The sequence below is a fragment of the Pieris brassicae genome, chromosome 9, assembly GCF_905147105.1.
Source record: "Pieris brassicae chromosome 9, ilPieBrab1.1, whole genome shotgun sequence".
Classification (NCBI taxonomy): domain Eukaryota; kingdom Metazoa; phylum Arthropoda; class Insecta; order Lepidoptera; family Pieridae; genus Pieris; species Pieris brassicae.
This window is the reverse complement of record NC_059673.1, coordinates 15,619,633-15,691,721: the sequence shown is the minus strand read 5'-3', so window position 1 is coordinate 15,691,721 and position 72,089 is coordinate 15,619,633. Positions and strand designations below refer to the sequence as shown.

Genomic DNA, 72,089 nt, shown 5'->3' with positions numbered 1-72,089 from the left:
AAATTAATTAAATTAATCGCGTAGTTCCGTAATAACGGGATTTAATAGCTTTTAAATCGTCTTTATTACTTGAGTATCCAATTTAATTACTTCTACTTAATTTTCTTCTGTATCTACGTAACACATCTATATAGTAATAATTTGAAAAAAGTGTTGGACTTTGTGTTGTACCTTTAGGTCTGAATCAGATTTCTGTTTTTGTTTCGTGATCATTTGTTTTTTTTGTGGCAAGTAGGTGAGCTGTCGAACCTAATAAAATGATGAGATTCGTACGTTGGAGCCACTAGGCCTTTAATCATCTATAATAATAGGTGATTGTAAAGGTCGTATTATCTCAAAGCTATTGAGACATATTCTGTTTCTACAAATAATTTGAAATATTGAGCAGGGCTTACCTTACTGTGTAAGAGCGGGAACCTTCAAAATATCCACCTAAGGTACGATACTCCATTGTTGTGCGAACGGTTTTATTAAGTACTTTGATTGAAAAACGTAATTTCATATACAGAAGTTATAGTTTCGACTCTGAATATTTATTTAGTAGTCCTACAGCTAACTATATAATATATAACGCAAACAATTATACAAAAGATACAGCCTAAGATGAAAAACATATACAAAATGGTTCAAAGATCTACATACATTATTAAATATATTTAACTAAATTATCTCTAATTCGGCTGTGTTGTATGAGGGTGTGTATGTACACATACACAAGAGTGCACTCTTAGTCACTAAAATACTAGCCTCCTCCGAAAGACAATTGTGTCCAAATGATTTTTTTTTCTATAATAACTTAACGTAAAGGGCCACTAACTGGCATGTCTAAGTCCCAAACACTATCGTGTGTAAGGCTCAAAATGTCAATTAAATAGATGTAGAAAAGTGAAATTGGAAGGATTGTCAATGGATTAATATTAAAGTCTAGATCAGACTGGACATAAGTCAAAGACTTCCAAGAAGATACATTATGTAATACAACTGTCATTGCTACGTTAATATATTTGTAGCCGTCTATAATAAGAATGGACTCGGATTCCATGAAATTTTACATCGAAACACGTATAAAAATATTTTCTTTCACAATTTAAAAGCTATTTCAAATGATACTTTATCGTAATAAGTATCAGTAATGGTAGGTTTATTGGTTACGACTTAATTGTTTGGTGTATCACAGCGGTAGTCAGATTCATTTATTTAAAGCATTGAGCTAGTTAATTTCATTAATTTAGCTGAAAATAGTCCGTTAAATTTCGTAGTTCAAATGTACCGTTATTAAATATCTATAAATGAACGACTCTGTACGGTCGTAAGATTCTATTCCAAGCTTCAATTAAAATTGTAATTATAAAAATGTCACTCTTAATTAGTTTCGGTTAGATATCAGTTACGCTTGCCAGTTATTTTTTAAGAATTTAAGTGCCTTCAAATGTGGCTATTTGTTAATTTTTGAGCCATATTAAATTTTACGATTAGCTTGAAATAGATATTTGGTTGGGGACTTTGTTGAATTTAATAAATTACAGTACTTGTAAAGTCTGGTAATCGCGTATTTACGTTGTAACGTTTAAGACTTTAGTGATTGGCTTTTGTTTTTATTTTCTTAAATTGATTAAAGTGATTTGGTTTGTTGTGATTATAGTTCCAGTGTTAGTAGTGAAATATTTTCAATAAATTCCCGTAACTACTAAACCAGCAACAATTTTATATTCTTAGAAAAAACTTAAATCATTTCAAGTTATATTTAGTCTGTAAAATTGTTTTTTTAACCGTATTATTTTGACTACTACACATATAAGAGTTCTTCGATTCCTTTTTATAAATTATAATCGTATTTTTAACTACCGATTAGTATTAAATTCATTAAATTATGAATATATTTTCCAAAATATAGCTAAATCAGTAAGGCATATAGTTGTATTTACAAAAGTAACAGTGATATCAAACTACGAATCAAACTGCCGATAGTGTAGTTTATACTATAGTAAAGGGACTCCTAACAAATACACTTTGAAATGGCCGCCTCACGATTCAAAAACAATTTATTGCTTAGAAGAAACTCGTCGAACACTTTTTATTTGCTCGGGGCGTTTTTCTTCGTCCCTTTTTGTCTAGAACTTTTTAAATACAGAAGTTTTCCATTTCGCCCTTTTCCTGTAATTCGGGAAAGTTTTTATTGTACTTTAATTAATTACCTACATTAGAAAGTTTCGCTTCAAAGTACATCGTGAACATTTTAACTTGAGTTTTACATATATTAAGACACGTGTGATCTATAATTAAAAAGGTAAACAAAGGTAAAGTTTCTGAGTTTATCTCTGGATCTACTGAACTTACTTTAAAAATTATTTTACCAATAGAAAACCACGTTATTTTTGAGTGTCATAGCGTCAACAGTTCTACCTTGGATTAGACTTTTTCGTGTTCGGATTTGCATAGTATGTTGGGACAAAAACGGTCGAACGAAAACGTTCCCTAGGAACGCTGACTTAACAATTACTTGATAAGTAGTGAAGTCTACGAAAAAGTTTAAATTACTTATAAATATATAAATATTATAAATTAAATAAAAATCTAAATAAAACTCGAAGGCTTGATTCCAATGCAATCTCATATTCTCAATCTCTTTATATAGTCCTAAGTTTTCTGGAATAATAAAATTGCGTTAAATTAAACTTACAGTGAAAAATAAATATTATTATTATTATAGGCTCTTTATTTCCATAATTAATAATATATTTTAAGCAACTATATCATATGATTAATTATTACATAATCTGTGCATGCATTAAAAAATACAATATTACTATTAATAATCCTTAAATTTAAATTCCAATCATAATTAATAATTTCATTGTAGATACATTTTAAATAATAAACAATTTAAAAATAATCAAAATCTATTTTGATCCTCCTCCTCCATTTTGGTCCACATCTGTCTGTCTTTTGCTTTGGTGACCCAGTTTGCACCTTTCCTTTTTTTTTCATCAACCCGTTTTTCCTTTGGTCTACCTCTTAGTCTTTTATTTGTTGGTCCTTGCCTGACAGTTACCCTTGGTGTTCACTTTTCCTTGTCCATGCGTGCAATATGACCCGCCCAGTTCCATTTTTGTTTTTGAGAATATTCTAAAGCGTCTATTATTTTTGTTGTTTTCCTTGTTTCTGTATTTATTTTCCGTTGTTGTCTTTTTATGTATAGTAGACTCCTTTCCATCGCTCTCTGGCACACTTTTATTTTGTTTTTAGTGTAGTTATTGTTAATCCATGTCTGGCAGCCATATGTAAGACAAGGTACTAAACATGAGTCCATTATTTTTATTAAATGTATATAATTATAACAAAACATATACGATAAAAGACAACTCCGCCTGTAGGCAAACCCTATAATTAACCAATGCAATCAGCAAATCCTTGTTCTGCAACATATTTTAAGCTAAATCGTAATTTGTTATTCATACAATTGGATAATCCTTCTAAGTTTTATAGCCAAAATTTAAAACACATTACAAAAAGTGATATATTCATAAGACAATTTAATGAAAAGGGTTCACTCAAATACCTATCAGTATAAGCCGGGTTTAAGGCAAAACAAACGAGCAAATTGCCCGCCAGATCCTGATTGATGGATGGGAACCCGCAGATAGTCTTGAACAATTAACTTAACAAAACGAACACGAAATTTGGAGGGAAATTTCGGACTAATGAACTGTACCACGTTGTTATACTCTAAATTAAATGAAAACAATGGCTAAACTACTTTTAGGAAAGCCTTTCGTTTGGACGATTACTACACTTTTTATCTACATTTATGTTATTGAAAGATTTGATTATTTGCATTGAATATACTCTAACAACAGAAGTGATTTTTACATTATCCCTAACAAAAATAGGTAAAAGTTGTTTTCAAAAAAGTGATTGATCCATATGAAATCTTCGATAATGTAACCCAAGGTGTGAGAATACCAATAAAATCTCTATATAGCTTACATTGTGAAAACTATTGACAATAGAGCAAGCAAGATATAATTTTATAGAAAGTCTACAATAAAGTCCGCGATATGATATACATATTTAATGAACTGTACATCCATTGGTGCATATACCTAACAGTACAGTAACAGAGACAATATTTATTTTTAAAATATTTTGGAAGTTAAAATCCAGCTGTCCAAAGTCGAGACAGTTTTAAATAAATCTTAAGACCTTAATTATGTCTTTATTATCTTTCTTATTCTAGCTTTATTGCTTGCGAAAGTATCTATAAGTTATTGTGTTATTTAGAAAATAATTTGTTTCATTTTTTATTCTCAACATCGTATCGTTGTTGAGAATAAAAAATGAAACAATAATACGACTGTGATATCAGGGGTGAGTCAGTTACAATGTGTATATGAGCTTATTGTTGCTCATCTACCATGCAATAGTAATAACTTGGAGCTACATCTAAATTGAATCGATTTTAGCCTCAAAATTAAAGGAATTTAAGCAACAATCATGCCGAACAAAGTTGAAACTCTTTAGAATTTACCTGTGCAGGAGCGTGCACGGAGCACGGAGCTTGGAGCTTATTTGCAGACGCCAACTAATTTGAAACCTTATTTGTATAATAATATGGTTCGTTTTATGATTTACCAGGTATAAGGCTTATAAAAGGGGTTGTATTATTGGAAATTCCTGAATGTCGAAAACGTCTGATATCAAATGTCGACGACGACAGTTTGAACTGCGATTGGAGTACGGACGTGTTGGCTTTCCAGTTACGTGAAGGAGCATTTTGTTTGAACGTTTTCAGTTTTAAAATACATCGATATATCGATTGTCTATGTTTTTTGTATGCATTTTTGCAAACTAGAATGGTACGAATACTTTGAAGTTTATGTATAAAAGTTTTCCGTGTAAGATTGGGCATGGCAAAGATTCAGTTACAATAGAAATTTTATTTATAAATGTTTGCTTATACTCGGCGCACTGGTACTTAAGAAAAAAATACATTGGCAATAAAAAAATATAAAAACTTAAGGAATTTCAAAGTGTGAGGGGAGCAAAGATGGCAGACCTAGTTCATTAATAAGAATGCTTAGTGTGGATATCGTTGAATAGTGAAAATATACGTTGTTCTGGATGTAGGGAATGAGGTGTGTCTAGAAGGTACACGAAATTGAAATAAATGAACTGAATTGAATAAAGCTTGCGTAAAGCTTTATCCTAAACTATAGGGAAATTAAAAACCCGTAAATCGGAATAGATTTTTAGATAAGAATTGAACCTTCAAGTCAATTTCCAGGAAATCTGATATTTTATAAAAATCAGCCTCATGTATAACGATATCATCGTATTTATTGATATACAATAACTAGAATTACAAATACTACTCAGGTGACGGCCCTCTGTCTGTACTGTAAAAAACAGTATTACAGAAGAAGAGTATACCCAACAGACCATTAAAGATATTGTTAATAATATTAAACCAAAAGTAAGTAAAAAGAAAACAAATTAAAAATTAAGTCAAAAATGACTCCATTTCACTGTAAGCTCAATAAAAAATAATTTAATTACTTGGAAAATGCAACATTACCTATAACTTATTCTTCTTACCTAGAAATTGAAGTAAATAAAGCAAGAAACGAAATTTTATATTAATTTTTAATGTGTTTAACCCTTGTTTACGTTTGTTAAAGTTTGTTTTGAGCGGATTAAACTTTGGTACAAGCAAAAGGTTTTAAAGTATTATAGGATTATTTGCTCGTAAACTTTTAATGTCTTCATAAAGCCTTTATAAAATTAATTGGATGAAGCGTCTTTTGGTTTTTTCATTGTTTATTTAGAGATTTTTATTATACCAATAGATTTTTAGTGTACTAAACAGATACATAGAAAATTCATTTTAAAAAATGTTTATTCGATATATGTGAAAAACTGAGACAGGCTGTCGGAGACCAGTACCTCGGCTTAATGGTAGAGGATCTGCTCCACCTGATAGATGTTGGCTGGAGGTGGCACAGGACGGGGCTGAAAGTTTCTCGTTTCTGAGTTCAAGATACAGTGTCAGCGCTGTAAGTCAATACGATTTTTTGAAATTTCGATTCCGTATTATTGAAATTTTGTACCACACGATTCCAAGTTTACGAAATCAGTTGAGCAAAACATCTAAATTGGGTTTTGTTAGATGACGTCATTAGTGTCCAGTGCAGGTATACCTGCTTAGGAAATTTTTAGAAATTACATATGTTGTAAGAGCTATCTATCCCTTTCTCAAGCACTACTTTCATTATTTAAAGTGTATAGTGTGACCTAAAACATAGTGTCAGTTATTACATTAATAAGGATGGGCTAGCCGCAAAAAGGGAACCCTTTTTGTTTCCCCCTCGGGTCGTTTCCGTACCCCAATGAAAATATATAGCTAGCGGCATTTATACGTAGATAATGCCTTCCACGTTGTCCGTGTAAAATGAATTGTATGAAAATTTCCATTTTGTCTTATTTGTGAAAACTACGAACGAAAAATTTAATAATAATTTTTAACAACAAATATAAACACATACATATATCTATAATACATGAAATAGTATACTGAACTCTAACATCAGCGATGGTCGCGAAGTGCCATTGTCTCCTTAATAAACATCTTTTTGTCCTAGGCGCGACAGACAGCCCCATGTGCAGAGGCTGTTTAAGCGCAGAGGAATCAGTAACCCACGTAGTCCTGGAATGCGAGGAATGCGAGTGAAGTCGCTCCGTGAAGCCTGTGAAGTGCCCAGGTGACTTCTGTGCTTCTGGAAGGAGCTAGGCTGGCTAAATTAGCTGGCACGCATAGCGGATCAATTGTGTGTGAGTCTAGTATACCTATACCTAATAGGCTGCTTAATATCTACCTACTCACCGTTCACAATCTAAAAATATATATAAGAGGAGATGGAGAGGAGGACATATAAGTTGGTGATGCTCCCGAGACCTAATATATAATTCACTCACTCACATGCACCCTCATACTTACTCATTCACACACTCACTTGTGCTCTGAAGCGTGTTGGAATCAGTTGAAAAAACAAACATAAAATTAACAAACAAATTTAAAAAAAGGTGTAATTAAAAAAATATATACCTATGTGTATATCTTTTGTGAAATTTACTATTAAGTGTGTTATGAAAGAGGAATCTGGCAGGTATTCTCTTACTTAAAAGGGTCCCCAAATCTTACACAATTGAATGTTTCTCTAATAAATAAATAAATACAAAAAATATATATAAATTATATTATATAAAAAATATACTAATATAATTCATCGCTCAAAGAGATTGAAGTTGTTATAAAACTTAAATTTAACCCTTACTAAGTCCTTATTAAAATTCTGATCGAATTCAACGTCACACTATCCTTAGTTTGGCCGTCAGAGAACATTTATCAAGTTCGTGGTGAGTTTGTAAATCGATTTCAGGGAAATGGGAAAATACGAGTAGATACAGCTCTAACTATACTTCTCGTGAGTTAAGAATATATGAAACACTGGTAACACTTTTATAATATAGTCTGTCCCTGGATCTGTCTTTTATACAGGCTGATATTAGTAAAATTTAAAGATCGCTTTCGAATGTTACCATATTCTTTTATTATCGTGAATAATAACTAAATTGATTTGACAGTATTCAAAAGTCCTGTTTTGTTTCTTTAATACATCTTTAATCATACAAACTACACGAAAATTGAAAAAAAAAATTCATTGAAAAATACTAAACAACATTCGCAATACTTCGTAATTGTAAATTAAAAATATAAACAAATGTTAACACCATTTTTTTAGCTAACTAATGATATTTAATTTTACCATTACTATGCGGGGAAGTCCAAAGTCCACTTGCCAATAAGCTACAATATTCAATTTTTGCTGAATAGAGACGAACGCATGTGTAGGGTTGCCAAGCATACTGTTGTAAACACTATAATACTGTTCTTGGCTTATATTTTTTACTGTTGAATAAAAAATTAAGTATACAATATACTGTTGCAGGATCAAAATGCTTAACACAATAATTTGGTAAATTAATAAGTTGTGAGAGAATTTCTCTAATAATAATATTCTTAAAAAAAGCATGGCAACACTACGCGTGTGACGTGCGTGCGGACTATATCTGTGGCGCAGCGCCATCTTTAGCGCATGCGCGACGGGCTGGGTTTTGGCGCACTTTCTTTAACCTAAATTCTAAGTTGTGTAGTTCTTCCAGTAAAAAGACATTTGTAATTTGTCCCATTTAAGAAGGCTTTCAAATTGACTACTATCATCTCTGAAAATGCTGTTTGAAGTCCTAAAGCAAGTGTAAAGTTATACGCATAGGTGATCAGAGTTCTGCGCCAATCCAATAAATTTTCGGCCGGAATCGAAATGGACCTTATACGCCATAAGCATAACCAACCTTACAAACGTACATAGCTATAATAAATAAAATAAATGTAAAAAATCCTTTAGTTTAACTCAATATCTAAACCAAAAAAATCTTTTAAAATTTTCTTCACTAAATAAGTTGCGATAAAAATGAAAACGAGAAAAAACATTCGTCGAGATTTTCCTTGTTAGAGTAGCTATTCTCTGATTTATTATGGAGGTATTCGACAAAAAGCTCACCATCATAAGCCATTTCCACCGACACAATTCAAATACTTTTTCCTTTCATCCATTAATCTTAATACTGTTTTCCATTTACAAATAGAAATGAAATATTTTGATACAAAGTCTATTTTTATATCTTTTATAAGATTTTTGTTTCGTTTTTAAGGTTCACTTTGTCACTAGACTTTTTTTATTTAATAAAACTTACAAACCGCAGAAACAACTGAAATTAAGAGTAAAATTCCATCTAGACTTAATAATAATAATAAACTGTTTATTAAATATTGATTGATTGATTATAAAACCGTACACTAAGCCATATATCTATCAGCTATCACTAATATATATGTCAAAACATTATTAAATTGCATTAACAGGATTCACGGCTCGCGCGATTATTTATATGCTAAGTCTTAAATTTTACCCTAGTTAATGAATACCCTAGTTAATTGAATTTTAACAGACCTTATTTATTTATTTTAATTATAAATTTATTTAGTGTGGTGGAAACAAACTATTAATAGTATTTCGTTTATTGGTCATTGATCGTTATACAAAATTACCAGGAATAAACAGTATGTTATGGGACATATGGGCGAGTTAGTTCACTTAAATTTTCCACTAAAACTTAGAAAACGTCTCGCGATAATAATTTAATAAATAAGTTTACTTGGCGTTATGTACCGAAAAGCCAACCAATATACGAAAAATATAGTAAATTATTTATTGAACATGTTCTAGTTACATATGGCCTAAGTAAATATATAATACTAATTCAGTAGCGGTACAACCCTAGATGGGGCTTGCCTCTGATTCTCCGATTGTGTAATAATTTTTATTTTATAGACAAGTGACCTTCTGTCTGACACATGTCATCGATTTGAGACATACCTATTTCCTCACGATGTTTTCGTTCACCATAGAAGGGAGCGTTAGATAATAGACAGAAATTCTTTTGGTGCAACGCCGAGGATCGAACCTACGATCTCAGGGATGAGAGGCGCACGTTGAAGCATAGTGGCTAAACATGGTTAAGTTAATTATTGTATTAAATGGTAATATAAATACGTTTTAGCAAACTATTTCATATATATTTCGATCATATAAACACAATTTAAAACAAATTCACATGCGTCATCTCCAGATGACCCACTCGAATGACATCAAATATTTACTAACCAACAATCGTTATAAGTAATTTATAGTAAATGAGAATATTTATAAATAGAATGCAAGACAATTGTCAATAAACCAGCAATAATGACACTAATTACTTCCTTCTGTCAATATAACAACATTCTTCATTTTTTATTTAACAAAAATGCTGGTGATTAACATAAATGGCATCAATTAAGGGTAAATAATTAGTTTTTAAAAACTTATATTCCAAGGTAAACACTATTTAATGGAAAGAGACGGACGAGCACAGTATTTATCAGTAAGGAGGTTAAATATGGACCAATTAATATATAACAGAACTTACTATATATCTATAACATATAAGCACCACTATTATATAATATTCTTTATTAAAAACTTAATTAGATATATTCAATATGACTCAACAGTTATATTTGAAATTAATTTCAAAATACAAAAACAACAATTTCCAAAACATGCATTTAACGAGAATTCACTAAATTGAAAAAAAATCCAGTAATTTTATTAAACATCCAATGATTTATGTTTCTGATTTCTAGAACAATCTTTAAACTTACTACCGTATTAGCGTAAGACTATAAATAATTTAAACATAATAAATTAGCTATTAACAAAGGATTCAAATTCTTCGCTCGTCTAGACGTATATTTCGACTTCAAAGTTAAGTGGGTGGTGTCGTTGGCTTTTCATCCTTACTGTGACGTGTGTATAGCCGACCCCCCCATCAGTTATGTTGGCACTGGCGTGGGAAAAGTCATTGTCTATGGCAGCAACACCCTGAAAAAAAGTAAATATCATCTAGTGAGAAAAAGATTACATTGTCGCGATATTCAAATGGAAAACTGAAAACTGTGAATTTGAAAAAGGAACGCATGTTTTAATTAAAGCTGTATATCTAAACCTGTATTTATTAGGTGTTCCCGTGGAAGTTATATTTATGCAAACCATTGAATGTTACAGTCTCTGGGTATCTAGATCTTGCAACATCTTCAAACGTTATAGCAAGAATAAATTACATACATCTTAATAACTAAGAGCTATTTGTGATTATGTATTTATTTATTTGTGTAGTCACATGGATTTGTCCTAAGTCCTAAAAAAATGATCAACATAGAAAATGTGTGTATAAATTTTTCTTTTTAGTTCCTTTCTTAATAGGGTGGCCTGGAAGAGATTGCTTATAAGCGATAAGGTCGCCCGTTGCATCCCTTGTAATTTTTATGTATTGTTTTATTTGGGTTTTTTTTTGCAACGAAGTATGAATAAATAAAAATAAATAAAATCTTGTAAGCGTCTTATAATATATTTAATTCATTTAGCAATGAATTCATACATCAGATATTTAAGAATGCATGGAATGAACTTTTCTTTTCTCTTAAAACCTGTCAAACTTGATGTCCATCTCAGCGCAAGATAACAATCGGTGTTTTGTGACGTGCCAAGGTTGATCATTAAAATATTTTGCACTTAAATACAGTTAAATGTTGTGATATCTGTATAAAATAAGTATAATTCATGCAAAATTTGGCTTTAACTAGCTCAAGGTCAATTAGACCTTTTATACAAAAGTGTCTACAGTTATATTATTGATAAAGTTATAACTTAGTTCATTTTATACCATATAGAATTTTCACGGCCATGTTAACGATTTAATACAATAACTGCACGAGTTACGATAAGAAATGTTTTTTTCAAAGTACACACGGCGTGGAACACAGCCCCAATTGTCAGTATCGCGTAAGGGTAATGTTAAATTCTACCTTTATTATCCTTTTCTCCGGATCTGCGTATGTCAAGCTTTTAATCCTCTTCTTGAAGGGTATTGCAATGTCCTTTATCCTCTGATGGAAAACCATTTTCCTATGCACCGTATCACCGATAATCATATCGTAGTTCCAACACTGACACAAACACGAAAACAAAATTAACACAACCAACAAGCGCATGTCGATATCATATCAAAAAACATCGTGTCTCGCTAACACGACTGACTGCGGTAAAATGACAAGTATAATTACGATAACCTTATGGACGCGTGTTTACATACGTCTGTGGACAAACGACAAAGTTCGAAATCGAACTGGCAAGTTGACACGTTTGGCCGCGCTCAATTCTTTCCTATTACTAATAGTTTAATTTGTTTTTGGAACAATTGACAATCGGTTTATTGTTCACCATATTATGATATTGAAAATAGTGCGAGCTTTCTTATACAACAAATTCCTAAACGACGATTAATAAGACGTGATTCATAGGACATATTCATACTATATATAATGTTGGCCTCTTTAAAGTTTAATGGTTTTTTGTTTAACTGTTCATGTTATTAAGTTATATATTCTATTCTTATGCAAATTAATATATTTAACATAATTTAGGAAAATGTTGTAAAAGTGCAATCTGACAGAATGATTAATAATGTAGTCAGACAGACAAGTTTTAAAGCGAAACCAGCGGCGAAGGAGGAATTCGAAAAAACAAAAATTGGATACTGTTCGTGCTAAATCGGTGTCAATGAAAGAAGGATGACAATAATTGTCGATTTGACTTTGACACACAAACCGGAGATGGTAGGTGGTGTCCCGGCGTAATGGCGCAAGGGAGTTAAATTTCTGCTGTCGCGTACGCTCTAAATATGTATAGCATTTCCTTTTTTTTGATTCATCATTGAAGAATCCAGTGTTTGGTGAGATACGCCACCGTTGATGGTAAGTGCTAGTTTTAGTCTTATCGATTATTGGATTCCTTTTTTTATTATACTGTCACGCGACAGCCGAACCAGCGCATATTATTTCACCGAGGGAAGGGAGCAACCTGGATATAGCTTCCGGATACCCAGGCCCACACATCTTTTTTCGTCCTTCTCGAGCCGTATATGTATCATATCTCTTAGTTAGGCATATTTATTTTTCGTATCTTCTTCTTTAACGTATTTTAGGTTCGTTAAGTTAAATTGCCGGTGGGTATTTACCTGTATAACGGCAAATTTAATATAGATTTTTTTAAATATTATATGCATTTATAAATCTATTATCCGTATTTACGTATTAAATAATAGATTGTGCCTGACTTGGTGAGAATGATCATGCGTAATTAATATCTACCTACATCACTTTTTTCAAAAAATTGTTTCACACTTAACATTAGTAATAAATCTGTTTATGGTTGAATTTGCAAAAAACTTAAGTGGAAATGGGCGGGTCATACCGCTCGAATGAACAATGACAGATGGACAAAGAGGGTAACAAAGTGGAAAGGGCCACCAGGAAAAAGAAAGCGTGGTCGCCCTCTTGCACGGTGGGCTGACGAGCTTAAGAAAGTTGGTGGAGAGGATTGGGAGAAAAATGCTCAAAACAGAGAGAGATGGAGCCAATTGGAGGAGGCCTATACTCAATAAGAGGTCCTTGAAAAAAAAATGGAAAATATATATATTTTTGTGTGTGTGTTTATTTTGTAAATTTTCAAGGAATAAATGAGGCTTAATAATAATTATAATTATGGTTGAATTTAATCGTATTATAGATATTTCATTTTATTTTAATATTTGTATAAAGTTAATTTTGGAATAATTAATAATTATTTGTAGATAAAATGGATAAAAGAACAAGAACAAAGGCTGGTGAATGTTCACTAAACGAGTTGGAACATGTTCCATTCCATCCAAGACGACAAAATTCGTCTTTTTCTAAGATTCAATCATTATATGATTTGACCTTAAACCTAAAAAAAATCCAAATCAAAACGTCTAATATTCAAGCACTTCGTACTGAATTTAATGACTTAGTATCTCAATTAGATATTGAGCAAATGAAGCATAATCTTCAATTCACTCCTTCTTTTCACACATGGGAGTCCTTTGCGGACCTGTACGCAACCATATAGGGTAAGCTACAGGAAATTAAAAGTACTACAGTTAAGAAGAAATTAGATCATCCAAAGTAAAAATTGCCTCCAATTAAATTACTACAATTTAATTTCCATTTAGTGCACAACAATAGGGAAATTTCAAATTCCGAAAAGGTGTTCTATCTTTGTGGGCAACTAACAGGGAAGGCCCTTACTGTGATCGCCGGCATAAACCCAACGGCAAATAATTATGATTTCATTTATTCTTCCTTAATTGACAAATATCAAGACATACGATCACGTGGCTTTTATTATTTGGATAATATTTTTAATTTTAAAACATTAACAACGTCGTCTACAGACGGTTTAAATAGTTTTCTTGATAATTTTGTTACATCAACCGCAGCTTTTGAAAAACTAGAAATACCTAATAAATTGGTACACAATACATTGCTGCATTTTTCGTCAAATCCCATTTATTTGAAAAACAGGCGATACCGTTCGAACCTCTTATAGATGGACTCCGATCAAACGCTCGAGCCATTGAGTCGCAGCGTGAGTCATTGCTAGTCGATAGTTCTCCGCGTGTCGCATCTGCGAATACTTTGATATCACAACCGTCAACGGTTTTACTTGATACCGCGTATGTACTTTTGATACGCGTGGTAACCCGCATATTTTGCGTTGTCTTATAGACAACGGCTCTCAAAATCATTTTATAACAACTGAGTGTTGTACAAAGTTACTATTAAATTATAATACGTTTTCCGAATGTATGTATGTGAACGGGTTTGGTGGCTGGTCGAAGCCGGCTTGCCTTAGACCCAAAAAGTCGACGGTGTGTGTCAGCCTCAGGAGGCCTGCGTGCCTTTTAAACAAATGATCATGAAACAGATACAGAAATCTGAAGGATAAAACGATTGTAGCGCAACTCGTTGTATTGTTCAATTATTACTTATTAGTCTAAGATTTTTACCGCATTATTTTAGTTGTAAAATATCCGTCCTAGGGATAAATAATTCAAGTAAAGGTTATTTCCATGCATAAATGTTATGCATTGTAAGTCACGTCCACACTAACAATGGAAAGGGTTAGATAATTGTCTAATTTAGATTAATCGCTCATTTGTCTATACCGTATACACTTCCGTGGGCGCGTAATTTTAAAGGAAATTGATGTTACATGACATATATAATATTATATATTAATAATAGGTTACATTACATACATTAGCTCATTTTCGACTATATAAAGTGATTTATGAAAAGTAAATGCCGAGTTCTTTATTTTTAGACTTTTGTTTTATACACGCGCGTTGAGGAAGTGACTTGTGAAGAGGCTAATTCGCAAATTTAATTGAAAAGGGAGGTTTTAATGCGTTATTAAAAGTAAGTAAATAGTTCATGATTGTAAAAAAAGTCTGAAGAATACAGTAATTAAGCATGCATTAAAAAAAACGTTCGGTCATGGGGCAAACACTCAGAATTTGTGCTGTCTTGTATGTTTTTTTCTGACTACAAGCTCCATTATAATTTTAACCGGGAAACCCACTCAGAAATTTGAATCGTCTGTGCCTTAACCACGACGCCTGATAGAAATAGCAATTCATAGAAGGGTACAAAAAGTTTGTATTATTTCATAGCTAACAGAATATATTTAGAAACAAACAGAACATTGTCTGTGCAACAAAGGAGTAAGATCCGGAAAAACCCGGAAATAAGAACAAAAAGCTTTCCGTAAAGCGAAATAAAACTCGAGCGAAATGAATTTTGTACTTGTCTATTTTAGTGTTATATAAACACAGATATCATTTCATTCTAGGTTTTATAACCTCTGTAATACCAGGTTTTGACTCACATTCAACGTTCGTTAGAAGTTCACAGGACTTTACCCTGTGAGACATAATACAAATAAACCTTGTTCCGCAAGTCAATGAATGATTAGATTTATGATTAAGTAATATCTTATAATAAAAATAAAATATATTATTTATAATGTCATATATCAAAACTAATAATTTAAGAACTCCCTAACATTATACTTTAAAAACACGATGCGGTAGTGTTGTGTATTCTGTGGAAAGTCGAATCAATAGTTTAATTGACATGTCGTACCTAATTTTTTAACACAGCGTAGTGCTAGATGCAGGTACCCACAACCGCGTTTGTTTATGTAATAGGAGGCAAATGGGCAGGAGGCTCACCTGATGTTAATTGATACCGCCTATGGACACTAACATTGCCAGAAGGCACCCAAGTTCGTTGCCGGAAAACGTTAAAAAATATTAAAATTATTTACTACAAATTTGTATAAGGATAATAAATATAATAATCAAGTAATGGCCCTGTATTTGTCGTATTAACTAATGGCAATGCATTTTGTCACTACATTATTTTTTCTGGCTTAGCAATAAGCTGATGGTTTTTCGACCCGTTAACACATCACGTAAGACATTAACGGCTAGACTTATTTTTTATCTATAAATCATATTTTAATACTATCATATTCCGAACGAAGAAAATTCCAATATCACAAAAATCGTAATTATAAATTTTTCCTTATATATTTAGTTTAGTAGCTGTGGGGCTGTGCCAGTAATAGTAACATCCAAGTAATCCAAAGATTCCAAAACAAAGTGCTCAGGGGAATAGTCAGTGCTCCCTGGTACATTCGCAAATATGACATCTATCGGGACCTTAATGTAGAGGACGTCACCACATTAATAAAAAAGACTGCTGGAGCACACGAACATAGGCTCCACCATCACGTGAATGTCGAAGCTATTCAACACCTTGACACCACAGGCCTAGTGAGAAGATTGAAAAGGACAAAACAATTTGAACTAGTGAATTAGTGTTAGTGTACTTTAATATTAAGTGCTAAACAGTGTATGAAAAAAAATTGAACACAAGAACAGAGTGTCTTCCCTTTAATAGAGACTATATGTAGCGTTATTGGACACTTACTTATGATAACAATTCTTTTTAGTAAATTAGGTTAGACTTAAATTACTTTTTAGTCTTAAGTTAGGCTAGATCGTTAGTTCCATGAGGTCGTAGTAAAGATATATATATATACATACATGTGATATAAAAGAAATATATATTTAGTTTGAAGTCCCATCCAAGTGGCGGGTAGCATTAGTTGCTATATTTCTATTAATGAATGCCGAAATCATAGTGCTCGGTACACTGCTAATGTGAGTGGGGTCTGATATAGGATTTTCTCGCTCACTGAATAAGAATTCCCTACCTACTCAATGTAATAGGATAAAACCAAAGCATTTACGTTATAGGAAATCCAGAGAGGCTTATTTTGTCGGATTTTCATACTGTATTTTTGTTTAGTTTGCGTTATACCTCGAGTTCGATGGATATTTTTAATCATCCTTTTCATTACATACAAAAAAGGTTTCCGAGATTAATGATTCTATCTGCTTACATTTATAGGCAAATAAATTGTCTACTACACTTCAATATTTATGAAAGATGCCAGTTTCCTTTCAATACAGTTCCAGACAGAATAGTCTGTAGTCAAGTGCGGACCTAAAAATGCGATGATACAAAATCAGGCTTCAAAATAATGAATAGCCCTCTAATTCTTCAAAGATTCTTTGATTTTACGCATCAAAACATATGTAATGATCGGTCAACCTAAAAAGCACTCGAAACTTCGAGTTATTGAAATAATGTAAATGTGTCCGTCGAAATAGTTTTATTGAAACACTTAGCTGCTCTTAATATCTAAATGTAGTAAGTTTTTTTAAATAATATTCAGGCGCAGATGAGCTAATGATATTCACTTCGTAAACTGTTTCCTTTATACGTGCATTTCCCAAAATTTTACCGCCATGGGAGCAGGGGCGTTGCCATGGCAACCGACGGAGGCTCATGTGGGCTCCAAACTTTAAATTGTGTTTCAAACATCTCAGTCTTGTTTGATCTAGGAATCTTAAATGCCAATAGGCGTAACTTAATAATCACCCCTCTGAATATGCAAATGCTTTCCTTGTGATCACAACATTGAGTTTATTATTTTTTTATTCCATAGGTATTATTGATATGAAATATTTTCAGTTTATATTATGTTTCTTTATAGAATAGCAGTTTGATTTTACTATTTTTCGAGATGGCAAAGCACTATTATTCTTTTGTCGACTGTCGGTCGAAAATTCAAAATTTCATAAATTAAAATATTATTAAAAAATATTTTTAATTTGGAGCCCCACATGGAGTACTGATCTCAACACTGGGCGAGAGATCCCCAGTACAAGCTCCTACCGCTGGTCTGTATTCAACGAAGAACGATTCGTATCGTCGACGACCAGTCATTTTCCGAGCGGCTTGACAAAAAAAACAAATATCAGGACTTTAGTCTTTGTACTAAAATATTAAGTAAATGACATTCTCTGTAATAATGTTAGGCACAGTAGAAATCCACATCGTGTGTACATCTTAAAAATACACCTCATTTTTTGATGTTAGGTAAATATATTACCAAACATATATCATCTCCAGCCCTCCTTTATGTATTCAAAATGTTTTTACATTTGAACGATCAAAGGTTCAGGGATAAATTCAATCACAAAAAGCCTTTTATTAAATCAATTTCAGCAACCCTACTAGAGGTAATCGAATTATGTTCGTACTATAAAAATAGGCATACATATGAAAGATCTCGTCATGCAGTAATCAAAATAATGAAAAATTGCGTATCTCGACTTCCTATTGTTGATACCTTTTGTATTATTAAAACATTATTTTTTATATTAATTACTTATACGTTATTTATATAGGCATTGATATAATAATAAAGGTTAACTAAAGTACTTTTACCGGCATAATGTTAATTATTTGGAAAGCCGCTGCCGAACAAAGTTACGATGGCTGGATGGTGTACCTCCGAGCCATGGGAAACGAACTGGAAACAATAAGAGCAGAACTGGACCGGTTGGAGGCTCTTGCTCGACCAGGCCAAATACAGATGGATTGTAGCGCCTTGACGATTTGAAAGTAACATAGAGAAAACGATACTTTTTTTATTTTTTTTAATATTTTACACACGTTCTTGTGTCAAAATAGAGATGGTTGCTGATGTGGACCTTTCTATTGTGACTCTTATAACGCAAATTTTATATAAATGTATCAATTGTGTAAAAGTGTGTACAACTTAAACTATCACTCGTAAATATTGATTCCATTTCCTAGTATCATCAAGCATCTATTGCATTATAAATACATGTTTGTACGAGGGTGTAGCGGTATAGACCAGTATAAATACACACATACATGCAAATCGATAGACGGATATCCGTGCGGGCACTAATTGCCCGGCTCACTGAAGGACGACTGGATTAGTACCAATCGATTGTCGTGCTATAGGATATTTCAAAGAGTAGGATCCTTAATAAAACAATTCAATAATCTGTGCAAAAATTTAAAGAGGTCGGAAACCTTTGATGAAGTACGTTGTAGTTGCGTTTGCCAGTAATATTTTTTTCTTGGTGTGTCTTGTGTGCAAAAGTTTAAACAATTGTTTAGCTAAGAATCGAACTTATTCATAATTTTATACTAAACATGTGGCCAAACATGGAATACACACAAATACGTGTATATGCAAAGACATTCAAATATTTACGAAAGGAAAAATGATTAAACATGATTAAATATTTAATACCTACCTAATTCGGATGTGCTGTGTGATGTTGTGATGAAATATATACTCCAAATAAACACCCTCAGATGTTTATGGTGTGCTCATGATGCAGGTGATTTAGCGCTATACATATTCTTAATACTCCTCTTAAGCATAAATACTAGTAGAACTTTTAAATCCGATTAATAGAAAACACTTTCGAGCCTGAATACTACTAAAGACGTATATACATAAAAGCTACTTAAGCAGTAAGTAGAAACTAGGCACTATAAAGTCTTATTAAACATAGTTATTCTGTGCTCCAGTGTCTGTTTGCTAAACAGAATCCAGCATTTGATAGTGAAAAGCACGACTATTTTCATTTAAATATACTTAGTTATTTCTTTAACTATTCTAGGAATTAATTATACCGACATCAAGTAGATTTTTATTTACTATTTACATAAGCACTTTTAATTATATAATGCTATCAAGTTAATTACGTAAAATGTTATAATTATTAAACCAGCATTGCAAAGTGTATAATAAGTGAATATCAGTCATTTATGTTTTTAAATATATTATTTTTGTATTATAGGCTATTCTTATTTTATAAATCGGGCAAAACGGGCAGCAGGCTCACCTGATATTAATTAATATCGCCCATGACCATTATCAATGCTCTTTTATTGAAGGACCCTAAGTTGAATTGGTTCGGAAATACTTCAGTGGGTAGCTGGTTCCACTTAATGGTATTGCGTTGCAAAAACTGCCTTAAAAACGCTCCGTTGGAAAACGACGGACGTCGAGGTGATACGAAGACTGATGATAAAAGTCAGGTATTAATCCGAACTCCACTGAACACTGGTAAATGCGGTAGAAGATGCAGACTGACCTCACATCGCAACGCCAAGGGATCACGCCGCTTTATTATTTTATTTTATGTAACTGACAAATTACAGACAAATAACTTACCTTTACCGTACACCGAGTAAAACAACATTACATGATTTATTTAGAAATTTAGTAAACCGATTTAACTGTACTATATTATAATTTATATAACTATATTATCTATACTAATCTATACAAGTTTCTTGATGCGCATTTTTCATCTTATTATAATTATTATACTATCTCGGAAATAGACTTTTAAATCCAAAAATATGTTTTATTTGTAGATATTGATGTCTTTTATTAAACTGTAGTACATAACTTTCCTTTATTGTCATATGCTTAGTTACCGCAGCGTAAGCGATTTATATATTTTTAATAGTCTTATAAAACTACACTATCGTAATTACTATACCATAACTTTTTTGATAATATTCTATAGTCTATGTTCATCAGAGATAACGTGAAACGCTACGCGTGAAATAGTTTCTCAAATCAGTCCTGTTGTTTAGAGCATTACGCTGAGTTGGAGATACTACTGGTACCAAACATATCGTTACACATTACACTCACTCAGTCACTAACATGCACTCACACACTTACTCATACATTCACGCGTCGTCGCGTTAGGCAACAAAAATTGGAAGAAAACGTTATTGTAAACTGTTTAAAAAAGCAATAATAACTTTGTTATGGAGTTAACTAATAAGTTTGTTATATGAGAGCTGGGAACATTGACCCAGGTATTTTTTACTTAAAAGGTTTTCCAAATCTTACACAATGCAATACATTATTATAATGAATAAGAACATTTTTATTTATTCAAAGCAAACAATCAAATATTGCCTCTTATTAATATTAGTGTAGATAGGTATTAGTTGTAAAGTTCACGAGGTACGCAGATTTTCGGTTGCTTCTAAGCGAATAGTTTTAAAGCATGTATTCCTAAATACAGCATTTGATTGTCGAGGTTTAGAAGTGTCATGAAATTCGTTAGCGCGTTATCCCTCCACTAATTGCCGGCCTCTTTGACAGACGATAGGATTAGTTCCAATCGATTGTTGAGGGCCTTTCGGCCAAACTGGAATAGATTTTCGTGATTTAGTACGAGTCGATTTCCATTGTTGTATTTTCGCCAGTAAATTTGTGTAGGCCAATCGAATGGAGACACATCCCTCCGTTATGTTTGATATGTAAGGTGAACTTTTAACCTAAAATAATTATTTTAGTAGAGATGAATGTGAAAACATGAGCTTATAACTAAGATAAAGTTAGGGGTTTGCGACTCTGGATTAACAAAAAACTAACTTGACGAGTGAACTATTGAAGAGTTCGTAAATCTAAGTGTCCATGTTATTGTATTACGGAAACGATAATGTTGAATTACAAAGAAGTGGTAAAAACTAAAGGCCTCATATTGGCTTCAAGTGAGCGATGATTGTTTACGCTTCTACTTATTAACTAAAATATATATATGCAACTCAATGTTAGGTTACATACCCCTTTGCTTTTACAATTAAATTACTAACATTAATAAAATAAATAAAATGTTTTACAAGAATCTTTCTACTTTTTATTTTGATTATTACGCTCTCAATGTGGTTAAGGTTCTTAAGTTTCTAGATATGTAGTTTCATCTTACAATTGCGTTTTAATATTTTTACTGATTGCCTATTTATGTCGTATTTTCTTGTACTTTTAAGCATGCATGTTGTTTTAGAAAGATGTTTTAAAATAAATAAATAGATGAACTATGGCCACACACATTTGTATATGTGCATAATTATGACCAACCTAGGGTGCGATTGCTGTTATATATATGTAGTTTTATGTCCTTAGTAAGTAATTGAATGAATATTGTGGCCCTTCACGCACCAAGATGTTTTTGTGTTTCTTTACGTGTGTGTGTCCTTAAGTGATTGCATACTAACTTTATAAATTGACTTAACAGACAGAGTTATCAAGACCTAACTATGAATATTGAATTTGAATAAGTATAATTAATGAAAACCAAAATGTGTACGTGTACCAGTGTACACACGAAATAACTTTTTAGTTCTAAGATTATTACATAATTTCATTAATTGTTATAGATTAATTGCTATCATGGTTATCGTTATAATATATTTTTGTTATTAAAGGCTTCGAATCAACCGAAAAATGTGACGCGTAACCGAAAAATGCCACGTTAAAATTTTTTCCAACGCCGATAAAGAAGTTTCACTTCAAAAAATATTCAAATATATAGGTTTTAATAAATTAATATATGCAACGCGCATTCTCTTGATCGCTGGCATTTTTGTCAAACAACTGACAGTTGTGATAAATTCATATTATCGTGAATTATGTAATGTTCTCATCTTACTTAATTTTTCCTTGAATAAGAAGCTTCTCCTGACAATAATAAACACAACAAAAAATAATTAGCGAAATTGATACACTCAGACATGAAATGCGATGACCAAGTGAAATATTATGTACCTATGTATATTGTATATTCATTATAATAATAATCAATGGCGCTACAACCATTTTAGGTCTGGGCCTCAGATTTCTGTATCTGTTTCATGATCATTTGTTAATCGAATAGGAAAGTAGGTGATCAGCCTTTTGTGCCTGACGCACGCCGTCGACTTTTTGGGTCTAAGGCAAGTCGGTTTCCTCACGAAGTTTTCCTTCTCCTTTCGAGCTAATGTTAAATTCGCACATAGAAAATCCATTGGTGCACAGCCGGGAATCGAACCTACGACCTCAGGGATGAGAGTCGCACGCTGGAGGCCAACACTGCTCTACATTCATTATACATATAGATAAAATATATGTGATATTTTCGTTACTATTTTCAATTAAAATCTTGGTATAGCATAAATAAAAGCGATTGGTAATAATTTCGTACACTCGTTTAATACATCACTCGATCCGTCTGGCTCGGGTGAGCATTAATTGATCTACCCTCATTCATTGCGATGACTGACGACCTGTCATATGCAAGCTAATTGTCCTTCTTGTTGACTTCTTTTATTGCAATCAGACTTGTGTTTGACGTTTAGTCATTTAATTCATTATATATGTGGCTATAGTGAGGGTAGTACAAAATACAAAAATGACTTTATTTTGCATTTTATTCGTAGGACATTTAATTATAATAATTAACAGTGTTGGCTTCTGCGTGCGACTCTTATCCCTAACTACTGGTACCCTAACGAACCCTGGTACTATCTCTCCGTGCGCATTTAATACTCGCTCGTACGGTGAAGGAAAATATCGTGAGGAGACCAGCAAAGTCTTAGACCCAAAAATCACATACTTGCCTTTATACTAATATAAAAAACAGATGCACGATGACCAATCCCTTTCCGACCGGCTTGATCCCTTGACGTTGCGTAGAGATACGGGTTCACTTTGCATCTTCAACCATATAACACAGAGTGTTTCATCATCGGACATAAATGTACAAAATTCTAGCCGTATTACCTCGTACATACCACAACAACACACAACTGAGCGTTTGTTAAGGCAGTTTGTAGAAACAACTGTATCATGAAGTGATTCCAAACCAATTCGAGTTAGGATCCTTCAAGATAAGAGCCTACCAATTCTTAAAAGGCCGGCAATGCACTTGCGAGCGGTAAAATACCAAAAAAATAAAATAAGAGCTTACGATCGAAACGTCTGGTTTTCTCAATATGTAATTTCTATGTCAAAATAAAACAGTTGAATATGTATTAAGGACAAGGCTAAAGTTTAGCACTTATAAAAGTTTTGTTTTGCATATAATTATCATTTATGCAAAACCTCTTATAAATATTTAATGATTTCATTATTATTCGTTTTAGGCTAATTATAGATAAAAAATGGATACCTAATTTTATTATTTTAATCGCCATGACGTTAAAACAATTGCTTATTGTGGCGAAATTCTTTGTGGTATGGTCTAAGCCAGGAAAAGTAGTTCGATATGTTTTAAGTAAAAGTTTCCTTTATGTCTTGTTACTAATTATTGAAACTGTTCTATAATTCTATGTACATAAATATGTAATAAGGCACAAGTGTGTGAGCAGACACAGGTATCCTTGTCCCATAACTGGCATGGCAACAAATGATGTTCGAAGTTAACGGTGTATTATGATAGCAAGCGCAGGACGCTTCTATGCCGATTTTTGGCCAAAAATGCTGGTATCTTCGCAACGTTGTCCTTCAACGTACGAGAAAATATAAAATGCGAAAAATCCTTTGATATATCCGTGGTCCAAACGTTATGCTGTTATTATTTTAATGTTTAATTAATTCGTCAATTCGTTCATATATTAGCCCTCTCTTACTTGACGCGATTCCTGTACCCACTGGGGTTTCAGACGAGACGCTAAAAGCATGTTGTCGCCTCCAATTTGCTTGTCACTACGAACTGCGTTCATACCCTTTCACATTACGAAACACTGCCTTGTCTAGACAATCCCGGCCTCGGGGGATGCTAACGTTATAAGGTAAGAAATATGAAATGTCTTCAACAGAACTCTTATGTATTTACTAAAAGAACTAATAATTTAGACATATTATTGAAAAATGTTTGTACTACTCTCTGAATATGGAACGAAAGAATACACCAAAGTATTGAGTTTAGAAACAAACTAAGAAGATATAACTACAGGAGACCATACTCGATGATTGCTAAATGAATAATCTGTTTTAAACTGTTTTGATCTTACCTAAAAATGAAAGGAAGTTAAATTCTTAAACTAGTTTATAGTATTTTTACAAAATAAGGTAAAATTAAAATCAACCAATAAGCTCACTACACGGCTTTGAGATGTAATCGCGTGGTTTAGCAGTTCCGTGCATTACCTTGATATCTTAAATTCGAATTTTAAATTAGGTTACTAGAACTATAATTTCCGCTTTAAAAAAGATAAATAAAACATAAAGATATATTGTACATCGATATAAAGAGTACGTAAGCCACGGCTTATTCCATATTATCGCGTATTATATTAAATATTATATTAAAGCGTATTTTCGAAGGATATACAAATCGAATTGATTTTTAAGATCACATAAAAACATAAACGCACATTTATACACCACACATTGCACATTCCCATACAGACCTTAAAAAATAAATTATAATTACATTATCTTTGTTAGTATATAATTATATAATTAGTCGTATATATGCTGTATCTGTTTATATTTTTTATTTAAAAAATTGTAAATATTATGTTAAAAAAGTGTTAACAGCTTTATTACAGTCTGTAGGCACTTTTCCCTATTATATTTGTGATCTATTTGCCTCGAAAAGTGGCTAGCGAAAAATGGTTCCCTAACATAATGATATACAGTATACACGATGAAACCTACATTGTTAGGAAAGTTATATGGTGCGAAAGCAACGATACTAAACCCACTGTGCCTACTTTACAGAACATTAACAAGGTGAAATTGAGTTCAAATAATATAATAAAAACATTTACTTAGTGTAACGTCGCATCAGTAGGGCCATGTTGTTCACCATTGGGATTTAAATTAAGTTCTGAGTTTAACGCCTTGAACTAATTAGTTGTGTGTTTGACCGTAATTTCGAGTACATTTAGTCGGTAGGATTACATTACTAGCGTATTGATTTACTGAACTGCAGAAATGATTTTTACGCTTCAGTCTTTTAAATATGCTAACAGAGCCCATAAAATGAATTTTTATTACTCTTTAACGTAAGCTTTTAATAGAAAGAATAGTTGTTCTAGTAGCTTCAGCGTGCGACCACTAAGGTCGATCCCAGCTATGCACCAATGGACTTTCTAAAGGAAAACATCGTGAGGAAATCGACTTGGCTTAGAGGCAAAAATTCCAAGGCAGAGGACACAGAAGGCTGATCAACTACTTGCATTTTAGATTGACAAATATCATGAAATAGATCAGAAATCTGATACCGAGAACTGAAGGGGTTGTAGCACCAATGATTTTTTTAAAGCTATTATTAACTTACATTTAGTTTTTGCTAACTTCCTGTCTTACAATAATGATTCTAGAAAAACTATCCTACCTTACGTTATTTACACACAAAAAACTCGGGGAACCTTCTCTGAATTTTCCCAAAGCTGACAGATAACGCCCTAGTCTGTGCCACGAAAATCTTTTCTATTTAACAAGGACAAAGGAAGGGATCCCTATTACACTGAATCCATTCACTGGCATCCGGTTGAGTATTGAAACAATCTACTTCACGATTTTACGAGAAGCGTTTTAGGGTTGAAGCTTGACTTTATGAAAAGGTGAGTTTGTTTTGGTTAACAGTCCTTAATAAGATAGCTCTTTTATATGGTTACAAAGTCTTAGTATCAAGCGTCTCTTTTGAAGAAAGACATGTCATTAATCTTTTTAAAATTGGAACTCTACCTTTGTTGCTAAATAGTATTGGTTCCATAGTAAAAGTTACGGACAAAGAGTGTCTATATATATTAAAATTTCTTGTATAATACAACTTCAACTATTAAAAATACAGATTAATTAAAGAATTTTTGTTGTAATTCGACTATATTTAAGCCTTTTACTTTGCCCATTATAAAACGTCTTCATTCCCCTCTGAAAGAAGAGTATTGCAGAAAGATTGTTGAAAACTCGTAACGAAGAAACGGTGAAAATTTTGAAAGTATTCGACTCGTAAAATATGAAGACTAACCGTCGGCAAGAATTTGGGCGATTTTTTGCATTTTTTTCCGTTATTACTTTTTTATTTTTCTAAAAATTTGTTTCTCCTAGTTATTTACTCACATTAACAGTAAAATATTACATATTTTTGCAATAAATGTGTGTTTAGCGATACCAGCCACAATTAAGGACATTTTGCCACAGTATCAGCGGCAAACAGTCGTTTAGCAAATGTACTGTGAACACGGCATTATTGCTATATCTGTACCACAAGGCCATTATTTTTAATGTCTATGTGTTGTGGGGCTGTAAAGGTATTCAATGTACACTCTAGATCTTTGATTGTCATAATCAAACTCAAATTGCATGTTTATAACTTTTTGTAGTAAAACTTCTTGGAAAAAAATTACAGTCACATTTGATTCGAAGGTTGACATTGACACCACGGTTGATTCGAAGAGATTCGAAGCCATTAATAACAAAAATATACAATAACTATAACAATGATAGTAATTATTATATTACAATTAATGAAATTCTGTAATAATCTAATCAGTAATAGGGTAAAATAAAATAATTGTATTATTTGTATTCACGTCTATGATAATAAAAGTTTTGTTAAACTTTATATAATTTTAATTTAATAAAGCAATTTTGAAAAATAAGGTCATAAAGAAGTTTCACTTTTTACGTGTGTACATTAGTACACGCACACATTTTTTTAATTCAATTTAATAAGACAACTAGATGTACTAAGTCTGAAAATAATGATCATGGAAAAAATCCAAGTCTATGCATCAATTTTCTTTCTTTATTCAACACTTCCTCACTTTCACCTACCATACTCCTAGTAAGTCAATAATAAGTAACTCTTATTTTATAGTAAATATATTAAGGAGGAATTATTGTTCATATAGGAAACGAACTATGACTCCTAGGATGCCAACTGAGTTACGGAGCAGTAACGTTGATCATGGGATATAAACAAGAATTACTACCACAGAATATCTTCCATAGCAGATTATTCTGTAATCATAGCCAATAAATATTAGAATAATTGTATCCCTAGAAGACGATAAGAAGAATCCCGACCCATGTTACCCATCCTTAGGGACTTACTGCTGATAAGCGCCGTTATCAGAACATAATTCGTCCTTAGAATTGCAGAAATAAATCGGCAACCTTGTTTTTTTTATTATTTATTTAAACAGGTGAATTTAATATAATAAATATTAAACTTATTATGAATGTTGTTTTTATCACGATGCTTGCTTTTTAACTTTATAAGTTCTAAGATCACCTGATGTTAAATGATACCGCCGCTCATGGACATTCACAATACCAGAAGGCTCGCAAGTGCATTGCCAGCCTCTAATCCGCCGCGGTCGCGGTCGTAGATATACGAACACATTTCTGAATAATATCTATGCGTAAATGGCCAGTCTCAATAGAGATAGGCCACTACATCCAACTCGGCCTATTTAATTAACTAACCACCAATATTTTTATAATTATGTTACTAAATATAAAAATAAAAACATTAAGATCCTATTTATAATGGATGTGATAATACCTTCTTGCGTTACAGATGCAAGTGAATTAACAATTAGTACAGATAGCGAACGGTTCGAATCATTTTTAATTGCTCGATATGAAACATAGTTTTTGCCCAAATGGGCGACACATACACTGTTTATTCAATATACAGTTCATTGTATCATCGAATCTTTACCTCCATTGTAACCGTGGTAGCCATGGTAACAAATACCACTATTTATCTACCAGCTTAGTATCGATTCATGAAATAGTAGAAATATATCTGCCAGCTCCTGAACTGAGTAATTACGGCATTTCAAATGTAAATATTATGAATATATTTTTATCATAATAATGCTTTTCCATTATGTACCATATTTATTACGTTTATCTTGACAATTATTATAGTATTTTTATAACCATCTTATCGGTAAATTTTATACTTTCTTATGATGATAATAAAAAATAAAGTTTTCTCACAGATAATAAAAATATAATGAAAAATAAAATACTGTTTTAATGTTAAATATTCTATAGTTAGAAATCATTTCTATAGCTTGTTGACTCGTCATTACCATCAGCTCATATGTGATCAACAGAAAGTGCGTCATCGATATATTTGACAGCTGCATTTTATTTTTAACAGAAAAATATACGCAGTTTTAAAAAAAGAACAAGCGCAAAATGAGTATTATTTTCACAGACTATCATTTGTTTTCATAGATATTAACATTCAACTAAGAATGTCACATATTACTATCTATTCCAGTCCTTGACCATAAAGATAATTTTAAAATAAGAATTCCAAGAATCAATTGACGATTCCCGCCAATGATAACACTATACTTGGTAATTTGTTATCCATAACTCTCTGTTATTGCCGAGATAAGTAATGCCATAATGAGAGGACAAAGTAGTTGAAATATTGCTTCGGAAGTTGGAAATCACTGCAATATTTTTATCGACTTTTATTACTTGACGTTTATCTGGTATCGTTTCTTACTTTAATAAGGAAACACATATTTGTTAAACTTTTATATAATTCCTTCTTTTTCAAGTTATTTATTAAGCCAAGTAGTTAGACGTGTGATTTTCAACCACGAGGTCGTGTGTGGACCTAGGCGCCGCATTTATTATTTATATTTTGGTAGTAAGCAAAACATCCAAGAAGTTTCTAATTACCTTTATGAAGTCTAAATAAGGTTTAATATAACATTTTAGAGCAGTGGCCTTGTGGTTTCAGCGTGCGACTCTCATCCGTAGATCGTAGGTTCGATCCCCGGCTGTGCACCGACTTTCTATCTATGTGCACCTGTAACATTCGCTCGAACGGTGAAGGACAACATAGTGAGGAAACAGACTTCGCTAAGACCCAAAAAGACGGCGTGTGTCAGGCACAGGTGGCTGTTCACCTACAGAAATCTGAGGCCCAGGTTGTAGCGCCACTGATTTATGTTATAACAATTTTAGATGCAAATCATGCATTGTTCATTCCGTTTAAGTGTACTAACAAGTATAAATTATATGACTTTAAACGAGTAAATTGATATTAATTCGTTTATCAAAGATTGCTTACACACATCCGGCCTTAAAACTGAATCACCCTTTGGCGTCCTCCCAACAATGTCAACTGTTAATAGACGACGCACGTGGCAGATTTAGCGAACCCATCATTCTCTAGTTAGCAATCAATTCTAATAACGTTACGGAGAAATACGAAAATCAAGTTGTGTAAAGAATGGAATATTTTTACTGCGTAAACCTCATTTGCATATTGTAATAAAAACTGAGAAATATCAAGTAGTTAATGCAATTGTGACATTTTAAAATTAACAATATTTGTAAAGTGCTGCGTGGGCGTCTTTGGAACTAAACAGAATCGAATCATTATTAAGGGCCTATACGGTCGCAGAACTCCAAAAAAGTACATTTTTTTCTTTCCATTTATATCTCGATTTAAATATCTTCGCCCGATAGGAAATAATATCCAAACATAGCAAGTTTTTGACACTTTGAATTCATTTTATGACGAAAATGTATATAGAACATGATTTTGAAGTTTACACGATATTGTATCGTAAGCCAAATAATCCATTTCAGAAAAAAAATTGAAAAAATTATATTAATTTAATGTTTTACATAACTAATTGTTGTTACGGGCCGGCGCGCCTCAGCGCTCCAGCTCTCCATTGCGTATCGCAATCCACCCCGAGACACTGACACAGCAATTCGTGCTGGGTTAGGGCTTTAACCATTCGTATGGTGATACTCGTAAACACACGAATGAAGCACACACACACGTATACGTTTATAATATACACGGTATGAGATTGATTCCATGGAAGATGGGCCGGTTACTGGTATAGGATGTAAGCTGTTCAGACACGCTGGCCTACCCATCTACGTGGAACCAAAAACAGAGCTGGTGCGGCTTAACGAAGCAAAAGCTTGCAAATACAGGGGTCTGAGCTCCGAATATGATTTATATGCCTTAGCACTATAAGGCTTTTTAAGGAAATAGCGAAAAGGTTAATCGAAATCACAGGAGACCGAAGAGCTGGCAGCTACCTCGGACAAATAATTAGTCCAGATATTCAAAGGGAGAATGCTGCCAGTATCTCCGGAACCTTGCCTAAAGGACTCCTTTTAATAATAGATTTATTTATTTATTTATTAACACTTCGTTACATTACACTATGAAAAAATTGAACATAATTAAATCTAAAGGAGGGCAACTGGTGGCCTTATCGCTTTCGAGCGATCTCTTCCAGGCAACCACTATATATTTTAGTTATTATAGGTTAGGTTTTTAGTTTTTCATTCAAACAATGCTATTTTTTCGTTGCATAATTAATGTAGTATTTATGTATATTATTAAATTTTTGTTTCATTATAAACGTATTAAATATGTATATATAAAACCAGTGGTGCTACGACCCTTTTAGTTCTAGACCTCAGGTCTCTCTATCTGTTTCTGTTTTTTTGTAGCCTGCTTTAACACAAGTGGTCGACGTTTTGGGTCTAAGGCAAGCCGGTGTTCCCACGATGTTTTCAAACACCGATCTAGCGAATATTAAATGCGCATAATGACAGAAAGTCCATTGGTACACAGGAGGGAATTGAACCTAAGACCTCGGATATGAGAGCCACTATACCAATACTGCTATACATATACATATATTACTTAAAGTGAGTTAAGGCATATGACTAAAAATTAGGACAAATACATTATAATTTGTCAAACTCATAGAAATACCGAAACCAAACCATATAGGGCTGTACAAAATAATTAATAACAAACAGCTTGTTTCATAATATGCGCTTAAAAGATTTTTCCCTTCCAAAGGGCTGTCAGTTCCATTTGTGTGCAGACCCTTGACAAAAACAAGGATTATAGCTTAAGCCCTCTAGGTATTGCTATCTTATTCCACGTATGGGGGAAGCCTGTTTATGTTCACGTTAAGCTGTATCGAAAATAGACAGGATCAGCTTAATCCTCATTATTATTAATTACGTGGATATTGTAGAGGAAACTTTAAAATGTAATTATTGTATGCAGGATTTTGACTGGAACATTCATTTATAAATTATATAGGACAGCTGACAGACGTGCATGAGGTTTGGGCGGCGATTGACCTGCCACTTTTGGGAAATATTTTCAGATATAATCATTTTATTTCCGATTTGGATATATCTTCTTGCCTTTATGTTATTTTCGAACTTATCAATATTCTTTTTTAAAGTAGCTACTTTATTTAACATAACACGAAAATATTGTGTAAAAAATAAACTTAACATTTACCCGGGGTCCAAATTATTTAATACAAAAACTTTATAAATTTTATATAAAAAAATAAATATATAAATATTATATTTTGTTTACTTACTACGCTCGCTCTATGATCAAAAAGTGCAATGGCCTCCGAAACGAGAAACTTCTAGCTCTCCCTGTCCTATGCCATCTTCTGCCAATGGCTTTCAGTTGCAGCATCCTATTTTCATCTTTTTAATATTAATTACTAAAACAAGATAATGAGCTATGATTCGGATCAATATATCGATAATGCAGTTTTCACGTTTCAGTCTTCCACGTGAACCACAAAAAATCAATAATAACTTTCAGTCAATATATTTTACTCGCGTGTTTCATATTTGGTTGCTGAAGCCTTCCAGAAATATAATCAACAAGTCAAAAACCTTTTCGCTCGTATAAATGCATCCTTTTTATCTCGCTTAATTGATTTGTCGCTTAAGCCGTCTGTATCCTTGCTTCTCAATTACGTGAGTATCGAGAATGCCTTCCGTTTTATTTATGGTCAGTCAATTGATTGAATTAGTAGCCCCTAAGGCGCTTCGGGGAGCTTGCTTTATGTCGATGTGAATTTACTCACAAGCGCCGTCTACAACGTTTTCTGTTACCATTATTACAATAAAATGATCGTATATATAAATAAGGATATATTGGTAATTGGAACTGCTGGTAAGCAGCACCCTATGTTAGTTGTTTTTAGTATCAAATATATGTGTGTCTATGTTTATACCTGTTTTCATTGTAAATCCCTTAAATTTATATTGAATATCTTATCTCACTACTAAGTAAGCTTTATATTCCATTTATGAATAAGACAGAATGTTCACCCTGTTATTTTTAAATTAAGAATCCAATTTAAATAATAGTGTTCTTATTTCAAATTTAATAACAAACTCTTCAAATGATGGCTGTTAAAAAGTCTCGATATATATGAAAAAGACAGAAATTAAGCATGGTCACCCTGTTATTTTTTTAAATTAAGAATCTTTTATATTCCAATTTGAATAATCGTGTTCTTATTTCGAATTAAATCACAAATGTTGCAAATGATCGCTGTTATAAACATTAGAGATTCCAAAACAAAATATTTATAAATTGACTTAAATAACTGTTATCGAAAGTGACACGTGTGGCAATTTGCTAAAAATACATAGACACACGCACATTCTTATCACAGAGCCGCAAACGGCGGGGCACGTGCGCGCGATCTGTATCGGCCTAAGAAGGCTATAAGCCTCACCTGACACAAGTCCGAGTCGGTACGTGCTTAGAATATCCTCACTTCAATGTTTATCTCGCAGAAATAAATAAAGCTGCATTTTATGCGATCGCTTTGCACGGAAGCCAGTGCTAGCGTTTTATGTGGACTTTACAGTGTTTGCTCGTGCATATTGTTTATTTGAATGTAAGGTATATCAAATATTGAGCATTTTCGCTTGTTCTGTTTTGTAAAATGGACATAAAGTAATTAGGGTTTAGTTTATATTTTGTGTAAATGAAATTAGTATTGAAATTGTGTTGCTTTGTTTGAGCAAATATACGAATATCGTAAAAATTGGATTTTATTTATTAATTTCACACTCGCTTCATATTTCTATTCAAACGCAACTCTTCGATATTTGTTTTACTTAGTATACACATATTATATATATATAGTGGTTGAGAAGGTTCTGTTAAATGTTACCGCTACTGTTAAATGCGCACATAGAATGAAAATCGATTGGTGCACAGACGGGGATCGAACATACGACCTCTGAGATGAGAGTCGCACGCCGTAGCCACTAGGCCAACACTGCTCCAATATATATATATATATATAGTATAATACATTACGACACATCTATATTTATAAAAAAACAAGAAATTAATTTGCCTTTTCACAAATTACGTTACACTTTACAGCTTTACATGTTGAAGGTATTATCATCTTTGTGAGAGGCTGGTATATGCCTATAATAGGACTATAAGGTCCTATGGTAACATGTCACTAGCCAGTCATTTTAATTTACGACCAATGAAACCGTCATTGTACATTCAAAGTATCAAACACACACATATTATATCGCTTATTAAGTACTTAATGCTAGTTTAAACATAATACCGGATAGATTTTTGATGAGATTCGTTGTCTTACGTATCGGCGTGGGACAAAGGGTGCTTCATTAACAGTTTAATTGAAATATTCATGAAGTGCTAGAGATAACAGACTATTCGATTATTTTGAGAACGTGTTTTCCATGACATGTATGCACATAAAATTAATCAAATTAATGCAAAAATTGCATTGATAAAACACGCCAGTGAACGTAAAAGCTACTTTTATTTTTATTTTAGAAATAGTTGGCCAAATATCTTAAGGCACGTAGGATTCACAATCGATAAGCGTAAGTATAACTCCAGTTCCAATACCAATAGTATTTTCACAAAAATCTCGGCCCGTACAACAACGTACATTTACGTAGGTCTTAGCTGGAACTAAGTAAATTTTTGCTATGTATAAAAGCCTAAATCACAGTACTTCAATCAACTGAACAACAAATATTAAACAATATACGTGATTACCAACATTTATGCCACATTCATGGCACCAAAACACAGTTGACACGTCTCAACTTTGAACCACGTGTCTGGAATTCGCGAGTAATAATCTTGTTCCGGTGATAATATGCTGGAGTTAGGGTATGCTGTTTTGTTTGAGTTGATAAGCTTTCGGCGCTAGTTAGTGTCTTTTATAGTTAGTATTGTTACTTTGATAGTTTCAATGTTCAGAAAATTTTATATAACTTTGTACATTAATTTTGTTTGACTTCTCTCTGTATAAAAACAAATCTATGGCGCTACAACCTTTTAGGTCTTGGCCTTCTGTATCTGTTTCATGATCATTTGTTAAACTAATAGGCAAGTAGGTGATCAGCCTTCTGTACCTGACGCCGTAAACTTTTTGGGTTTAAGGCAAGCCGGTTTCCTCGCGATGTTTTCCTTCACCGTTCGAGCTAATGTTGAATGCGCACATAGAAAGATAATCCATTGGTGCACAGCCGGGGATCGAACCTACGACCTCAGGGATGAGAGACGCACGCTGAAGTCACTAGCCCAAAACTTCTCTCTGTATATAATACGTTAATAGTTCTAAATACATAATTTAATTAGTTTTCATAAACGACATTTAACTAATTAATAATTAAGTAAAACTCATTTTTAGTTAGATTTGAAAACTTTGAGGTAAACGCTGTCGCAACATCTAAGTGGCGGTGGGCAAGCGACATATCGCGCATGGACCTGCAGGGAGACCTCAGCAGAACAAAAACCTGTGCGGCCGCCCACTGACTACGTGGACTGAAGACATCGTCAAGGAGGACCCTCTGGATATGTCAGTGTAGGGCGTACTGGATGAATATGGAGGAGGCCTATGAAATGGACTTAAAAAGAGCTTGATGATGAAACGTTGACATATAAAATTATATCATGTATTTAAACGAAGTGGCATTTGGTGCACAAGTTGGATTCTATCGCACGACCTCGGAGTGGGAATCCGCTTAACCATGTCGACTGTGGATAAGGTCAACCTTTAATAAATATTAAAGGTTGACTGTACTGCAAACTGCATTTCTCTTAATAAGTGGGTCGAAATTAATTTCGAATACTATATTCAGAAATGTTGCCTCTTAAATATAAAATAGTATCATAAAAACCCATACAAAACAAATGAAAAGCGGTCACTAAATTTAAACTAAAATATTATAAATACCTTTGTTACTTTACGCTGCAGTTCACTCGTTGCAAGGAAAAAATGTTGGATTACAAAACTGCAACGTGAAAGTCAACTGAAAATTGAATTGTACCTGCAGTGATTTTCATAAAGTTGATAATGGCAAGTTCAACGTTCTGAGTCGGCGCGAAATATAGTTTATAGAGGGGGGCAGTACGCGGCGACGTGTCTGACGGGGTGGCTGTGTCGCACTTTTTTCTAATACATCGCGATGTTCGAATAAACAAAAGTCGTATGTGTTAAGTGTATGTCATTATGGTGATACTGTGTGATAAGCGTGAATGGAACCAGTTGATAATAGTTTTGAATTTTTTGATCATTTTCCAAAGCTCTGTTGGTGAGTCTTTATATTATCTCTTTTATTCTAAACGAGACTTTGTTTATTAAATGAAACAAATATAAATAAAATGTGAGCACTTTAAATTATATTAAAATAAGTAATGTACGTACGTTTTTTATTTGATTAATATTTTATTATTATGATGAATCACTTAGCATTTTTAATGATATTTAACAGTTAACAACCTCCCTAAATAAATAAATGATTTAAATACGTCCAAGGTAAAAAGCTCAATTTAATAATATTCATAAAAATATTAAAATAAGTAATGTTCATACGTATTTTATTTGTTTATATTTTATTATTATGATGAATCGCTTAGCATCGCAACGTACACCTATCACAGACCGATTCATGTATCAATGCATGTTTGTATGTGTTTCATAATATTTAACAGTTAACAACCTCCCTAAATAAAAAAAATGATTTAAATACGTCCAAGGTAAAAAGCTCAATAAATTTCTTAAAAGCGCAAAGCCGGGCGCCCCGTATAAAGGAGCATCCAGCTGACACAATAGTTGGGAGGAGCGAACCTGCAACTCTTCGGTGCGTGGCCGAAGGAAAGCCCAAACCAACGATCCAGTGGTACAAAGACGGCTCACCGCTTGCGCCAACTGACCACCCGCACAGGGTTTTGCTTGAGGATGGACTCCTTTTTCTCAGGTGTGTGATTTATTATGTACCAAAATAATGTGTAGTATGTCTGCCAACAGAGGAGGTAAGGGATCAAAGCGTTGGATCTTAATAATTTATAAAACAGTACTTACCGGTGTTTCGTGCACACACAACTTGCATTTAATATTACATATTAATTTAAATTATTATAAGTAATCTTAAACTCATCTATATCTTGATATAAAGTACTTATTTTATTTAACATTCATCATCATTTTTTTTAAATTAATATCTTTAACAGACCGTACAGTTTGTTGTATGACTTTAATCTATAGAATTTCCGCCCAAATTTTTAAGATTGTCACCAATAGAAAGCTATTGTTTGTTAATCCTATAGAAATGGTATTAGTAATATTCGTTTTTTAATTATTCTTTTAAATATATGTATATTAGCATAACATGAAAAAGCAAAACAGTAATTAACTCTAGCATCGAATATCTCAGTACTCAGGCTTAGTTGTACCGATCTTAATACTGATTTATTTAATTACCGATCCTAAGTACGGCAGTTAAACTCTCTTAATTTTAATATATGAGCGACACTGCGGCATGGCCATAATAGGTAACTACCCCAGAGCATGGACACCCATTTTCTTAGGTATGCGTTATAGTATTGTATATATAAATGTTCGTAGGGTCATGCGTGGTAAGAAAGAGAGCGACGAGGGCGTCTACTGGTGCGTCGCACGTAACACTGTTGGGGAAGCGGTTAGCAAGAACGCGACACTTACAATCGCTGGTAAGAACTACATACGTATATGCATATCTATCATTAAGTATCACTTGATTTATAGTGACATGTTAAGTAATGTGCACACCCAAAAAAATTTAGTGATTATGAAATTATTTGAGATCAAGTAATGACTTGTTTCAATGGAGATTTATATGTATATATAAAGATTTTGATTTGGAAGGGGCAAAGGAGGCTACGGGACGCCCAAAAAGGACGGTCATTGTTGCCATGGGAACAAGAATGTTATTTTCCTATGTCCAAAGGTACACGTGACCCGCGACGTAATATGTCCATGCTCAGATTATGATGAGTCGGGTTCATAATCTGGATGTAATGGAGGGACTGGGTATACTAGTTCCAAGCAAGAACCTGAGGCAGAAGCCTCAACTTTTGGATGTACAATGCGCAGACTCGCACTTGGTTAGCGAACCACTATTTGTCTGTACACTGGCTGAGTTCACAAGAGTTGATATATTAGTTATAGTATATATATATACCTAGTTCTTATATATATATATTCATTTAATTGTAGTATTATCGGTGTAGTTCTATGGTATTAATAGAAACTGTTAAGATATATTATTTATGTGGAGATTTATAGACGATTACTTTATAGTACCTTCGATATGTTCCGCCACCATTCAGAATAAATAATATAAAAATGTTTACATACATTAAACTGTACTGTCGATAAAATTAAAGTGAAACAATTTTAAATCTCTAAAAGCTTTCACTTTACTTAATGTCCATTAAGTATCGAGAGCTTTACAATATTAAATAAAATGATATTTCGCCATTAAGTATTTAAGCAAAAGGCCGAAGTATGCACTGGAGACAGTTTTAGCTAAGTTTTAATTTGTTTTAGTAGTTTTTAGTAGTCTGCGTAATTAATTAAGAGTCTTAACGACTCCGACTGCTACGCTAGCTCTCATTACGTTTATGCGATTTTAGGGACAAATTAAATGCACTTTAAGAATAACTTGCTATTCAGAGCTCGGACATGATGACTTTAAAAGCTTTTAATGGTTAATGTATGTTAAGATTGTAGAGTTTGTAACCTTATTTCGTTTAGGAAGACATTTGAATGTCACCCGGGACAAGAACAGTTCGTAAATTATCGACTTTTGTATAAACAATTGGAACAGAGCTCTGTGGGCGTTTAAGGAACTACGCGGACACTCGAGCGAACATCGTTCGAATAGGAACAATATGGTGTATTTAACTATTACAAAATTTGCTCGTACTGTCAATTTGTATTACACCTATGGACCCGACAGACGTTGTCCTGTCTTAACCATGAATAGTGATTTCGAATTGGTATAATTAACTAAAAATGCTTATGTAATTATGAAATACAATATTCTGTATGTAAGTCATCAAAAAATCTTTCAGAAACAAAGTGTTTATTATTGTAATGCTGTATGATTTACATCATTCTTTGTTTCTTTTTCCGGCCGCATTCTGTCTAGATTATGTCAAAAGTCATAAGCTTACATCAAAAAAGTTTGAATTGTAAAAGCGCTATGCACTGAAAAAAAATTGCTATCGTAACAAAATTAATGATTACTTATATGGTGGTTAAGTATTCTGAAATTTCCGCTCTATTTTCTTATTATTTTCTTTCGTAAGAATTTCCTTCTCCTGACAATAACAAACATAACAAAAAATAAATTAGCGAAATCGGTCCAACCGTTCACGCGTGATGCCGTGACCAAGGGAAATAGGGATTCATTTATAAATATATGGATTTTTATGGATATTTGACGATACTATCGTAAATTTTGTGCAAAGGAGTATCCTTAGTATAGGCCATTTTTGGACAAAATCATTGAACTTTCGAAAAAAAACAACATTACAATCCATTAAATTTTGACGAATTTTCTAGTGCAAATTTATATTTTAAGACAAAAATTGATTTTATCTTTTTAAAGCGAAACCGGCCAAGTATCGGTAGTAATATATAGCATATGTCATACAGTTTTACGTGATGAATTCCGAAACGAGCCACGGGACGTGAAAGTAGCTAGTGGAGAGCCAGCAATGCTTGAATGTTCTTCACCCAAGGGTGCTCCAGATCCTTCAGTACATTGGGTTAAAGATGGAAGAACGCTCGATGTTGATGTTAATGGAAGGTACGAAAGAGCAGAAACCTACTTTATGTAAAGTGTTGTAAAACCCTTTGTTTCCATTCTGCTTAAATTGTATACCACTAAATAATAAAGTGAGAGAGCAGTGTTGGTCTTGTGCCTTCAGCGTGTGACCTTCATACCTGAAGTCGTAGGATCGATCCCCGGCTGTGGCCAATAGACTTTCTTTCTATGTGCCCATTTAACATTCACTGGAACGGTGAACGACAACATCGTGAGGAAACCGGCTTACCTTAGAACTCGACACCACTTGTCAGGCACAGCTGATTTCATACTTGGCTATTGGTAATTATAAAACGGATATAGACATCTGAGGTCCAGACCTAAAAAGTTTGTACTGCCTCTTATTTATTTAAAACTGAATCTAAAGTAAATCGAGGAATAGGTATCGTATAATAGAAGACAGTCAAATGTGAAATTAAGTTAAATATAATAAGTTTAATGATAGGTTAACGGAATCATTGTTTTCAGGATAGCTATAGTCGACGGAGGTAATCTAAAGATAATAGAAAGTCTTGCATCTGATAGCGGTGTATACAAATGTGTTGCGTCTAACGTAGCAGGCGAAAGACAATCTCGTCCCGCAACATTACTCGTATTACGTAGACCACATTTTCTAGTGAAACCCAATAATATAACGGCACTAATTAACCAGAACGTTGAGTTTCATTGTCAAGTAAGTAATAAACGACACGTCATGGACAATATTACAAATTATTATTTGATTTTCATTTAAAAACCATGTATCATTAAGTAACTTATTCGCATTTTAGGCCTCGCCGGAGTCAGATGTATCAGTAACATGGTCTCGTGATAATGGTCAATTATCTCCATATGCAATTATACGGAGGGGTTCTTTGAGGATAGATAGGGTGCTCCCGTCAGACGCTGGGACTTATACTTGTCGCGCTGAGAGCCAAGCAGGAACCAGCGTGGCCAGTGCCACACTTACTGTACACTGTAAGCTTTTTATAGTCTGTGCAATATTTTAATTATACCAGACGTCTATATTTAAAATATTTTTTAGCTCTACCGCATTTCACGCGCGTGCCTTCTGATCAAACAGCATGGGAAGGAGAGTCCATTTCATTTCCATGTGACGCTGATGGTTCTCCAAAACCAGTTATATTCTGGACGATGGAGGGTTCTCAGGTAAATTATAAATACATTCATTAGTACTAATTGACGAAGTTTATACTAATTATACGTTATTACAGGAAATCATATTTCCAAATTCTGTACACGCATCGGGATCTCTTTATTTGGACCGAGTGTCTACTCAACACGCCGGTAGATGGACGTGCGCAGCTGTCAGCGCCGCAGGAAGTGCATTACATACTGTTACTTTGCAGGTTCGAATTTCAAATCATATTTAATAATCATTAGCGTTTATAAATAGAATTTAATGTTTAAAATCGTTTTAGGTTTTACGCAGAGAAGCAAATTCATTCAATGGGAACCTAGAGTCGTCGTCTCCGTATCCCGATATTAATAAACCTCAAAATCATCCACCAATGACTCAGTATGAATTAGTGCAAGCGCGTCGATATTTACAGAAGGATGTATTGGTCCTAAGACGCGTAGAAGGAATTTCGTCAACGACTTTAAAAATTGTGTGGGATGTTAGTATTTATTAAAGCGTTATTTATATTGAATTGTTCATAATCTTCATTAAGTTGTTCATTTTAGGTTCTGACTGATTATAACGAATACTTAGAAGGAGTGAAAATATGGTTTAATGGGACGTCGTTGAATAAAGAATTTGCTTTAGAACTTCAAAGTCCTCCGATAAATAGTAGCATAGACAGTTTGATAGAATTAGCAAAACATGAGAATTTTACAATGACAACGGTCCATAATAGTGGATCCTCAAGCCATGTACTCACAGGGTTGATACCGTATGCAAAATACAATATATTTTTGATGCCATTTTACAAATTGCTACTTGGGAAACCGTCCAACATGAAGACTGGTTTTACAGAGGAAGATGGTAAGATATTTATCAACGACACTAATTAGCCTATTATAAACGCACATTTCATTTTTACAAAAGATTTATTGACATGTTTTATACTATGGACTTTTATTATTAAACAAATTATGATTTATAACAATTGAGGTATCATAAGGTTATACTGATTTAATTTGTATAAAAGTTAATTTTTATGATTTTACGATTCCTTCAATAATAGAGAATATTATTTTTACTTTACAAGAATATAATATATGCGAAATAATAACATTTGAAGAGAGTGCCTACGTCTGGCTATAAGGACGATTTAGGAAATCGCCACGCTTATAAAGCCTTAATGAGCAAAATGTACAGCCTTGGCTCGTATATATATTATATATTAAAATCGTGATAAAGAGCCGTGAACGTAAAACGTTATTTCTTTGGTATTTCTACTGGGCTGTTTATTAAAGTGGTCAGTGAAATATTTCATTAATGTATTATGAAAATTTATATAACTAATACAATATATAATATACATTACACTGACTCATTTTCTCACACGCACCTATACACTCACTGATGCACTCAGGCAAGTTACGCGTGCGTTATAAATAAGGAAAATATTTTTTTGTAAACAGTTACAATAAATCAAAAGTTGAATAATATTAAAAATAAGATTGTTATGGAAGAGCTGGGACATCTATTATACATACATATATTGAAAGAAAACACTTTTTTTTGATTGGAGCTATGTATTATTAGTCACCGTGACCACGCACGCTGTAAATCACGCGAAACGTCGGTTTTTTTAAATTTTTATTATGTAAAATAATTATAAGTTTATTATAATATATAGCTTCAATCCGGTAAAAAAGTGTTTTCTTTCAATGTGTAAAAGCTATGTTATCAAAAGACAATACTACATACATATATTTCTTTTTGACACAGATATTTTTTTATTTATAGCGAGCGTTACCAAATCGTACAAAATTGTAATACAGACGTATACTTATAATGAATAAACACATTATTTTAAATTATTATTATTTTAATTACAAATCAGAAATTAATATATTTTCTTACACGATAAACTTAATAAAACTATATTTTCATTTTCATATATATTACTGAGTTACAATTAAATTTGGCTATGCCCATATATGGTGTTTATGTATTTAAAGGTAAAATTTTACAGTCCCCACGGCTCCACCGCACAGTGTAACAGCTGGTGTAATAAATTCAACATCAGCATGGATTCGGTGGGACCCGCCGCCAGTTTACGCGTGGAATGGAGAAATAACTGGATATTTGGTTAGTTTTTTTAATGTTATTATCTGTAGTATATTTCGTTAAAAATGTCTGGATAAAATTGTCAAATAGGTATCAAAACATTCGTTTGTTGTCCTCGTTTTAAAATGATATTTAGTTAATATTATCTTGATTTAGTCGACTATATAGCAAATATGTTGTTGTGTTGTTTCGACGTCGTTCATAGGTTTTTATATAAAATATATACGGAAACTCCGTATACAACTATGAAACTTGAAACTTATATAAAACACTTTTATCGAATCAAAATGCGATTAAGATTATAATTTTTAATAGAAATTACAAATAAAACAGTTCCGTCGTTTTGAGGGTTTTTTTTATATTTAATTTAATCAAATTAAAATACTAAATATAAAGATGTTATACAAATAGATTGAGGTGAGGGTCGGGGGGAGCAACAATGGTCGTGTTGTGGGTCAGATGTCACTTGGAGCCAAAACCCGTGCTGCAGCTGCCAGTTCACTCAGGGCTGGTGGACGTTATGTAGCACGCGCTGCGGCAGTGACTAAACGCGGTCACGGGCCGTTCAGTGCGCCTGCGCAGATACATATGCTGCCTACACAGTCACAGAGGCATTACGTGCAGTAAGTTATATATTCCCCTTATGCATTTTAACTAAAGTCGTCTTTCGTCTATTTCTGTCAAATTGTGTTTACCGTGTGTTGAAAGCAGTGTGAGTAAAATTTGTCGCATTTAATTAAATTTGTAAAAATTAACGATAAAAATTTAAAATATAATAAAGGCCATAAATACGTTTTTCAAGAATTTATTATAATACTAATCTTAGCAGCTCCTTAAAAACGTTGTGTAAAACAAAAAAAAAGTTGGCGATTAAAATGAGTGGCGGAGAGTTTATTGCCAGTTCTTCTCTTCCGTTCTACGCCCTTGTTTTGAAAACTAAATAGTTGTAGGCAGTAAATGTAAAATTAGAAGCATTTAATGTATATGTCTTTTTTTGACGATCATACATTGATTTTTTATTTTGACTAGTAAAATCTAATTTTTATTCAGTGTAACTTCAAATCATGCTATGCTCTCTAAGAAACTTTCTTCAGTATGTTATGATATACATGTTTTTATTATGTTACTAAAATACTGTTATTAAAAAAGTTTTATTTACGTAATGTGTGTTACAACACGTCATTTTATTACACATAAGTATCGCTTCATTCATAAGTTGTTAGCAAACATTCAGACTTTTTTTCTTGATTATTTACGGATAAATAATTTGAATATTAATAATAAGCTTCCTATTGCATTTGTAAAGTGTGTAGAACGGGAATAGGAAATAAATAGTCGCGCTCAACTACATTACATCACCATGGATAAGAATTTGATATAACTACATAGTAGTTTTGCTCGTCATCATCAATGACCGTACAGCTTCTTATGGATCTTAGCCTCCGCAATCTTTCACGATTGTTAACTAGCGTCTTACTTCTAACACCTATTAAGTTGGATAATTAGTTTAATTTAAATATGATAATGACTCGTATAGGTGTAATCAGACCGGCGTTCTCTGCTGTGATAACGCCTATATAAACGTGTTTAAAAGTCTAATCATTTACTCATCATAAATAAAATTTGACAGGGAAACATAAAAAATGCCACAACTTTTTAATATTTAAATATGTACTCGCATAGATCATAGACAATATTAAATATCGTTGTTACAGAACGGAACCAGCCAGAGACAAAGCAATTTTGTCCGTGTTCCAAGAAACTTGGCTACTCGTTTTAAGTTTGATTTTATTGGCGATCATTCTAGTCGGAACAGGCATTATAATTTATTTACGCCAGAAGCAATCAAAACAACGAAAGAGCCACAATTCAGCAAGTACGTATAAATGAATTATTTGTTTTATATTTATTTTAAAGGTACAGATAGCGGTTTGTTTTTGTACTGATCAATCATCATCAATAGCTGAGCGCGTCTTTCTGTCCAAGAGATTATGAAACATAAGTGTATACATACATTTATTTAGGTTACCATAATTCACTTTACAATGCTGCTATTATTATGGCGTTGTATGGACGCAGAACGATACCGCCTCATTTTTTAATTAGGTTTTTTTTGAGACGATATCTACGGTGTGAAAAGCTATTATTTTTCAGAAGATTCACACAAAATACACGTGTAGCTCGTGTAAGTGCAACGAGAAATTTAAAATAATGATTTTTATAAAGAAGATTAAATGTAATGCTCTTAACAGATACCCCAATTACGAATACACAGCAATGTTTACTCGGTAAAGAGGCTGTGTGGATGCGAGAGCGGCCTTTGTATGACGCAAATGAGCCGCGTGTTGAAATGTTAAACTGCCATCAAAGTCTTTTACACGGTATGAAACATAATTTAATGAAATTTAAGGTTCAGTATAGGAATGACAAGTATTTTTTTTACCATTAGCTGGAAATTCCATTGGCACAATGACTATGGAAGCAGAGTATAGCTTACCTCAGCATTCTGCTGCGAAAGACGTCATACGCCAAGATGACAAAAGAAAGTTTCCGCCGGAAGCCTATGCATCTAGTGCAATATATAGTGAATTGAATAATTATCAGGTGACTTTTCTTATACATCCTATTTAGATGATATACATTTTCTTAAATCTATAACCGGCTTGGACTTCGCGAACACTTCGGCTTAACCAAAGTTTTCTGGAAGAAACTACGACTTTAAAAAATATACAAATTCTTTAACGTTAGAACTTTAGATTTACTCAGTTTTTTAAGATTCCATATCCAATCGTGATTTGATTATATTGGAATACCTGAAAGATTTATTAACCAAAACTAAATTCCTAAAAATTTAAAATCTTTGACAAATTGAGAACCCCGTCTAGTGTTAATTTAAAAAAGGAATACTTTTATCTTTCACTAGGATCACACAGATGCAGAAGATTCCTGTATCAAATGTGCTGTCAGTCCAGGTTCATATGACAACAGTATGGTTAGATCATTCGCTGATAGCAATCAATATTCTGCCGAAGACTGTTCAACCTGCTGTAGGAGCAGTAGTAATAGTTCCACATTAACAAAAGATTACAGTGATATGACAAAATGCAATGGCGATGACCAAGACCTGTCGATCGAAGAATGCCCTTCGTGTAAGACAGCTCAGTCCAAAACATCAAGTCAACAGGAAGCCAAAGCGTGGACAGCGATAGCTGATGTTGAATATGATTACCCTCAGTGGCAGTGGCTAGCCCGAGAAAATAGTTTTAGACAGGTTTCACAAGAACCAAGATACGAGACTCAAAGTAGACGGAGCGAGCAAAATTGTAGGATGAATCTGTGTGATATACTTCCACCACCTCCATATGAAAGGTAAGTTTAACATTCTCTCTATTTGGCAAAAACGTTACCATGGCAGCCAGAAATGGCCGCATTTTACGGTGCCTTTCTTTGTTAGATGCGAACGCAATGAGGTTGGACTCCAGATAAAAGACTAAGCATACAAAATTGATACAGCGTTGATATACATAAATTTAGTGAAAGTTGGGTTAAAGCAGTAGACGGGATGAGAAAGAGCTTAGCATTACTCGCCTAGCGACGGTACACACAGTGAACTTAGCTTAACGTACACTTATTACAAAAAACTACGCCATTTCAGATAAGCTAAACTAATAGAGTGAAGTTCTTGATTATGTTTTACTGAATTTAGTGTTTACTTAAGGCTAATGTTAAATGTTTAATCTAGTTTTACGTACTGCCATTCTTATCCAACTTTGTAGGAAATGTGTTCTTAAACATACTGCTCAGCGGTTTAAGCAATTACCGTTATGAGAAAACTTTGGGTTGATAATATTAATTGATGCAGGGAATCGCCATATCGTGAAATGCACCCTTACGGAAGCAACACCGGTGCGTCAGGATGTTCTGGACATTCTTACAGAAGCTAACTCTACAATATCATTAGGGATAATAAAAGCAATAATTAGCCTATCAATTATGTGTATATAAAATGTATATTGAAGTGTTAAACTGTTACACCGCAGCACAAGTATAGCTCAATTATGATCTCTGTTAATGCATGTTTTTTTGCCTAAGCATAAATCTATGCTCAAATATAATCGTTTTTTAATCAATTGTAGTTCCAGTTAGCATATAATATTTATTATATTAGATATAGAAAAATAGTGGTGGCAGCTATACCGTTTGTGCAAAACTAGTAGAATCACAAATCCGTTGTTTCGTTTGATCAATACAAACAATTGAAGAACGTTATAGTTATCAGTGATAACTTATCACTATGGGTATCTCAGCGAAATTTCTTGCTTCAACTCATTAAATGACGCTTACTGCGCCGCTCATTACGCTAATTTGCTAAGATTGATTGACAGATAACGTCTCTAGATAAATATAAGAAAACACAGCCACATCTTATTTTCTGAGCTCTTTCGTAAATCCATATTAAGTGCAGGCATTCCGATGATTCTTCTATAGGGAAACACTAGTATCGTTTTAAATAAATGGGACGCCATTTTGTAAAAAAACAACTTAAACATGAGAGTCAACTGTCACCTGTCAACGCCAAATGTCAAGATAAGAGCAGCGTAATGCGCGCCACGGCAAGAATGATTTGTGTAAAAGTTTTGCTCGGTATTTAATCCTAGTTATCATCTTTAATAAACCATAGTTATTTTTTGGTGGTGACGACAAACAAAGGTTGTAGTGTTGTGAATGTGTTTAATAGACTGCTCCTGTAACGTAGTCTAGATTTTAGGTCTTATCTCTCTAGTGACTGTGATATAGAATAATTTTGTATTGCATTTTTTTATTTTGTAAATAATTAGAAATATTTGATATCCCTATACAATTTTAACCTTTATCTATTTATAGCGTTTTCGAGTGAGAACCAATAAAATTTTTCGATCACAGTTGTAGTAATTTTGTACTGAACTAAAAACCTATATACAGTAATTTAATTTGTAAATTCTGGTACATCAGTCAACTTATTAAATGATAGTATATTTGAGTGTTTTGTTTTATTATACCTTCAATATGAACAACATCTGCGTACAACTTATAAAAAAAACTTAATATCTTATAAACAAAACCTTATTCCAAAGACTTAAAGGTTCTATACAATATTTTGCAAGTTAAGTGAAACCATAGTTCTAAAAATAGATGGTGCGCGATTTGAAAGTTTCCACTTGCTAGAGTTGGTATTCATTTATTTGATTAAATAAACTAATTTCCCTACCGTAAGATCCGGAATTGAATATAAATGTTATAGCCCTAACATGCACGTCGGGTGCCTTCTACTCTGCACTATATACGATACTGGTCACACTGGCTGAGTTTGGTAGAGGTACAATTATCCTGTAAATGTTTGACCTTAATTTGTAATGTAAGCTTTTCAAATAAGAACACTAACAATACAATATGTTTATAGAAATGAAAACATTCTTATTTTCATTAACAGTAATTACTATTTCACTCAGTATAAATGAATCTACTAAATCACTATAATACTGCAGGCAAATTATAGGTAGGAGGTTTGCAATGTTAACACTTACTACCAATTCTAATTTGAAACTTTATTTCAAAATATTTTCTAATTTAAATGTGAAACTAATTTAAACTAATGCTATAACATCCTGATCCCTTTAATTTTAGTTGGGTTAAAACCTTAGAGCAATTAAAGCCTTAATCAGCTTTTCTCGTAAATATCTAAATACGTTGTGGGCATCACAGCCTGCGTGCAACCTTAGGGTGTAACTATGGCAACCGGCTTTCACCCTCATTGCACCCTTGTTATTAATATCTGTAATAATTAAACTTGATTGCATTTCGCGCCAGGTGTTGGCTGACGGCTCTTGTCAAGCGATCCTTTTATAAGTTTTAATGGAGACGTTTTGAAGAGTCATTACGTGTAATCAAATAAAGCAGCGGTAGGTAAAGTTATTGGAGTTTATTAATCTTTAATTTTAATGGTAGAGGAGGTAAACGTGTCTAAAAATTGCTAAATGGATCTGGAATAAAAAGAATAGCAATTTTTAAATTTAGATGTATTATATAGCAGTTGTACTCGCTTTGGTATTCTACCGAATATAAATATGTAACATAGTTTTTTGTTTTTTTATTTAAGCTTATTATCATCGTTGCAACGCGTAGATTGTTGAGTGATGAACATAAGAACATCGTCAAACACAAATTTCAAATTAAGATTTTAAACAACTTTAAACACTTAAGTAAAGTTACACGTGTGCTTTTCAAAGTGAGGAAACAAAAGCCCATTTAAAAAAGGTGTCTGCGCTGAATCAAATTTCCCGGATTCCAGTTCCCTTTGATTTTTATTTTCTTTATTACATCAACACTCCCCCACGTGCGATTTCAAAGTAGAGGGCCCTCCGTCGTGTCGCTAAGTCAAGTGGCAGGCTGACGGAGAAAAATTGAGAGAGATGCACCGCGTAAATATGAAAGTTTGTTTTGATATGTATGTATGTTAAACACGAAATAAAAATTTATATTTGTCGGTAATCACTATCAGGACTATCAGTTAAATAAAATTTAGTAAACAATTGTAAACGTTTTTTACCAGAAATGTGTATGTTAAGTAGCTGCTTTAGTCTGTTTGCAGTCCACGTTTCGTGACTATCGGTGATGTTGGAGTTCTGTAGATCTTTGGCGAATCCAGGTTCGCACTTGCGTGAAGGGCAAGGGAAGGATACCAGCGAGTCGGCATCATTCCGGAGTCTTTCCTTGTAATCTCGTCGGCAGCATAAAACATAACATACATTAAAAGTCCGGCAACGCACTCGCGACTCGGGCATTGATACCAGACATTCAGACATGATGGACACTCCATGGGCGGCGGTATCACTTAACATCAGGTGAGCCTCTTGCCTCCTGTTCTAAAAAAAAATTGCCGAGAAATTCACTTATCCACTACAGCGTAACCCTATTTGTCAGGGTTATTGCCTCCAGTGCATTGTGACACTCCCGTATCAGTTTGTTGTTTGCATCGTTGTAGTATAAAGATTGCTACTTTGACGTAGGAAACAAAAGGCTATCAGTTTTACTATTAGATATCAATTACGCGTTATTCAATGAAAAGTTCACGCATACGAAATGCATATTAATTTAAAAAGTAATTGGGATTGAATAACAAAAGCTTATCCTTACATTGATCGTCACGATTTTCGGAAAATAATTATAAAAAGACCCGTAAAATTATAGACTAGGGTGCATGAATTATACATTACACTGAAAGTACTTTTAGAGCCATAATTCGTACTTCAAGTTCCTGATATTTATAACCATAAGGCCTACAGATGGAGTTTTCTTCCCCTAATACTTGTTGAGTTATGGTTTCCAATTTCAGAGCAGGTATACTGAAGGTAGATATTGCTAGAATATGCTCTTGATTGATGGGATGGCTCGGACGGACTGTAAGTGAAATACGGATTTATACATGAACGTTAACCGCGATGATTCCATGTTCGGGTCTAACGAATTAACACAAATAAAAAAAAACTATAACCAGAACTAAAAAAAGAAATCTATAAGAATAATTATTTAATTATTCTTATAATCATCTTACTAATTATAATCTATATATATATATATATATTATATATATAAAAGAATCCCTCTTTCTCTTAGTCACGTATCACGCGTGAACGGTTGGACCGATTTCGCTAATTTATTTTTTGTTATGTTTGTTATTGTCAGGAGAAGGAAATTCTTATGAAAGAAAAAAATAAGAAAATAGCGCGGAAATTAGGAAATTTCAGAATACTTAACCACCATATAAGTAATCATGAATTTTGTTACGATAGCAATTGTTTTTCAGTGTATAGCGCTTTTACAATTAAAACTTTTTTGATGTAAGCTTATGGCGTTTAACCTAGACAGAATGCGGCCGGAAAAAGAAACAAAGCCTGATTTAGCTAATTCCTTTTTTGTTGTATTTGATATTATCAGGACAAGGTTCTTATGAAAGAAAAAATCATTGCGCGGAATATTAGAAAATTTAAGAATACTTAACCACCATATTAAGTTAATCCTGACTTTTGTTACGATAGCAAATTTGTTTTTCAGTGCATAGCGCTTTTACAATTCAAACTTTTTGGATGTAAGCTTATGGCTTTTGACATAATCTAGACAGAATGTGGCCGGAAAAAGAAACAAAGAATGATGTAAATCATAAAGCATTACAATAATACACACTTTGTTTCTGTAATATTTTTTTCGTTAATTATATCAATTCGATCAATGTTCATAGTTACGACAGGGCAACGTCTGTCGGGTCCGCTAGTATGGTAAAATCTATTGGCTAGTTTGATAGTTGATTCAAAGTTACTTGAGTCATGTAACTCCAGGCCAGATATCATTCGGATAATATTTATATATATATATTATTCATCCACTATTAAAGAAAATGTTATAGACAGAACGGTATTGATAATAATTTTTCCACTTTTATAATACTTAATTAACGTATATAAACTAATTTATCAAATTATTAACATAATTCGACGGTTTGAAAGTTTTTCAGTGCCTGTTCGCATAAACCAGACAATATAAATTACTCGACTCGGTTTTCAAGGGTAAGAAATATACGAGTTTAATTCGAAACTATTACTTTCGTTAGTCATGGGAGGGAATCAGCTCAGAATTATGACATCGACGCCGGTGTAACGCGGTGGTGGTCACGCGATACCTTGCTTTCGGTGATTTATAATGGGATATAAACCATGAGTCACGGGCCATGGTTATCCAAGTAACCTTATTGATTTATACCACCCCTAATCAAAATGAAGTTAGACAGAGTTTTTATATGTGCTACAAAGTCTGGCAAGCTATCCGGTACAAGTTATATCTACCTAGTCTAGCCATAAGTTCCGTGACAAATGATAATGCATTTTTTTACATGAAGTCGTGTAATATTATTAAAATTTATACCATACTACCGCTAGTCGGGTCCGCACCCGACATACCAGTTGTCCTGTTTTAACTATGAAAATTGACTTCGAATTGGTATAGTTAATTAAAAACATATTTAACAAACAAAGTGTTCATTATTCTAATGCTTTATGATATACAACATTCTTTGTTTCTTTTTCTGGCCGCATTCATTTAAAAGTTTGATTTGTAAAAGCGCTATGCACTGAAAAAATAAATTTGATATCGTAACAAAAGCCAGGATAACTTAATGGTGGTTAAGTATTCTTAAATACTTAAAAATAGCGAAATCGGTACAATCGTTCACGCATGATGCCATGACCAAGGGAACTAAGGAATCATTTATATATATTTATTAAAATCTTAGCAAAACATTAAAATATATATATATATATTCGAAAAGGCCACCTTTGGCTTTTAAACGGGCCTTTAATCTGTTTGGCCACGAATCAATGGATTTACGCACTATTTCCAAAGGAAATTTCGCCACAGCTTGGTCCAAAGTGCGTTTCAGGACTCAATGTTGCCGTGTTATTTAGAGCAGGCCATGTCCTCTAAAACTGACCATAATTTGAAGCTAAAGGCTTCAGGTATGGGCAAGATGAGAGTCAGTCTTCAGCTCTTATAAAGTCCGGAACTTTGGTTTGGTTGGAACACTAAAAAATGTGTGAAATGTCAGAAAATCGAGAGAAGTTTTTAAAATAATATACGTGTTCCAAATTCAAAATAATTAAATACAAAAAAAAGTATTTATGGCCAGACTAGTAGTATTTTATTAGTACTTACTGAAATTTACTGCAAATTTCAATACTAATCACATCGTTTTATTTGGTATTTTACCAATACTATTCAACTCCTTAAGTTGTAATGTCTAACGTAAAAAAAGTACTCCGTTGGGATTTAAGAGAAAAAACAGACTCGGCATTTACTGAATAATGATTAATTACATTACAATAACAGGTGTCAAGGTCTAACATAAATGCACAGATCACATAAACATTGAGATAACCGTAGATGACCATAGACAATATAAAACATTATGTTTCATGGGTTGGTACCCATGAAATATTAATACACGAAATTAAACCGTAATTATTATCAATATTAACGATGACCAAGCGCCTATGATTTTCTTTATAAACTTTTTATTTTCAACTTTATACAAATTTTTATTTGTCGCTTCCATGTTTAAATTAAAATTATTATTAACAATATCGAATGAAGAATTTTCGGCATTTATAGTAACTAGTAATTAGAACTTATTTACGTAGTATTTAAACAGATAAAACCATGAATAAATCTGTATTAATTCTTACTTTGTTACAGTCTGCATTTCGTAATAACTACCGTAGTTCTAGATTATAAATATTTCACCGACACTATGTTTATCCAATTAATGTCTCTTGCAAATTACAAGCAAATGTAAATTACATACATCGATAACGAGCTGTCTGCGGCAATGCGATTATAATTGGTCTTATTAATTCTCTTCAAAAAGGATATATACCACGAGCCAACAGGTATAAGTCCAATATACTTTATACGGCTGAGTTCACAAGAGTTGCTTGCTATAATGTTAGGTAATGGATTTAGGTATATAACTATATTGTTTAATGTTTTTTTTATGTAGGATAATCAGTGTAGGTATTATTATGACGTTCTATCCCATTAGTAGTAAGTGTTATGATAGAATAATGATGTGTAAAATAAATCAATAAATAATGTTTCGACACGTTCGTATCTTCGAGTTACCGCCCTTGTACTTATATTCACTACGCTAGGTTTGTTAACTCAAAAGGTTTAGTTCTCTTTAGGCGTCTTATTCCTGTTGTGTCAAGAAGTTTGATTGCCTTAGTCTATCAGCATCAGCCTATGTAGCCTGTTTAAGTGAGCTAAGGCATTTCGCCGTCTTCAGGACTTTATCAACATCAAGAACCTTCTGGATACTTCATGTAATAAAGTATAAATTATAAACATATTTTAAGCATTATATAATTGCAGTCATTATTATATCGAAAGTTTAGTTTAAATTGAGACATGTGTAGCGACATCGGAGACTATAAATCAGTACGATGACGTCCCCGAAACGCGATAACAATTAATCCATTCGCTAAGGATATATACATTATACAACTTCTCGACTCCAGCCACTTGGGGACATCGATTGAGATTGGATAAACTGATCGCCACCCTGCTCCATATATGCAGTTCCATAATCCAAAACCCTCCATAGGCGATGAAAACATATTTGATTAATCCGTTTATAATTTGTATTCGATAAGTAGGATCTGCTTCTGTCTCTGACACACTACAATCGTTAATACTACCAATTTTTTTTTCAGATTATAGTCCTTATCTAGTTTATGTTACAATTAGAAACAATTCAAGCTTAGTTGCCATGTTAGTATTGATTAGTAAACAAAACTATAAACTCCTATAGTGGGTTATACTTCACCGTACGAGAAAGTAAGAAGCACAAAATGTTGTTGGTTTTTACCATTGGTACATGTTGAGATCCAAATGCAGTTGTCAAGGTAGCACTTAGCTTTAGGTTACTTAGCTACTACTGTCCCAGTTTTGTTTGGGCTTTCATAATTTATAGCAAAGTTCATCACCATTACTGAATCTCAAAATAACAAGAACAATTATAACTTAACAGAAATCATGCCAAAGAGTTTGACATCGAACCGAACGCGTTTTATTACTCAACAGTTAAATGTTATGTTAAATATAAACTATTTATCTTCGTGATTCACGCTTGTGTATTCTCAAAATAAGATCAACTGTCTTTGACACGCAATCTGTTTTGAATTTGAGACGCATGAATGTGCTGAAGTGTCTATTTAGAATAGCCAATGAACAAGAGTTTTTTTAAACTTGGAATTTTATTTTGTAGTCAACTTGTGTTTTTGTATGTGTTGCCGTGGCTGTCTAGGGAGATTTTAATAATGGACTAATTCCTATACTTCTTGATAGAAGATATGAGGTCGGATCTTTTATATTGATAAGTGAGATACAGAAAATTACGGAAGCATTATTAAAGTGAAACTTCTTTATTGGCGTTGGAAAAAAAAATTACCATCACATTTTTCGGTTACACTTCCCATTTTTCCGTTATGTGCCATCTTTTTCCTGTCCCTACCACGGTTCATTCGAAGAGATTTGATGCCATTAACAACAAAAAATATATAAAAACGATAACAATGTCATAGTAATTATTCTATTACAATTAATTAAATTCTGTAATAATCTTGGTAGTAATAAGGTAAAATGAAATAATTGTATTATTTGTATTCATGTCTATGACTGTGATAATAAAAACCTTTTGTTTAACTTTATCTAATTTAACTTTATTTAACCAATTTCTGTAAAGTTGCATTTACTAGATCATTTTTCAAAAAATAAGGTCATAACGAAGTTTCACTTCTTACGTGTGTACACTAGTACACGCACACATTTTTTAAGTATATACGGCCTATCCGTGTTTCTCACAACTGGACATTTATTTAAATTATTTTCGTTATAAATACAGCATTTGTAACAATATTTTTAATATACATTGAATAGGGATAACTTCATCTAATGTTAAAGAAATAAATAAGAAAGAACATAGTGAAAGAATTTTGTGAATCAAGTTTTAACGAATAAACTTTTCTCTTAACAATATTAGTATAACTTAAATATTAGTTAAAACTGTATACTGTATATTATATAATATATGTCCCAAGTGAGTTGTAAACCTGAAGTAATATATTGTCAAAAGCTCGCGATAAATATGTAAAATCTAGCCTTGATATCTTAATAGTCAACAATCAATGGTAAACAAATTCAGATCGTTACGGTATAAAACGCTGGAGTGCTCTTACGTTATCTGTGGCCATATTTTTAAGTAAATTACAAATAGGTACGGCTCGTGCCATCAGTTGTCGTGCGTGTTATCGGCGAGGGGATCGCGAATACCGCTCCTCGTACAGACTAAACACTAAATTTTACACAGAAATATCACAGAGCAGAACATGTAGATAAACAAATATTAATTGTTATATGTGGTATGAGTTGAATTTATTATATATTACAACTTACTGGGTTGTCCTATTTATGAAGTTATTTTAATAAGTTCCAGATTGGAACTCTTAAATCTCTCACAATTTATTTCTTAACACTTTAAAAACTTATGTTATAGAAAATAGAGATAATTATTTTGATGAAGATTTTTTTTCACTCGGATTTTTCCATCGAATTATTTCCTTATATAAAAAAAAAACATCTAATTGTTAAACTCCTCGTCAAAGCCGGTTCAATAAAACTATTTAGAATGTTCTATGGTATTTTAACGCTGAATTTGTTTGTAATTGATAGCCCTGACGTAGATGTCCATGACAACTTAGCATAGTTCTTTAAAATGAAACGCTACTTTAATCTTTGTCTGAAAACTTTATAAACACATGTAGTAATATTCGATACTAATGTACGCAATATTTAAATGTACAACCAGGTTTTCTACCCTGCAACTCACTCAAACCCCTATCGTTGTATAATGTACGCGTTGCGCGTCGGAAACAAATTTTTTCGTCTAGTCTCCCTGTCGCATTTTCGTATTTCCTAGCCGACAGTTTTTTCCCTTACGGCGACGATAACACCAACACTGCTATTTCGAGCGACACTCAAGACTTGATAGTTTGATAATGTCTCCGAGAATAGAGTGCTTTATAAACGAAATTCTTTTTAGCTTTAGTTCACTGTTTTATTTGGTTATAAAGGCATTCAGGTTTCAATGTATCATTAGTAACAAACCAATATAAACGATTGGGGTTTAAATCGACTTTGTATGTGTTACAAAGCATGTTCATGTATAAACAGAGATAATAGATACCATATTTCTATACAAGTCTAGTTCAGATATAGATGTAAGATTTTTATGCATTTGTAACGAAAAAATTATATTTTACACACATTATAGAAATTTCTTCACTGTGCGAATTACGTTTACTTGGGAAAAGTAGCATTCAAAATATATTAAAAAAAACAGTTGTGTGATGCTGGAAAGACTAGTAGGTACTAAAATAGCCGCATTATTATTTTTTAACAGATAAATATACACAGAAAGTACATCGCACTGGTGTCTAGGAATTGCAACCACAAACATAAAGAGAAAAAAGCCTTTGCGAGGTAGTTGTAATTTTTTATAATTTAAACCAAGAACAAAGCCATAAGTAATTGTAGTTCTAGCAATTTTTCCTTATAAAGGAGTAATGTTCCTTTGCGATCGCTTTTGTTTGTATATTCAGTTCTGAAACAAACCAACTGCTAAGCTCGGATCGACGGGTGGTCTATATCATTTTAATATACACAAACAATTGCTAAAACACTGAATGTATTATAAATATTGTTCTCTTGGAAACAATGAGCGTGTTTTGCATACTCTATTTTAAATCGCGGAAGCGTGCTGTAGGTAAACTTGAATGCTTCCGATACTAAAATAATATATTTAGTCTATTTTTATATATATTCTTTGTTTTCCTTGTTTCGATTATAAGATAATATGTAACTTTGATCAGTTAACATGCGTACCTCTGCGAATGTATCATTAATAGTTGTTTTAAAAGTATATAAAGTGTGGAAAATAGTTGCGAGAATTCGTCCTGAACAAGAAGACAAGTGGAAAAATTTGGAAGAGGCCTTCTCTCCGTCAGAGTTTGAGTACTGATTTAAAATATTTAGACATGGACTTAATGTAATTCTGATTATGTAGTACTCGATAAAGGCTATTTTATTTATAAAAATGAGTTTTAAGCGTAGGACGGATCAGTCTATCCCATTACCCGATTTCACGCTGCGCCTGCGCCTAGTGCAACGGACTCGAAACTAAAAAAAAACAATGTAGTCGCTCCTCCAACGAGTGTCGCAGTTGAGAAAAACTATGAATTCATGGATTTTTCATCAAATAATAATTAATTGAACATATAAAGAAAAATCCATTAGGACACAGTTGAGGTCTTAGAACCTGTATCAAGTACTAGTGCTGAAACACTTCTATTAATATGCTATACTATCGAAAATTAATATATTAATAGAACAACTTGGGAAAATGAAATAAAAGAGAAGCAGGGAAGGAATAAAAGTGGAGGGGCAGAACTGGAAAATTAGTAACTGGCGAGTAATAGAGACAACTTGAAGAATTTGAAAGAGGCTTTCTCTCCGTCGAAGGTCCAGTACTAGTGTAAAACATAATGTTACGAACTTAGTGTAGTTTAGTACTCAAATAAAGGCTATTTTAATTTAATTTATTTATTATCAAATATGCGATTATTGTCAAATTCTGTATTATTAAGTTTATAAAGAGACATTACGCGTGTACTGCCATTGCCATTATATTTGTAAATATGTTTTCATTAAGAGACTTTAATTCTAAAGCCGTTAAATGGTAATTTATCTACGTACGTTTTTACACGGTTTTGCACTACCGTTTATTGAGCTGTAAATTTAGCTTACAGTATCAATGTTGAAATATCTATGTAGTTTTTATGATAAAAAATTGATTAATACATATTTATAATGTATTTATAGTTTGTTAATCTTTAAAACGTGTACTGGTATATATTTTCAGTTTACCAAATTTTTTAATGGATAAGGTGGTAATAAAGCTGCAGAAAAGGTCCTATTTTATAAAATTTTGTGTAACAATGTCGGTGAAATATCGTTATTAGTGGGCGTAAATGCATAAAAGACGAATAGTTGGAAGATAAATAAATGGAATAGTTATACAAAATCATTTTTATATAATTTTTACCTTTTTAGGTTTCAAATGGTCCATATTTGGTATGTAGATACATACATACAAACATACCAAATATGGACCATTTGATGCCTTGAAATTTAGTTCTCAGTTACAGAAAAAGAAAACTTTAAGGTTTTTTTTCTAGATAAAAATCTAAGTTCAAGGAATGAATTAAAAAAAAGTACTCGACTGAAACGTCTTCGTTTTTGCGGTTAGTAACATATTTTATGGTTAATTTTTGTGTTTGGTTTTTTTGTTGTGCAACTAAAAAGGCTTTCTTTAGTGTTCAGTTATGTTTTATTAGATGCTGGTCAGTCTGACAATTTATTAAAGTTGCATTAATAATATTTGAGTAACAAGTAGTTAATCACATACGTATTGGAGTTTGTTTACGGTAGTTATCTGCTATCACCTTACATTGGAATTTGAGTATGATTGATACTGGTCTATTGTGTAAGTGAGCTTAGATGTCCGCTTAAACAACATTCCTAGCATAGACTACACTTACGGAGGTACCTTTCATAATAATGTTATTAACAAACACTTCAACTACGATAATGCTTTATTATTGGTTACGACTGAATTTTACCAAAAAAACAGAAGCTTGTCTTAACTTACAATACCAACATAAGAATTAATTAAAAAAAACAAATAAAACAATACAAATGACAAAATCACATAAATTGTCGGACTCGTCTTCAGACATACTTCAAAGGTCGTTAGGTCAGTCTCTGACCAGCATCTAATAAAACCTAACTGAACACTAAAGAACTTTTGTTGCTGCACTAATCTATTTAAACAAGAATGAATCGCAAGATATATTGCTAAGCGCTGTATTTTTTTAATTCGTTGAACTCTCAAGAAGGTTTTATGAGAAAAAGAAGAAAAAAACTGTTTAATTTAGTAATTTGGTTTTAAAAGCGAACAGTCTAAGTTAGCACAGCAAAATGTTCCATACGTTGCTGTGTAAAAGGTTGGTTAAGTAAAAAATTATAGTAGGGCGAAACGGCAGTTAGTATATCTTAAAATTTGTCTCGATTAATGAATGTTATGAAATTCACATGTATTTAAAAATCAGTGATCGTTTTAACGCTAATTATTGTGCTACATTATCTGTCGGGTCCTCTAGTAAAGCATAAATTATTAATCAGTAAACATTTTTAATTATTAATTAAGCCCATAAACTTTTTTCTGTTTTACAAACAATACCTTCATAATAACTATATAATTATACCGAGAATCGTCTGAGCGCATAAATAATTAGAAATGTCATCAAGAAATAGGTTCTGAATCGCGGAAATTAAAATATGATGAACATATTTAAACCAAGAATGTTAGATTAAGCATTATTTACCCCCAACGAAGCTAAAATAACGACCGACGTTAATTAAATTATACGCTGATTTTAGATATAATTTATGCATACATTGTCACCGCTTTATTTAGAACGTGATTAATATAATTTATATTGACTGTCAATGTGCAAAGTGAACTGCAACGCAATGACAATAAAATTAACAATTTTATGTCGTTTGCTCTCTCTTTGAAGTGCGTTGTGCAAGGAGTCGATTACTGACACGTCATCGTCGAATAAATCAAATACTTAACGAGTTGATAAACAATGTTGGCCATTTGGCTATTTGACAAACACTTTGGATGTAATGGTGCGTCTTTGAGATGCTAGAAGTGTTTGGTTAGCGGTTTCTATTCCGTGATTATAACAGCTGGCGCGTCATTCACCTAAACTCAATAATTAAAATCACTTAAATGTACATGGTTTATGATTGATCACGACTGCGATCACGACACGACTTATTTATTTCATTACCAAGATACACAACCTTGCAACAGAAGCCCCTAAACCAACAACAACAAATCTATTTTAAAAAATCAAACAACAATTCCTTTATTCGCAAAACAAACATAACAATAAATTGGAAAAATAAGTTAAACAATACTAAATACAAAATCACTAGGCACTAATAAATAATAGAACTTTTGTCAGTTCACTCAACGGACAATACAAATGGTACGCCATGTAATTCGTTTAATAACGTAATTAACTTACGCATTCTAGAAGGTTCTCGCCATGTGAATAACGCTAACAATTTTTTGATTCAGTACGAACGAACGTTGTCTAATATGAATAGCTCGATGCATTAAAATTGTTGATTTCAAAGATACCAATTTATTTAGTGAGGCCGACTTCAGTATGTATTTTTAGTTCGAAATTTGAATTATAATACACGAGCTGGCAATCCTTTTAAATAGTTGAATAAGGATCACATGCGTAAACGGTGTAGGTATCAATCCATAAGATACTACGTTATGAAGATGAGATGCACTACAGCGTCGTGAGACTGAACAAGGAATGCAACAGAATCGCAGGTGCATCATCTATTAACACACGTGCAAAGCAATAAAAGCGTTTAAAAATACACGAATACTTTCCTGATAATAAAAGTCACAATTAAATATGAGTTTATTGAGCGATGACACGCGCATAATTTGTGCTCACGATTTGCTCTCAGATGAGAGAATATTTTAGGCATAAAGTGAATGGGTTAGGGACTATTATTGATTGAAGTGGTTGTTTTAATTGTGTCGTGTGACATGCAATGGGGGCAGGTTGTTATCACCGGGGGTCTGTCGGGTTCTTAGACACGAAGGCGTCCCGCTGCGTGACGCGTAGAACTTCAATTGAACTCTTCAGTGTAGATGATAACTTATTAAATGCGACTTGATGATGACTTGCCTTGTCCTTTCATGAGGTTGGTACAAATTTTAATATCCAACGGGTAGTTTGTTCCTACACTTTACTGACGCAACTATTGAATTATGCTCATATTACCAGAGTGCGTGACTGAACCCTAAAGTCGTCGGTTTGAACCCCGGCTACATACCAATGAATTGCGCTTACATCTTAAAGACAGGCATATTATTTAATAAATAATACAACGGTGTTTGATTTACGTCATCAATTTTGTTAAAGTATATTTCGAATGAGCGGCGATGAACTTGCTAAAATATTGCTTACGTAAAATTTGTCGATCACTTAGCCAGCGGTAGCCTTCAAGGTGATTTTCATTTGATATTTACACGTTAAACTTGATGTAAATAAGTACATGTAATATGCATATTAACAAATAATATTAGATATTTACTTAACTCAACAAACTCAGAAGCGGAAGTGACAATATTTGCTTTTAAATAAAAAAACTTTTACCGAAGACACAATATTTTTAGAAATTTTAACGGACTACCATTTTTACCTAGATGTGGTATTTATGTGCCTTATTTGTAAAAGTATTATAAACAGAATTTATTTTAACAAGTACTTTTATGTACGTTTCGGGATGAGTCTATTATTTTTTATGAAAAAGATAGATAGCCTGACAGATAACATTTGTGAAAAAATAACGACATCGAATGGGCTATTACGTATATTTGGTCGTAAAAACCGATAGTCGTAACAGCCGATTACCTTGTTACTTCTACATTTGATTTTGGTTAATATGCCTTGTCTAAACCATGTCGTCGTAAACGGTTTTGACTGTAATTATCTTTAGCGAAATAAATAGATTTCACAATTAACAGAGGAAACAAAGAAAATTCTAGCATTAATAACGGCAATGTCAGGGGAACGGAAAAATCCTGTAGAAGTTAATTAAATTGTCCCGGAACAAATGACTACTACCTAACTAGAGATGAAAAGCCGATTTCCCTTAGGGAAAATGGTGCACAAATGTCTTTGATACATTTTTCATTATTTAAATAGCATTGTACAATATTACAATAGGTGTAATCGGTTCGCCTAATCTTTTATCATTTCTTATTCTTAACATTTAGAAAAGCTTCTATTGTGTTTCAAGTTAAAATAAAACATATAGAATCTCATTTCGCAAAGAACGAATGTAATCTATACATTTTCTGAATTTTATTTATGTAATTTGACTACCCGTCAAGGTAGGTAATGTAAACTACATTAAATAAAGCGATAATTTCATCAGACCCAGAAACTGTGGGTTACATTACATACATTTTGTTACGGAGGTTCATTATATTGATAAATTTCAATTAAATTGAATCTTTCTAAATGATTAAATTTTGTATTTTGCGTAAATGTTGTGATTATTAGTAAGGCTAGAAGAATGTATCTACACCTCATTTGCCATTGATTTACCGAATACAAGCATGTTATAGACAAAAAAAATCTATCAATGGAATTTGCATAGTAACAGTCGTGTAACAAACTATATACTGTTTTTAACATACAGCTTTATACATTGACAAAAGTGAACTTTTATCTGTTAGCGTTTTCTTACACCTTGAACAATTAAAAAATATAATGCAGCGGTGCTTGTCACGTCTTGATTGAAGACTGTAACGAAAGTTAGTACTTAGCCTGAAGGGCGTTGCCAGCCAACTGTCAAGGGGCAGGGTGCCAGTGGATAGGAAAACTATTGAAAGTAAAAACTTCAATGTGGTTTTGACTTACATTAAAAATATGTATAAACATTTTTTTATAGAACAGGCAGGAGACTCATCTGATGTTAAGTGATACCGCCGCCCATGGACACTCTCAATGCCGGAGGACTCGCGAGTTCTTTGCCGGAGGATATTTAAGACAAATAAAATATTTTTTTGCAAACTAATTAATAAAAAGTTTTCTCTATTCTAGGGGAGCGCCTACCCCTACTTTCCCTTCGGCAAGTTGGCTTGGCCTATATGATATTTATAATAAAAATCAGCTTAAATTATGAGTTTCATAACGCATTTCTTTCCTAATGCAATTCGTTATATTTTATCGCCCTCGTTCTTGAAATGCATTCAAATCACCAATATTATCTGAACTAATTCATATAGAACTGGTGGCTTCCTGATTAAATTCTGCAATGTCCCTGTAATTAACATAGATACCGTATCAGGGCTAAGGGCGGAAGTTTCGTTCATTAAAGGAACGAGCCCTCGGGACTTGGGTCGAAATAAGGGACATGACTTCTAATGTGACTTGTTAAAGAGGTCACGATTAACGCCATCGGATCCTTTAATGTATAACCCTCTATATAATATATTCTGGAACAGACGCCTTTGGTATAGAACCGTCGAATTTAGATCATAACATCTTTATTAATGGGCCATCGACTCGATACCACTTTAATGGTAGATGATGTCGCACATTGGACTATGAGTTCTGTATATAGAGTGTGTTTATGTCTGCGCATACACATATGATAGAATACGGCCGAAAACAAAAGACACGAGGAGTCACAAGGTCGGACACACTTTAAATGTAAACAAAACACGTTATTATGTATTTATATCGACGTTTTCAGTGTTTCGCAGGTTGGGTAAGTCAAAGACAATTGAATGTCTAATTCATAACTAAATAATTATTTGCACAATTGTTATTACTAATAAAATAAACACAAAATTATGTGTATATGTCTGTCCCTATTGGAGAGTTTATTTTTATTTCATAAGCATAAGATATTCGTAACAAATCAGAAAATTTAAAATATGAGTCTTTTCATACATTTGATAATCTTAAATAGAAAACAAGTTTCTTCTACTTGTAATCAACTTAATGTGAATTTGGATGAAGTCATCTCCTGGTTGATGAAAAGGTATTCAGAAACAATTTACGTAACACATATAAATAGAAGTGAGCAATTTGAAAGAAAACATTATAACCAATGACCTGGGGTCATTGTCTTATCTGGATGCTTTCATTGTATTCATCCGGTGACCACATGTGACAGTAATTGTATTGGGCTGGTTATACGATATTAATTATTGTTGAAAGATCGTTGACTGAATTACGTAAGATCAATGTCGAAATATTATTAATAATTAAATATACTATCGCTTTTAATACATTTTATTGACGAGGCCAAGTGACGCATAAATGTTTATGTTTTAACTTATTAATTCTTACGTGAAGCGAAACACACGCAGGGCTTTTGGCAATCAGGATGTGTTTACTTCATACATCCTGGTTGCCGATATGCAACGCATATATCATAACAACTTTCTGCAAAAAAGGATTTTAAACCAACCCAAAGCTAATCTTTAAGTAAAATTTCGGTCAGATTGTAAAATATGAAGATGGAAGGCTCCCGTCAAGAGTTAAGCCATCAAAGTAACGTAAATAATTAAATTTCAAAGGAAAACCCTATAATCCTGCCTACAATTTATTAGGAAGGCCTTTCAGCGGGTTTTCTTGTGAAAAATCGGTCCATTATGAGAGGAGGCGGCGCTGGCCTCGTATTTCATAACAACACATTATTGTTTTCTCCTTGTTTTACTTTTAACGGTGTAATTAATAATTCTGTTGGGAAAACCCGTGAAATATTTTTTTTTATAAATACGCATATTAAAACTTTGGAATAAAAATGAGCACATCGAAGTATTATTTGTTGGTTGTGGCACTTGAATAGACTTTCTTTCGGTTCTAAAAGATAAAGATACAAAAATTATATTTACATATTATTTATAAACAAATTATGACTTTATTCTCTCACAGCTGTATAGGTAAAAATTAGAATATATGTATAGACCAACAACTTTTTAGGTTCAATTTGCCTGACACACACCGTCAACTTCTCTGTTAAATGCGCACATAGACAGTAAGTCCATTGCTGCTCGGCCGGAGATTGACCCTACGACCCCTCGGTTGAGAGTAGCACGTTGAAACTCAGAGTTGAGAACAATAACAATAAAGCAATCTCGCAATAAAGTACAAATATCATTCATAGAATATGTCAAAAACTTCCTTTAACACAAGTTACCTTATAACTTATTACCCATTTGCTTTGAGTAAACAAATATTATATACTAGCGGACCCGACAGAGGTTGTCCTGTCTTAACTATGAATATATATTTCGAATTGGTATAATTAACTAAAAATGCATTATGTTACACAACATTCTTTGTTTGTTTTTGTGGCGTGTATATAAATAGTTTTGTTGGAATTCCGACATGGGAACAGGCGACATATAACTGGCCATGTGACAAACATGGATTTTCAAGATTAATGCCACAAACAATTAGCGTCTGTAATTATTTCATATGTATTTTACCAATATAATATCTCCGATCAAAGCATATGTTTTAAACAATATTCATTTTTCTTACATCCTCTTTGACTATAGTTGCAGCTCGCATTCTGTCAATGTTATGACAAACGCCATAAGGTTGCATGAAGTTTGAATTGTAAAAGCGCTATGCACTGAAAAAAAAGTGCTATCGTAACAAAAGTATTCTTAAAAATTCTACTTTTCCGCGCAATTTTTTAATTTTTTTCCATCAGAACCTTTCCCCTGACAATAAGAAACACAACAAAAAAGAATTAAATCGAAAGCGAAATCGGTACAGCCGTTCACGCGTGATGCCGTGACCAAGGGAGATAGGGATTTATTTTTATATATATGATTATATATAAATGTATATAACGTGCAAATTCACACGACCTATTAGATGTACAGTCCAAACTCCATTAGTAATTTAATTTCTTCAGATGACAAAAGGAAAACGTTTTATAAGTTTCATATTTAGTTCAAACCCATCTCTATTAAAAATAACCATAAAACGAAAGATGCGGTAAAAAACTAATAGTTGGCACCTTGAGCAATCTTTCATCTACGATAAAAATCGCCCGTTAAAATAAGATTAAAACCATTCACGGTACAAATGAGCCGGATAAAATTATTTTTACGATTCCCTCTCTCAATTAGAGTCACCGACTTGAAGTGTCAGTGGTATTTTAATTTACTGTACCAATTAGACTCGCCATCATCAATGATGGGACCGTGTCGCTGCTTCCCTTATTAAGAATTCTATAATTAAAATTTATGACTGCCGATGCTTTGAACTGACTTATAAAAACCTTAAGAGAACACAAATTATCAATACGTAGTGCAAAATAAATAATGTTATTCGAAAGCTTAAAATAGTGACTTTTGTTAATCCTGCTTTGTCTTTTCTTTGTATGTTTGTATAGGAAACATTATACAATACAATTTCTTAACTTTTTCCGACGATTTCATTTGATCATCAAATTCCAGTAAGTAACTTATTGCCAAAGTGAATTACAACCCAAATCTTCCCCTTAAATTTGTTTCGTTCATACAAATAACCTAAGAATATGTTTTATAGTATATATACGAATTACCGAATTATAATAGTATAACTGATTGCTAGGCTTAAAATAATCGATGGTTTAATTAATCATGTAAGAATTGTATGTATCGTTTATAATGGAGTTTTACTAAAATTAGTATTTTCTTTGGTTCATGTTACATAATTAAAAACTTTTTCAACGACTATGAACCCAAATTAATTGCTTCATGTATTTCGTAGTTATGTAATCTCGGCGTTTCCATTTTTTATTTTCATTAATTGTGGTCGGCAAACGGTTAATTGCAGACTAGATTTTATCAGATACGCAACCTTCGTATTCATTACAAGATCGGATTGCAAGGCAGCGTGTACGATAAATGAAAACTTTCATTTCCAAGTTACATATGAAAAGTACCTAAATGTAAATGTTGCGTTATAGAAGAGAATAAACAATAACTCAGGCTCATAACAGATAGCACAACATAAAAGCATTGTCTGTAGAAAACACATATCTCATAAAGTTAGTTGGCGTACAAAATATCCTGCTGGCATTTACAATGTAGAGAAATTTGGCATTCGAGGCGAGAACCATCTCCGTAATAGAATGAGTCTTGTTGAGACTAAGGCCTGTGAGGAAAACAGTTTTTATGGCAAGCCTCCTAAATCCCCGCCTTGTGGTTCTTTAGAAAAATCCAATAAAATTGTCGCAAAGTGGGTAGGAAAGTGAGTGTATTTGAACGTATTTCTTTGTATTCTACGTAAGAAAAAAGATACGATTTGGGATATAAAAGTTTTTATTAACCTTTAGAGGTTATTAAATACGTTGAGCTTTAAACAAAAATTAAATATTTATAACGTTAAATTAGTTTAGATACTACATAAGTTGTGCAGAGCCCTTAACTTACACTTAACTTTTCCAACTACTCACAATATTTTTGCTGTAAGGGTTTAGTAATATTTTATATATCCGAATAAATGTTAATCTCAATCTCACCAAAATAATTGTTTTAGCTAAATACTTTAATGGATTTTGGCTCCGCAATTATATAAATATATATGTGTATATACTGATATTTGAGTCCCGATTAAACTGTCTAAAAGGCACAGAAGCTTTCACTTACAAGTAAAATTAAACAATAAGCGAAACGTATATGCCTTATATAGCTGTTGGACTATGACTTTGACTTATTAAAACAGTTTATTCTACTATTATCTATCAATCAACTTTCAATGACAAGCGTGATGGAATGCAATGAGTTGTAATTGGCAGTATCGTAGTTAATATTATATACTAACATTTAGAAGAAAATGGATTTCAAACGGCAATTAGTTTGGCATAATATTTAAGTTTTAAATTAGACTTGAGACATTTATTATTAAGAATTGGGTCTCAGTTTTCTGTATAATTTCCATTTATTTTTTTAATAGGACAGTAGGTGACCAGCCTACTGGGTCTGACACATACTGTCGTCATTTCGGGTCTAAGGCATGCAGATTTTCTCACAATGCACGCTAAAGCCACTGCGTCAAAACTGCTCTCGGTTATATCATAACACCCCATATTTATTTCGTTTATATTACGCGTTAACCAAACCAATTGATCCACTGAGATCCTTTTAACTTTATAATATTCTGGAAATTGATTACAAAAGTCTCATGTTGTCCTATGCTGTCATTTTGCTGGATGAACGCCAATTTAATAAACTGCAGTGCGGTTGAAATGCCAATCATTGTGGCAGATATTCATCATATTTGGAAATAAAACTGTATTACCGTAGTTCGTTGCACAATGTAATTAATAAAAAAATCTGTCGTTCTACAACTCTTGGTCTTGGTGTCAGGCTTGAGTGTTTCGTGATTCTTTAATAGCCTGACACACGCCGTCGACTTTTTTAAGGTCTAAAGGCACTCACGATAGTATCTTTCACGGTACTAGCGATTGTTAAAAAGCGCATCTAGACAGAAAAGTATGTTCACAGCCAGCCAAACCTACTACCTCAATGAAAAGGTGGACGCTTAAGCCAATTGGCTAACATTGCTTTAAAAATGTTTGAGTATCTTACATAATGAAGGAAAATATTACAATAACACATCAATTCATATTTATATGAATGTAATGATTAATGTATTTTTATTTATTTATTTACATGAGAAACTGAATATATATGAACAAGATACACGTCAGCATCGGCCGCCATTAGTACACAATCAAAAACAACTATTTTATTTCAAAAGCGATATTTATTTAATTGTTGTCGGTCTTTGCAATACAAGACTAAGATAAAGTCGACGATCAATTCCTTTACGAGAGGTTTGATCCATTGCGTAGAGATGTCGGGTCACTCTTCATCTTTTACTGCATTGACCATGGACAGTGTTCAGAAGAGTTGTTCGGATTCATACATGCAGCTTAGTTTCATCATCAGTCGTCGAGGCAGAATAAGAAATTCCACCCGGATTCACCTCGACGTCCGTCGTTCCACAACTGAGCGTTTTTAAAAACCGCTATGTGGGACCAGCTTCCCACTTCCAATTAGGTTACTTCAATAAAAGAGCGTTCGAATTCTTAAAGGCCGGCAACGCACTCGCAAGCCCTCTAGCATTGAAAGTGCCCATGGGCGGTATCACTTAACAGGAGAGCCTCTTGCCCGTTTGCCTGTCCTATAAAAATAATCTTGCAGCAATACATATTAGATAAACATTTCCATTAATAAAACAAGTGTGACTTAATAACATTTTAATGTCTAGCCTGGCGCAGTACATTTATAACGAGAAATCCCAACCCATTTGCGCCCATAGTAATATCATTTTCCGAGTTTTTCTTCCATTGTCGATGTAGACACAATAAAACGCCTCTGTTAATCGTAGAGTAGCCGTAATTAACTTCGCAGCGGCCAGAGATTTACGTGCAACTCCGGTCACAATTAAATTTGCATAGGAAATTGCAGAGAATAAGCTAAGAATAAGTTTTCCAAGTATAACTAAATTTTACAGTACCCAGAGGTCATATTAAGGAGTCCGTTAAGAGTTATTGTTTTTGTGTGCTTTATGCGGAAAGGGTTGATGAGTATAATAAATATTTTTCTATACTGAAGAAAACAATAATTTGCATTTAAATAATTTTTTATAGTAAAAACGCGATTAGGTAAAAATTGCTTTTACTTAAGGGTTTTTCCAATTACGCTAATATGATAATGAGGAAAAAAGTAATTTGTGCACTTACTTACACACATGCACTTTGGTTATATTCTTTTTTTTCAGTAAAATCAATTTCTTTCATGGTCTACTCTATCACTCCTTGATTATGAATTAGGAAACGTAACATATGTAACTGATACATACACACGTACTTGGAGAATCTATATATACGGATAGTTCAGCATCTTGAATAAGACATAAATAAAAAACAGTATTGGAGCCTAGGCAACGCATGGAATATTGTCGCAGCAAATCAAAGTTTAAGCCGGCTAAGCTACAAGATGTCATCCACTGTATTCCGTGTGTAAAAAGGAGGAAAAGATAACATCTTTCAAAGTTGTTTGTTCATACAAATAATATAATAAAAATGTTTTATACAAGGATAAACAATAAATAAAGCAAAATGTTTCTTTAGCACGTTTTAAAAAATAAGTAAATTTTTAACGTATAACAATGCAAATGTAAGATTTTATTTACACCATTAACTGCACTAGGAATCGCAGTCGAGAACTGAAATGGAAATACGGAAAGCTTGGTAAATTTCTCGTAAAACAGCGTAAAAATTATAGCTTTGCAATTGTCTGAACGTTTGATGTGCAGTGTTCACCCTTGAACAGACAAGCTTACTGTGTAAGAAATAGTGATGTTACCTCAGTAACAATTTTAAGGTTATAATTGATTGAGTTCCTGTTAATATTTATTTGTTACTGGCTATTTAGTTTTATATTAAGTTCTTAATTAGACTTGAGACATTTATTATTTTATACTATAGCATCGTATTTATCTATTAAACGTAAACGTAGCGTAAACGCTGCAATCAAATCTAAGACCTCCAGGCTGTAATATGAGGAATCCCAGTCCACCCAAACAAACAATAATAACTCGTGAAACATTTTGGATATCAACTTTGATCACTCTGCTTGCTTTTAACTAACAACTATTTAAAAGTATAATGAATTAATTCATATTTCATAATGACATTTAAAAATCTTGAAGAATTGACCGATAACCGATATTTGTAGAACTTATCGATATTTGAGCACATCCCCATAGCGGCTAGATATTTTTCATATTTTACGATGTTTTGAATTTACGCCCCTCGTTGAGGAATCGTTGAGAATACCGTGGTATTCTTCTCACGTAGTCGATTTTCATATTGCTCTTTCAATAGACTGTAAAACGGACTGTGTATTTTGTAAACCAAGTATAACATTGTTTATAACTTTACTCTTCACATGAACGGTATAGGTACAGTTGCTATTTTGAAGTGACATTTAATTATCAGTAAAAAGGTTCATTAAAAATTCTTCGAAAACTTTAATTAACTATAATTATTAGTCTGGTCAATAAATAGTTTATTTCTTTTACTGTATCTAATGTCTAAATGGCATATTGACAGACGAGAAACGACTATGAATCTAAACTCATGCTGTAAATGAACACAGACTATAGTAATCTATTAAAGTTTAAAAACGCATGTTTAAAAAGGTTTTATTGTATCAATAGAGCAGTTTGACCAAGTGGCTAGACGAGACGACTAACCCTTAAATCGAGTCGAATTACAACTCTTTACCGATGGATTTTCATTCATGTACGTCATATCTTGCTATTACGGTGAAGGCAAACATTGCGAGTCTCTCGCACATACTAGACACAAACATGGAGTGTGTTAAGCTCAGATATCTGATCACCTAATATTTAGAATTCTCTCCAAAAAAAAATACAAATACAGGAAGAAATGGTTGTTGTGCTGTTCTATTTATCTTGTAAAAGTGTTAACAATACGTAGTGAGTTTGAAGCTCTTTTTATTTAAACAATAACTTTTATACAAACTACACTAGACAACTGAGAGTTAAGTTAGTCTCAAACATAACGCATTCTGCAGAGTAAAATTTAAAAAGCAATTGTAGCACAATTTACGAGTTCCGACTCTTTTCATGAATAATGCGAACAACTTTATGGCAAGTGAAAAAGAACAATATGAAACAGGCAACACATAA

At 32.9% G+C, this 72,089-nt stretch overlaps 1 protein-coding gene across 1 annotated transcript; it reads left to right on the top strand.

Annotated features, from left to right (window-relative positions):
- Positions 1-36,058: 36,058 nt before the first annotated feature.
- LOC123714571 (roundabout homolog 2-like) lies at positions 36,059-48,078 on the top strand. The gene is made up of 17 exons (XM_045668889.1): positions 36,059-36,233; positions 36,707-36,899; positions 37,547-37,650; positions 39,623-39,776; positions 40,263-40,467; positions 40,565-40,751; positions 40,819-40,943; positions 41,009-41,143; positions 41,216-41,413; positions 41,481-41,781; positions 42,941-43,056; positions 43,447-43,658; positions 44,751-44,911; positions 45,288-45,416; positions 45,485-45,639; positions 45,959-46,404; positions 46,898-48,078. The coding sequence occupies exons 1-17, from the start codon at positions 36,152-36,154 to the stop codon at positions 46,977-46,979; spliced, it is 2,985 nt and encodes a 994-aa protein (XP_045524845.1). The 5' UTR covers positions 36,059-36,151; the 3' UTR covers positions 46,980-48,078.
- The last annotated feature ends 24,011 nt before the right edge of the window (positions 48,079-72,089 follow it).

Excerpts from the sequence above, each read along its gene's own strand:
- LOC123714571 (XM_045668889.1), top strand. The coding sequence starts at position 36,152 with ATGGTGATACTGTGTGATAAGCGTGAATGGAACCAGTTGATAATAGTT. Across the intron at positions 39,777-40,262 it reads GATGTTGATGTTAATGGAAG|GATAGCTATAGTCGACGGAG; the intron begins GTACGAAAGAGC and ends CATTGTTTTCAG. Across the intron at positions 41,414-41,480 it reads CTTTAAAAATTGTGTGGGAT|GTTCTGACTGATTATAACGA; the intron begins GTTAGTATTTAT and ends TGTTCATTTTAG.